The 72,089-nt window shown below is 53.6% G+C and overlaps 1 protein-coding gene across 1 annotated transcript; it reads left to right on the plus strand.

Moving 5' to 3' along the window:
* Positions 1-4,141: 4,141 nt before the first annotated feature.
* LOC132389210 (MAP/microtubule affinity-regulating kinase 3-like) lies at positions 4,142-30,002 on the plus strand (the record flags this gene model as incomplete). The annotated part of the gene is made up of 3 exons (XM_059961673.1): positions 4,142-4,400; positions 20,892-20,936; positions 25,925-30,002. Coding segments are annotated over 3 exons (638 nt in total), but the record flags the coding sequence as incomplete, so codon positions are not given.
* Between the last annotated feature and the right edge of the window lie 42,087 nt (positions 30,003-72,089).

The raw sequence follows: 72,089 nt of genomic DNA on the forward strand, positions 1-72,089 counted from the left end.
CTGACTGACCATCACCCTGCTGAGTGCAGTGTGTTGTACAATCACAATCTGAGTGACCATCACCCTGCTGAGTGCAGTGTTTTGTACAATCTCAATCTGACTGACCATCACCCTGCTGAGTGCAGTGTGTTGTACAATCACAATCTGACTGACCATCACCCTGCTGAGTGCAGTGTGTTGTACAATCACATTCTGACTGACCATCACCCTGCTGAGTGCAGTGTGTTGTACAATCACAATCTGACGTGACCATCACCCTGCTGAGTGCAGTGTGTTGTACAATCACAATCTGACTGACCATCACCCTGCTGAGTGCAGTGTGTTGTACAATCACATTCTGACGTGACCTCACCCTGCTGAGTGCAGTGTGTTGTACAATCACAATCTGACTGACCATCACCCTGCTGAGTGTAGTGTGTTGTACAATCACAATCTGGCTGACCATCACCCTGCTGAGTGCAGTGTGTTGTACAATCACATTCTGACTGACCATCACCTCCTGAGTGCAGTGTGTTGTACAATCACATTCTGACTCACCATCACCCTGCTGAGTGCAGTGTGTTGTACAATCACAATCTGACTGACCATCACCCTGCTGAGTGCAGTGTGTTGTACAATCACAATCTGACTGACCATCACCCTGCTGAGTGTAGTGTGTTGTACAATCACAATCTGACTGACCATCACCCTGCTGAGTGCAGTGTGTTGTACAATCACAATCTGAGTGACCATCACCCTGCTGAGTGCAGTGTGTTGTACAATCACAATCTGACTGACCATCACCCTGCTGAGTGCAGTGTGTTGTACAATCACATTCTGACTGACCATCACCCTGCTGAGTGCAGTGTGTTGTACAATCACAATCTGAGTGACCATCACCCTGCTGAGTGCAGTGTGTTGTACAATCACAATCTGACGTGACCATCACCCTGCTGAGTGCAGTGTGTTGTACAATCACATTCTGACTGACCATCACCCTGCTGAGTGCAGTGTGTTGTACAATCACATTCTGACTGACCATCACCCTGCTGAGTGCAGTGTGTTGTACAATCACATTCTGACTGACCATCACCCTGCTGAGTGTAGTGTGTTGTACAATCACAATCTGAGTGTGACCATCACCCTGCTGAGTGCAGTGTGTTGTACAATCACAATCTGACTGACCATCACCCTGCTGAGTGCAGTGTGTTTGTACAATCACAATCTGACTGACCATCACCCTGCTGAGTGCAGTGTGTTGTACAATCACATTCTGACTGACACATCACCCTGCTGAGTGCAGTGTGTTGTACAATCACAATCTGACTGACCATCACCCTGCTGAGTGCAGTGTGTTGTACAATCACATTCTGAGTGACCATCACCCTGCTGAGTGCAGTGTGTTGTACAATCACAATCTGACTGACCATCACCCTGCTGAGTGCAGTGTGTTGTACAATCACAATCTGAGTGACCATCACCCTGCTGAGTGCAGTGTGTTGTACAATCACATTCTGACTGACCATCACCCTGCTGAGTGCAGTGTGTTGTACAATCACAATCTGAGTGACCATCACCCTGCTGAGTGCAGTGTGTTGTACAATCACAATCTGACTGACCATCACCCTGCTGAGTGCAGTGTGTTGTACAATCACATTCTGACTGACCATCACCCTGCTGAGTGCAGTGTGTTGTACAATCACATTCTGAGTGACCATCACCCTGCTGAGTGCAGTGTGTTGTACAATCACAATCTGACTGACCATCACCCTGCTGAGTGCAGTGTGTTGTACAATCACAATCTGAGTGACCATCACCCTGCTGAGTGCAGTGTGTTGTACAATCACATTCTGACTGACCATCACCCTGCTGAGTGCAGTGTGTTTGTACAATCACAATCTGACTGACCATCACCCTGCTGAGTGCAGTGTGTTGTACAATCACATTCTGACTGACCATCACCCTGCTGAGTGCAGTGTGTTGTACAATCACAATCTGACTGACCATCACCCTGCTGAGTGCAGTGTGTTGTACAATCACATTCTGAGTGACCATCACCCTGCTGAGTGCAGTGTGTTGTACAATCACAATCTGACTGACCATCACCCTGCTGAGTGCAGTGTGTTGTACAATCACAATCTGAGTGACCATCACCCTGCTGAGTGCAGTGTGTTGTACAATCACATTCTGACTGACCATCACCCTGCTGAGTGCAGTGTGTTGTACAATCACAATCTCAGGACCAGAGGACATCACCCTGCTGAGTGCAGTGTGTTGTACAATCACAATCTGACTGACCATCACCCTGCTGAGTTGCAGTGTGTTGTACAATCACATTCTGACTGACCATCACCCTGCTGAGTGCAGTGTGTTGTACAATCACATTCTGAGTGACCATCACCCTGCTGAGTGCAGTGTGTTGTACAATCACAATCTGACTGACCATCACCCTGCTGAGTGCAGTGTGTTGTACAATCACAATCTGAGTGACCATCACCCTGCTGAGTGCAGTGTGTTGTACAATCACAATCTGAGTGACCATCACCCTGCTGAGTGCAGTGTGTTGTACAATCACAATCTGACTGACCATCACCCTGCTGAGTGCAGTGTGTTGTACAATCACATTCTGACTGACCATCACCCTGCTGAGTGCAGTGTGTTGTACAATCACAATCTGAGTGACATCACCCTGCTGAGTGCAGTGTGTTGTACAATCACAATCTGACTGACCATCACCCTGCTGAGTGCAGTGTGTTGTACAATCTCAATCTGACTGACCATCACCCTGCTGAGTGCAGTGTGTTGTACAATCACATTCTGACTGACCATCACCCTGCTGAGTGCAGTGTGTTGTACAATCTCAATCTGACTGACCATCACCCTGCTGAGTGCAGTGTGTTGTACAATCACAATCTGACTGACCATCACCCTGCTGAGTGCAGTGTGTTGTACAATCACAATCTGACTGACCATCACCCTGCTGAGTTGTAGAGTGTGTTGTACAATCACAATCTGGCTGACCATCACCCTGCTGAGTGCAGTGTGTTGTACAATCACATTCTGACTGACCATCACCCTGCTGAGTGCAGTGTGTTGTACAATCACAATCTGAGTGACCATCACCCTGCTGAGTGCAGTGTGTTGTACAATCACAATCTGAGTGACCATCACCCTGCTGAGTGCAGTGTGTTGTACAATCACAATCTGACTGACCATCACCCTGCTGAGTGCAGTGTGTTGTACAATCACAATCTGAGTGACCATCACCCTGCTGAGTGCAGTGTGTTTGTACAATCACATTCTGACTGACCATCACCCTGCTGAGTGCAGTGTGTTGTACAATCACATTCTGACTGACCATCACCCCTGCTGAGTGCAGTGTGTTGTACAATCACAATCTGAGTGACCATCACCCTGCTGAGTGCAGTGTGTTGTACAATCACATTCTGACTGACCATCACCTGCTGAGTGCAGTGTGTTGTACAATCACAATCTGAGTGACCATCACCCTGCTGAGTGCAGTGTGTTGTACAATCACAATCTGACTGACCATCACCCTGCTGAGTGCAGTGTGTTGTACGAATCACAATCTGACTGACCATCACCCTGCTGAGTGCAGTGTGTTGTACAATCACAATCTGAGTGACCATCACCCTGCTGAGTGCAGTGTGTTGTACAATCACATTCTGACTGACCATCACCCTGCTGAGTGTAGTGTGTTGTACAATCACATTCTGACTGACCATCACCCTGCTGAGTGCAGTGTGTTTGTACAATCACATTCTGACTGACCATCACCCTGCTGAGTTGCAGTGTGTTGTACAATCACATTCTGACTGACCATCACCCTGCTGAGTGCAGTGTGTTGTACAATCACAATCTGACTGACCATCACCCTGCTGAGTGCAGTGTGTTGTACAATCACTGTGTGGTTAACTCTCAATTATTAACTGCAGTTTGCAGTATAGTCACACTGTGACTCACCCTTACCTTACTAAATGCAATGTGTTGTACAGTGATTAACTGCTGCTAAAAGGAGTGTGTGTGTACAGTCACCCTGTGATTAACTCTTACCCTCAGCGTCCCAGGTAGGAAGTGCTTTCCCTGGTCTCCACCCCCTCGGGCAGTGAGTAACATAACGGTGCTGTCTGTCCTCTTCCAGCTCAGCGGTTTCCCCGCGCCACGCCGGCCTCGCCTTCCACCCATAGCATCGCCACCTCCACCGACCGCACCCGCTTCCCGCGAGGGACCTCCAGCCGCAGCACCTTCCACGGGGGGCAGCTGCGTGAGCGGCGAGGGGGGGCGCAGAACGGCTCTCCCACCTCGCCCACCCATCCCGCCGACGCCACGCCGCTGCCCCAGAGCCGCAGCCGAGCCTCCTCCAACCTGTTCTCCAAGCTCACCTCCAAGCTGACCAGGAGGTAAGAGGGTGGAAGGTATTGGGGAGGGTCAAGCCCCTGGGACGACCGCCTCCACCTCTTTCACACCCCCCCCCCAAGTGAAAGGGGCAGAGCATTTAGGTAGGGGGAGGGAGCATGGGCTGGGGGAGTGGGCACCTTGAGGTCTTCACATCTCTGAGGGAGGGGGCCTGCCTCCCAATCTACCTCCACCTCCATGCAGGAGGAGGGTGGGCCCCCAGCCTACAGCAGGGAAGAGCCCAGCATTACCCAGAGAGAGTAGTGGGTGGGCAGAAGAAGGCAGGGATGGGGGCAGGTTTGTCAAAACCAAGACCGTGGTATAAAGATGGGTGGGGGTAGGGTTGGTGTCGAAATGGGTGCTCTAAGTTCGGGATAGAGTGAAGGGCTGTATGGTGTGTCACCCTGCCGTGTGCCTCTCCCTATGACCAGATTGGTCTGTTACTATCATAGCCCGAGTACCAGCGAAAAGCTTGTCTTGCAAACCGTTCATACAGATCAAATCATTACTCAGTGTACAGAGGCAGAGCAAGGTACAATAAGAGAGCGTGTTAATTACAGAGAAAGTGCAATCAGGTTGTCAGGTCATTGTCCTGGGAATGAGGAAGTGGTCTTATTGTGACATTCGAAACCAGGGGTTTCGAAGCTGTCCGGTACCAGGAGGTTCGATAGCTGTCCGGTCCCAGGAGGTTCGAAGCTGTCCAGGTACCAGGGGGGTTCGAAGCTGTCCGGTACCAGGGGGTTCGAAGCTGTCCCATACCAGGGGGTTCGAAGCTGTCCTGATACCAGGAGGTTCGAAGCTGTCCGGTACCAGGGGGGTTCGAAGCTGTCCGTACCAGGGGGTTCGAAGCTGTCCCGTACCAGGGGGTTCGAAGCTGTCCCGTACCAGGGGTTTCGAAGCTGTCCGGGTACCAGGGGGTTCGAAGCTGTCCATACCAGGGGGTTCGAAGCTGTCCGATACCAGGGGGGTTCGAAGCTGTCCCATACCAGGGGGTTCGAAGCTGTCCGATACAGGGGGGTTCGAAGCTGTCCCATACCAGGGGGTTCGAAGCTGTCCCATACCAGGGGGTTCGAAGCTGTCCGGTACCAGGGGGGTTCGAAGCTGTCCCGTACCAGGGGTTCGAAGCTGTCCGATACCAGGGGGTTCAAGCTGTCCCATACCAGGGGGTTCGAAGCTGTCCGGTACCAGGGGGGTTCGAAGCTGTCCGATACCAGGGGGGGTTCGAAGCTGTCCCGTACCAGGGGGTTCGAAGCTGTCCGATACCAGGGGGGTTCGAAGCTGTCCGATACCAGGGGGTTTCGAAGCTGTCCGATACCAGGGGGTTCGAAGCTGTCCGATACCAGGGGTTCGAAGCTGTCCCGTACCAGGGGGTTCGAAGCTGTCCGATACCAGGGGGTTCGAAGCTGTCCGATACCAGGGGGTTCGAAGCTGTCCGATACCAGGGGGGTTCGAAGCTGTCCGGTACCAGGGGGGTTCAAAGCTGTCCCATACCAGGGGGTTCGAAGCTGTCCGATACCAGGGGGTTTTGAAGCTGTCCGATACCAGGGGGGTTCGAAGCTGTCCGGTACCAGGGGGGTTCAAAGCTGTCCGGTACCAGGGGGTTCGAAGCTGTCCCATACCAGGGGGGTTCGAAGCTGTCCCATACCAGGGGGTTCAAAGCTGTCCATACCAGGGGGGTTCGAAGCTGTCCGTACCAGGGGGTTCGAAGCTGTCTGATACCAGGGGGGTTCGAAGCTGTCTGATACCAGGGGGGTTCGAAGCTGTCCCGTACCAGGGGGTTCGAAGCTGTCTGATACCAGGGGGGTTCGAAGCTGTCCCGTACCAGGGGGTTCGATGCTGTCTGATACCAGGGGGTTTGAAGGTGTTCCTGAGCCTCACAGTACATGCTTTCAGACTTTTGTATCTTCTCCCTGATGGAGGAAGTGAGAAGGGGGAACGACCGGTGTGGGTACGTTGCTGCTTTACCAAAGCAATGACAAGTACAGTACTGACAGAGTCCACAGACTGAAGGTTGGTCTCCGTGATGTGTTGATCATAGAGCGGACTCTCTGCAGTGAACCGTGTCAGAGGACGGAGGCTGAAGGAGAGGTCAGCGATATGGGCCTGGTTTTGGTCTTGCTGCATGACGAAAGTGGCAAAAAATGTTGGGTAGAACTTCAAGTTCTGGCATAACAGGGTTGGTGCAATATTGAAATAAAGGCATTGTAACACAAGGCAGTGGAAGAACTCTGCAGGCCCATTGTCCACTTTGCAGGTTGAGACCCTTCATCTGGACTGCAAGGAGAGAGGGAGGATCAGGGGGTAGGACGGTACAGGATTTCCTCCCCCCACTGTTCCCATCTGCCCCCCCACCTCCCTCATTTAGTTCCATGCTCCACCTTCCTCTCTTATCAGATTTCACCTCTCACTTCCCAGCCTGTGTCACTATTCCCACTCTCTCCTCCTCCACCGGCCTATCACCCTCCTCATCTGCATCCACCTGTCACCTCGAGAGCTTCTGTCTCTGTTCCCACACTCCCCTCTATCACCTGCCAGCCCCTGTCCCACTCCATCACCTCAGCACATCGTACCAGCCACCTCCCGTCTACTCTTTCAGTTCAGTCGAAGGTTTTCAACCTGAGTCTTCGACTCGACTGCTCCCTTCCCTCCGTAGGTGCTGCTTGACTCGTTGAGTTCCTCCGGCATTGTTCGGTGTTTCTCCAGATTCTGTCTGCCTCTCTAAGGCCAGAAAAAGTTGGAAACAGCATCTGTGGAGTGGGAAACACTCTGTGGAGTGTGTTTCAGGTCATAGACACTTTGCCACAACTGTTGTTCCCTTTCGTGCCTTCTGGCGCAACGGCAAATGGCAATTTTTGCCATTTCTGTAGCACTCGACTGTTTTTTTAACAAGGCCGAGTTGCCGTCTCGATACTCAACCCAGCACAGATGGAAAGCGTACGAGGAACCAGCCAGATTCGAACTTAGGACCCTCCGCCTGACGCCACTACACCATCGGCTGGTTTCCTCACGACTGCGAAAGAGAGAAAGCAGTTCTGACTGAGGGATCCCAGCCTAAAGCATGAGCTATGTCCCCTCCAATGATGCCGCTCAACATTTCTGGCAGCTTCTGTTTTTATTTCAGATTTCTAGCATCTGCAGCTTATTGCATTTAGTGTTGACTTGCAAGGAATCTCCAGCTGGGTGAGGGCAGAGTTGCTGGGGTTATCAGGTCGGTGGATTAAGGAGATCAGTGAAGGGGAAGTGATACAAGTAAACCAAAGGCATTTAGAGAGAGGCAGAACAGAGGAATTAATTGCCAAACACCAGAGGACGGGAGTAGAATTATAGGTGTTCTGAGGGGCAAGGTGGTAGGTGTCCGGAATGAGTCACCGGGGATAATTGTGGAACCAGGCCGCTTGGTGGAGTTTAAGAGCTGGAATTCAGAAGAATGAAAGGGGATCTTGTAGTAAGTATAAAATTATGCTGAGATAGAAGCAAGGAAGATGCTTCCACTGGTGAATGGAACTAGGTCTAGGGAAAATGGCCTCAAGATTCAAGGAACACACACAAGATGCCAGAGGAACTCAGCAGGCCAGCAGGCCACTATGGAGTCCTGATGAAGGGTTACAGCCCGAAACGTCGACTGTTCACTCTTTTCCGTAGACGCTGCCTGGCCTGCTGAGTTCCTCCAGCATCTTGTGTGTGTTGCTTTGGATTTTCAGCATCGGCAGATTTCCTCGTCAAGATTCAAGGGAGTAGATTTAGATGGGCGAGGAGGAAAAGCTGCTTTTCCCAGGGAGTAGTGAGTCTGTGGAATTTTCTGCTCGGGGAGGCAGTAGAGACCACCTCATTAAATATATTTCAGACACAGTTGGATAGGTTTTTGCTTAGCGGGTAGGTTATGCGGGAAGGTGGAGCTGAGTTCGGCCACATCAGCCATTGTCTTATTGAATGGAGGAGCAGGTTCACGGTCCAGATGGCTGAATATGGGGAGAAATGGAAGGATATGAATGATACACAGGAGGGAGATGTTTAGTATAAGTTGGCATCGAGCTGAGCAGGACATTCTATGCAGAGTGCAGTGATCAGGATTCCATTCACAAGGGACTCTGGACGGTGGAATGTGGAGCGACAGTCTGTCTGCTGGGGTTCCTTCGCCAGACGTTTGTGGATCCTAATGCTGTCTCTGTGACGGAACTTAGTGGGTTGAGCAGCCAGGGGGAGGGAAGTGTGGCCGTAACAGCAGATCTCTGAGAACGGAGGGCAGTGGAAGAGTGAGAGAGGGTGTCACAAAGTTCCCGTCCGACAGATGATGAGGACAAAGTTAGCACACAACGAGAAACTTCACGGTGTCGTAGACACCCAGGGATTGCAGATGCTAGAATCTGGAGCAACAGACAGTCCATTGGAGGATCTCAGTAGGTTGAGTTGCATTTATGGAGTGGAGATTATTAGTCTACAACCAGTCCTAATGCAGGGCTTCCACCCTACAAGTTCTTTCAACCTGCTGAGTTCCTCCAACAGATTGTGTGTTGCAAGGTCATCAGGCTCTGCTGAGTGAGAGGGAAGGTTGAGACCCTATTACAGGCAGGTGTCTCCTTAACACAGCTGCCTGGTTCTGGTACACACAGAGAAAGCAAAGTCCTTCATGCTGTAGAGTTCAGTGGAGTAGTGTTGGATATTGAGCTTTGGCTATGCTGTAAGAATGCGAAAAGTGGGGTCGCAGAACACTACAGCCCTTTGGCCCATCTAGTTCATGCCAAGATAGTATTCTGCCTCCTCCCATTGGCCTTGACATGGACCATAGCATGGACCCTTCCATCTATGTAGTTATCCAAACTTCTCAGAATTTGCAATCAAGCCTGGATCTACCACTTCCAGTGGCAGCTTGTTTCTCACTCTGTGAAGGAGTTGGCCCTCGGGTTCCCCTCAAATATTTCCTCTTTCACTTTTAACTTACGACCTCAAGTTTTAATCTCAGCCAACCTCGGTGGGAAAAGCCTGTTTACGTTACCCAAACCCTTCATAATTTTGTATCTCTCTTTAACAAATCACCCCTCATTGTCCTAGACTCCATGAAATAAACTACTAACCTGTTCAACTATAGCTCAGCTCCTCAAGTCCCGGCAACATCCTGGTAAACTTTCTCTGCACTCTTTCAAGCTTACTGATATCCCTCCTGTAGTAGGTGACCCAAACTGCACACAATACTCCAAATTTGGCCTCGACGATGTGTTATTCAACTTTAATGTCGCATCCCAACTCGATGCTCTGATTTATGATGACCGATGTGCCAAAAGCTGTCTTTATGACCTTATCCAAGATTGGTTTCCAAGGATGACCCCTTACCCTGAGACCATGCTGAACCCTTCCCCCTTGGCAGGAAACAGTCTGGAGAGTCTGTGAGATTATGAATTAGCTTTGCTTGGCTAGATGTCATGAGATGGAGGGAGCATTCCACACTGGAATTCAGGAAGGTATTCAGGAGCTGGAGAGAATATGGGATGCTGTCACAGATAGAAACAGAGCCATGCAGGGTGGAAACTGGCCCAGTCAGTCATTGAGCACCCACTGACACCAATCCTTCACAGAGGTGAGTAGATGAGGGGGTGGAGATAAGCAGTGAGAGCTACCACAAAGCACCATAGATCAGGTGGGCCAAATAGCCTGAATCTGTTTTGTGCACAGGACCAGATTCCTGCAGATAGAGTTAGTGAGATGGAAGTTTGGGAATGTGTTTACCCAGCTCAGGCCCTCTATAGTCACATTGGAAACCTCAACATGGATGATTTTCCTGAAATAAAACCCATTATAAGGGGTGGCCCCTGGATTTGGCATTTTGGGAACAGCTTCATTCCAATTGAACACCCTCAAGGCAAAGTTTAAATCAAGGAAGGAGTAGGATGCCTTGATAAATATGTGAGTAAAATTTCTGGGTCAGTGTAGAAGACTTAAAAGGTTCGATCATCAAGGAATCAATTTAGAATACAGGTTAGCAAGATTCAGTTTCAACACGGGAAGGTGGAGGTGGGAAGAGGCGGATATATCTGCACAAGATGGGTTGGCATTGACACAAAGGGCAGAAGGGCCTCACTTAGGGTCTTTGGGAAACAGAGGAGCAAAGAGCATTTCACTAACTCTGCAATGTGATCTGTTCCGGAGAGCAGTAACCATCTGGTTTTTGGTAAAGTCAGAGTCGCAACTAGTATGTGAAGTTTATTTACCTTTTCCTTTTTTTTTTGCTTAAGCTCTCGGTCTTGTTGCTTCAGCTTTTCCGATGCCTAATTCTGCTTCTTGTCTTTCCTTTCCTAGGGTCACTATTGACCCATCAAAACGTCAGGCTGCCAACAAACCTGTGCCAGGGAACTCCCTCCCGCAGGGACCCAAGACCGTTAGTAAGTCTTCTCATTCAACCTCGTGCTCAGCGGTAGACCTGACGGAGAGTGGTAGGGTTGTGTAGTCACATGGTCACCTTTGCCTTACCCGCCTTATCCTTTACCCTCTCCTGTAGGTGAGGCAGCAAAGAGACGGGGCATCTAGGGTGAGTTGGTCGGTGAGACCTTTGCAATAATGTCCTGGGTTTCAAATAGATGAACGCAAAGGTCTCTCCTCCTGAACCATCCTGATGGTGGAGTGAGTTGAGACAGTCCCAACTGCACCTGTTAGAGCTGGTTCTCCAGTGCAAAATGACTTCCCAAGTCACATAACCCAGCCCATCCCAACAGAATCTTTCCCCATCCCATCTCACCACAACCTATCCCAATCTGTGCAATGCTAACCACATCATTCCATTCCAGTCCAGAATTGTATGTCCAGACCATCTGATCTTGTTCTTCTTCATCGCATGCCAATCCTTCACATCCTGTCCTTATCCTATCCGTAATGCATTTTGTTCCAACCCTGTCAGAATCCCAATCCCAACCTATGTTGTTCCAACCTTGTCCCAAACCCAAACTACCCCCATTCCAATTTTGTCCCAAACCCAACCCACCCCATTCCAACCTTGTCCCAAACCCAACCCACCCCATTCCAACCTTGTCCCAAACCCATCTCACCCCATTCCAAACATGTCACAAACCCAACCCACCCCATTCCAACCTTGTCACAAACCCAACCCACCCCATTCCAATTTTGTCCCAAACCCAACACACCCCATTCCAACCTTGTCACAAACCCAACCCACCCCATTCCAACCTTGTCCCAAACCCAACCCATCCCATTCCAATTTTGTCCCAAACCCAACCCACCCCATTCCAACCTTGTCCCAAACCCAACCCACCCCATTCCCATTTTGTCCTAAATCCAACCCACCCCATTCCAAACTTGTCACAAACCCAACCCACCCCATTCCAATTTTGTCCCAAATCCAACCCACCCCATTCCAAGCTTGTCCCAAACCCAACCCACCCCATTCCAACCTTGTCACAAACCCAACCCACCCCATTCCAACCTTGTCACAAACCCAACCCACCCCATTCCAACCTTGTCCCAAACCCATCTCACCCCATTCCAACCTTGTCCCAAACCCATCTCACCCCATTCCAACCTTGTCCCAAACCCAACCCACCCCATTCCAACCTTGTCCCAAACCCAACCCACCCCATTCCGATCTTGTCCCAAACACATCTCACCCCATTCCAACCTTGTCCCAAACCCAATCCACCCCATTCCAATTTTGTCCCAAACCCAACCCACCCCATTCCAACCTTGTCCCAAACCCAACCCACCCCATTCCGATCTTGTCCCAAACCCATCTCACCCCATTCCAACCTTGTCCCAAACCCAATCCACCCCATTCCAATTTTGTCCCAAACCCAACCCATCCCATTCCAACCTTGTCCCAAACCCAACCCACCCCATTCCAACCTTGTCCCAAACCCATCTCACCCCATTCCAAACTTGTCACAAACCCAACCCACCCCATTCCAATCTTGTCCCAAACCCAACCCACCCCATTCCAACCTTGTCCCAAACCCAACCCACCCCATTCCAATCTTGTCCCAAACCCATCTCACCCCATTCCAACCTTGTCCCAAACCCAATCCACCCCATTCCAACCTTGTCCCAAACCCAACCCACCCCATTCCAACCTTGTCCCAAACCCAAACCACCCCATTCCAACCTTGTCCCAAACCCAACCCACCCCATTCCAACGTTGTCCCAAACCCAACCCACCCCATTCCAACCTTGTCCCAAACCCATCTCACCCCATTCCAACCTTGTCCCAAACCCAACCCACCCCATTCCAACCTTGTCCCAAACCCAACCCACCCTATTCCAACCTTGTCCCAAACCCAACCCACCCCATTCCAACCTTGTCCCAAACCCATCTCACCCCATTCCAAACTTGTCACAAACCCAACCCACCCCATTCCAACCTTGTCCCAAACCCATCTCACCCCATTCCAAACTTGTCACAAACCCAACCCACCCCATTCCAACCTTGTCCCAAACCCATCTCACCCCATTCCAAACTTGTCACAAACCCAACCCACCCCATTCCAATCTTGTCCCAACCCCAACCCACCCCATTCCAACCTTGTCACAAACCCAACCCACCCCATTCCAATTTTGTCCCAAACCCAACCCACCCCATTCCAACCTTGTCCCAATCCCAACCCACCCCATTCCAACCTTGTCCCAAACCCAACCCACCCCATTCCGATCTTGTCCCAAACCCAACCCACCCCATTCCGTCCTTGTCCCAAACCCAACCTACCCCATTCCGATCTTGTCCCAAACCCAACCCACCTCATTCTGATCTTGTCCCAAACCCAACCCACCCCATTCCAACCTTGTCCCAAACCCAACCCACCCCATTACAACCTTGTCCCAAACCCATCTCACCCCATTCCAACCTTGTCCCAAACCCAACCCACCCCATTCCAACCTTGTCCCAAACCCAACCCACCCCATTCCAACGTTGTCCCAAACCCAACCCACCTCATTCCAACCTTGTCCCAAACCCATCTCACCCCATTCCAACCTTGTCCCAAACCCATCTCACCCCATTCCAACCTTGTCCCAAACCCAACCCACCTCATTCCAACCTTGTCCCAAACCCAACCCACCCCATTCCAACCTTGTCCCAAACCCAACCCACCCCATTCCAACCTTGTCCCAAACCCATCTCACCCCATTCCAACCTTGTCCCAAACCCAACCCACCCCATTCCAACCTTGTCCCAAACCCATCTCACCCCATTCCAAACTTGTCACAAACCCAACCCACCCCATTCCAATCTTGTCCCAAACCCAACCCACCCCATTCCAACCTTGTCCCAAACCCAACCCACCCCATTCCAATCTTGTCCCAAACCCATCTCACCCCATTCCAACCTTGTCCCAAACCCAATCCACCCCATTCCAACCTTGTCCCAAACCCAACCCACCCCATTCCAACCTTGTCCCAAACCCAAACCACCCCATTCCAACCTTGTCCCAAACCCAACCCACCCCATTCCAACGTTGTCCCAAACCCAACCCACCCCATTCCAACCTTGTCCCAAACCCATCTCACCCCATTCCAACCTTGTCCCAAACCCAACCCACCCCATTCCAACCTTGTCCCAAACCCAACCCACCCTATTCCAACCTTGTCCCAAACCCAACCCACCCCATTCCAACCTTGTCCCAAACCCATCTCACCCCATTCCAAACTTGTCACAAACCCAACCCACCCCATTCCAACCTTGTCCCAAACCCATCTCACCCCATTCCAAACTTGTCACAAACCCAACCCACCCCATTCCAACCTTGTCCCAAACCCATCTCACCCCATTCCAAACTTGTCACAAACCCAACCCACCCCATTCCAATCTTGTCCCAACCCCAACCCACCCCATTCCAACCTTGTCACAAACCCAACCCACCCCATTCCAATTTTGTCCCAAACCCAACCCACCCCATTCCAACCTTGTCCCAATCCCAACCCACCCCATTCCAACCTTGTCCCAAACCCAACCCACCCCATTCCGATCTTGTCCCAAACCCAACCCACCCCATTCCGTCCTTGTCCCAAACCCAACCTACCCCATTCCGATCTTGTCCCAAACCCAACCCACCTCATTCTGATCTTGTCCCAAACCCAACCCACCCCATTCCAACCTTGTCCCAAACCCAACCCACCCCATTACAACCTTGTCCCAAACCCATCCCACCCCATTCCAACCTTGTCCCAAACCCAACCCACCCCATTCCAACCTTGTCCCAAACCCAACCCACCCCATTCCAACGTTGTCCCAAACCCAACCCACCTCATTCCAACCTTGTCCCAAACCCATCTCACCCCATTCCAACCTTGTCCCAAACCCATCTCACCCCATTCCAACCTTGTCCCAAACCCAACCCACCCCATTCCAACCTTGTCCCAAACCCAACCCACCCCATTCCAACCTTGTCCCAAACCCAACCCACCCCATTCCAACCTTGTCCCAAACCCATCTCACCCCATTCCAACCTTGTCCCAAACCCAACCCACCCCATTCCAACCTTGTCCCAAACCCAACCCACCCCATTCCGTCCTTGTCCCAAACCCAACCTACCCCATTCCAACCTTGTCCCAAACCCAACCCACCCCATTCCGATCTTGTCCCAAACCCAACCCACCCCATTCCAACCTTGACCCAAACCCAACCCACCCCATTCCAACCTTGTCCTAAACCCAACCCACCACATTCCAACCTTGTCCCAAACCCATCTCACCCCATTCCAACCTTGTCCCAAACCCATCTCACCCCATTCCAACCTTGTCCCAAACCCAACCCACCCCATTCCAACTTTGTCCCAAACCCAACCCACCCCATTCCAACCTTGTCCTAAACCCAACCCACCACATTCCAACCTTGTCCCAAACCCATCTCACCCCATTCCAACCTTGTCCCAAACCCATCTCACCTCATTCCAACCTTGTCCCAAACCCAACCCACCCCATTCCAACCTTGTCCCAAACCCAACCCACCCCATTCCAACCTTGTCCCAAACCCAACCCACCCCATTCCAATCTTGTCCCAAACCCAACCCACCCCATTCCCTTGTCACAAACCCAACCCACCCCATTCCAACCTTGTCCCAAACCCAATCCACCCCATTCCAACCTTGTCCCAAACCCATCTCACCCCATTCCAACCTTGTCCCAAACCCAACCCACCCCATTCCAATCTTGTCACAAACCCAACCCACCCCATTCCAATCTTGTCACAAACCCAACCCACCCCATTCCAACCTTGTCCCAAACCCAACCCACCCCATTCCAACCTTGTCCCAAACTCATCTCACTCCATTCCAACCTTGTCCCAAACCCAACCCACCCCATTCCAACCTTGTCCCAAACCCAACCCACCCCATTCCAACCTTGTCCCAAACCCAACCCACCCCATTCCAACCTTGTCCCAAACCCAACCCACCCCATTCCAACCTTGTCCAAACCCATCTCACCCCATTCCAACCTTGTCCCAAACCCAACCCACCCCATTCCAACCTTGTCCCAAACCCATCTCACCCCATTCCAACCTTGTCCCAAACCCAACCCAACCCATTCCAACCTTGTCCCAAACCCATCTCACCCCATTCCAACCTTGTCCCAAACCCAACCCACCCCATTCCAACCTTGTCCCAAACCCAACCCACCCCATTCCAACCTTGTCCCAAACCCATCTCACCCCATTCCAACCTTGTCCCAAACCCAACCCACCCCATTCCCACCTTGTCCCAAACCCAACCCACCCCATTCCAACCTTGTCCCAAACCCATCTCACCCCATTCCAAACTTGTCACAAACCCAACCCACCCCATTCCAATCTTGTCCCAAACCCATCTCACCCCATTCCAAACTTGTCACAAACCCAACCCACCCCATTCCAATCTTGTCCCAAACCCAACCCACCCCATTCCAACCTTGTCCCAAACCCAACCCACCCCATTCCAACCTTGTCCCAAACCCAACCCACCCCATTCCAACCTTGTCCCAAACCCAACCCACCCCATTCCAACCTTGTCCCAAACCCAACCCACCCCATTCCAACCTTGTCCCAAACCCAACCCACCCCATTCCAACCTTGTCCCAAACCCAACCCCTTTCACCCAACCTCACAACAGTTCAAACACCTACCCATCCAAATACAACTCATCTCATGCCATGCCAGTCCGTTCTACCTGCTTCCAGCTGATCCTGTCATGTCTCACCCCTTCCTCTCTGAATCATCCACCTTTTTCACAGAGCCTCCACATGGGTGGGGATCATCCACTTCAAGTTCTCTGACAAGCTAATTGATGGTTTCCTGGAGGCTGTGAAGAAAACCCCTGAGGATTGGCCACCCTCCTGGGGAGAAGAAGGCGTTAGCAGGGGTGGTAGAGCCCTGCAGGGTAGTTCTCTGGCCCCTGATTGATCAAGGCAGGATGGTGGCCTTCCTCCTTTCTTTGTCCACCCTACCCATGTACCTCTGTCTCTGTTCTGTCCTCCTTTCTGTCCTTCCTGGAACTGACAGAATCATCTGCTCCCAGTCTCAGTCTGCATCGTTGCATGATTAACGGAAGCTTCATCTGCTCACCTGTCAAATATGATCTCTTTGATAATGTGTGCTACAGTGTAGAAATGAGACCAGATAGAGAGAGCCAACTGAAGGGCCTAGATTGAGTGGAACTGCAGTGCATGTTCCCAATAGAGAGAGAGAGAGAGAGAGAGAGACAGTGAGTCTAGGACCAGAGGACACTGCCTCGGAATACAAGGACATCTCTTTAGAATAGATATGATGAGGAATTTCTTCAGCTTTCGAGATTTCATTGCCACATTCAGTCGTGGAGGCCAAGTCACTGAATATATTTAAAGCAGAGGCTGATAGGTTCCTGACTGGTAAGTGCATCAGAGGTTACGAGGAAGATGGGGCTGAGAGGGGTAATAAATCAGCCGTAATCAACAGAGGAGCAGACACAATGGGCTGAATGGTTGAATTCTGCCCTTATGGCAATCTACAGGGGTGGATCAACCTACCATTGGGATGTGGAAGAAAACGGGAGCACATGGGGGAGGTGTATGTAAACTCCGAATGGGAGCTAGACCCATCAACTCCAAATGGAACTCTATGACCCAGGAGATCTAATTCTATTCCCGTGGTTTAGGGGCTAAAGTAAGTCGCTCCTCTAGATGCCAGATGTTGCCGGACCCCCAGTGTACTGCGGAGCTACTCACTGGGGATGGTTGGACCCAGTAACAACGACATCCAGTATTCATGCAGAGAGGAGTTACAGGCTGTGCACTGGTAGACACTGGTATAAACACAGATACATAATACATACCCACCTACACAATCCCTCGGTATGTAATGTGCACACAGGGACTCAGTGGCGCTCTACGCAGGTAGGCATGTGAATGGGTGTCGAATGGACACACCCATGTGAGCACACACACACAGAGGCCAACAGCTGGTGTGTTTCAGAGACCCCGGCAGTGCACACCACCAGTGGTCAGACTGCAAGGGAGGCGAGCGGGTGATAGAGGGTCATTTGCATTTCAACCCCACCTCCCGCCACCTCAGAACATCACAACAGTTCAACAGAGAAAAATGGTGTGACTAGAAGTTTCTGTAACTTCGGATAATGCCCCTCCTGCCCTTCTTACCCCATCCCTGACATATTTAGTTGTTTTTTCTCTCTTTCTGCCCATCACTCTGCCTGTTCTCCATCTCCCTCTGGTGCTCCCCCCACCTTTCTTTCTCCTGAGGCCTCCCTTCTCCAGCTCTGTATCACTTTCGCCAATCAGCTTTCCAGCTCTTAGCTTCATCCCACCCCCTCCGGTCTTCTCCTATCATTTCGCATTTCCCCCTCCCCCCACTACTTTCAAATCAGATTCAGATTCAGTTTAATGTCATTTAGAAACCACGAATGCAATGCAGTTAAAAAATTAGACAACATTCCTCCAGAATGATATCACAAAAGCATATGACAAAACAGACTACACCAGAAAATCCACATAACGTTTGGGAATCCCCAATCCAGAGTCCGGAGAGGCTGCTGCGTATTAATATTGCGCTACCGTCTTAGCGCATTCCCCGGAAAGGAGCTCCAAATCCAAATCTCTTAGTATCTTTCCCTTCAGTTAATCCTGACGAAGGGTCTCGGCCCGAAACGTCGACAGTGCTTCTTCCTATAGATGCTGCCTGGCCTGCTGTGTTCTACCAGCATTTTGTGTGTGTTGTTTGATTACATTCCAACCCTGTCTCAACCCAACCCAATCCATTCCAACCCTGTCCCAACCCAACCCATTTCATTCAAACCCTATCCCATCCCAACCCAATCTGTTCCATTCTAACCCTGTCCCAACATCAACTCATTGCATTCCAACCCTGTCCCAACCCAACCCATTCCATTCCAACCCTGTCCCAACGCAACCCATTTCATTCAAACCCTATCCCATCCCAACCTAACCCATTCATTCCAACCGTGTTCCAATGCAGCCCATTCCACTCCAACCCTGTTGCAACCCCAACCCATTTCATTCAAACCCTATCCCATCCCAACCCATCCCATTCCATTCAATGGGATACGTTCATTCAACGTGCCGAGTTAGTCAAATAGCCTTCACAGCCACAGAATGTTTGCTCACAGTTGTAACCTTCGAGACACAGCAGCCAGTTTGTACATGGTAGTGGTTAAATTGGGAGTCAGTTTGTGGAGCTCTGTACCATTGATCTATTAACATGATTTAAAATCCCCCATGGAAACTGGGGAGTTTAAATTCATTAAACTAAGTCAAAGTTGAGTTTATTGTCACCTGCACAAAAACAAGTGTGCACCAGTGTAAATGCAAAACTTCCTTGCAATAGAGTCACAGGCACAGAACATCATATAAGCAGCTTTCACAAGAAAACAGAAATTAAACAGTTTTTACAGGAGATATTTTAGAAGTTAGCTTTGTCACATGCACATCAAAACACTGAAACATACAGTGAAATGTGTCTTAGCGTTGAGGGGTTGCTGGGGGAAGCCTGTGAGTGGCACCATGACTCCCGCACCAACATTGCATGTCCAAAGCTTGCTAACACTAACTTGTAAGTTTTTGGAACGTGGGAAGAAACCCACGAAGCCACGGGAAGAATGCACTAAATCCTTACAAAGAGTGGCAGGAATTGAACCTGATCTTACAGCTGTGAAGCACTTACACTGAATGCTTCACTACCACGGGGTCAAAAAGAAATCAATTCTAGTGCAAAGTGGGCACTGTGCTGCTAAACTGAGGTAATTAGGGTTGTGCCAGTTGGTTCAGAATCCAAATGGTTGAAGGGAAATAACTGTTCCTGAAGCTGGTGATGTGGGACCTCAGGCTTCTGTACCTCCTGTCCAATGGTAGCTTTGAGAAGATAACATGGCCCAAGCGGTGGGGATCTATGATGATGGATGTTGCCAGCAGAGACACGATGGTGGGGTGGGTGCCCGTGATGGAACCAAGTCCACAGTCAGAAATCAGCAATTGGAGGAAGGAAGGAAAGACAGCAGCAGGTTCTAGGGAACATCCTTGGCTGTGTGGCTATTGACTATGTGGTCAACTCGTAACGATGGCAACAGCTTGGTGGCCTTGATAATTGCTTTCTTATTGCCACGTATACCAAAGATAGAGTGAAAAATCTTTTGTTTGCAAGTCACCCAGATAGATCGGTCTTACAGTAAGTTATTACAGAGAGAAAGGCAGAGAATGCAGAGTAAAGTGTTACAGAGAAAGTCATTGACCGACGGTCCGAGCATGTGCTGGGAGGCAGCCAGCAAGTGCCGCCGGGTTTGTGTCGCCAGCATAGCCTGCCCCAGACACTAGTCCGAAATCGCAATAGGGTCAGGGCCATGACAACAAGCTTGCCCTTGCCTTTCCAAGGTCAGCTGTTGGGCCTTGGGTGGGATCGATCTACTCACCCTTAAGCAGGCGTCAGCCGCCTGGCTTTGATTTGTCCACGCCTTACCTCTCGACCCCGACTCTCCCACCTCCACCCACCAGTCTGTTGTGGGCTAAGGCCAAAAGTCCTCAAACATCCTGGAACTCGAACCATACAGACCATTCTACGGAGTTTCCTGCTAGCTGTTGCCTAAGGTTGGTGTCAGTGGATTACCATGCCCTCTCCCCCCCCCCCCCACCTTACACAGAGTCACTCCAGGATATGCCATTGAAAGCTTAGGCCGGGGAGTTAAGGAGAAAATACCTTATGTGGAGGTTGGGAAGAGTGTGAAGCCGACAGGCAAGAGGATAGGGTGGAGGGAAATATTAGGGATGAGCTTGAGGTAGAGAGGGGTGGGTGATGTTTGGGGATGGAGCAGGGTGGATGGTGAGTGGTGATGGGAGAGATGGACTGGGGGCTGGGAGGAGGAAGCTAGTGTGAGACAGCTGAACCAGTTAAGATTCACAGAGAGCCTTTGAACCAAGGCTCCTCTGGTTCTGAACTTCCTTTTGTTCCGAGTTTCTCTGCTTCTCGGTGGCCGTCTGTTAATTCTACTTCGGGTGGCGAATAATTTCCGAAATCTTTTCTTTTTTCCGTTGAGGGTCGCAGACGAACCTGAGAGAAGCTGGAGATCTGAGGTCACAAGGTAAGCTTCTTGCGGGGTTCCCTTCCATCAGTCAACCCAGTTGAGAGATCCTGCAAGACTGTAGAATGAATGAAGTGCCAGCTTTATCACCCCAGCTCGTCCTAAAACACCTCGTGGTATTTGAGGATCTCCCAGAGCATCATTGCTGACTTACTTGAACCAGTAGCAGTAGAACAAGGGCTGAAGTGAAGAATTGGGTATCTGCTTGATCATGCGTTGAGAGGTGACTAGTGGAGATGATGGTGAAAGAGTTGCCACATATGCATCAAAACATCCAGTGACGTGTTTTATTTTCATCAATGACCAACACAGTCTGCAAGCGTCACCATACTTCCAACCCCTAATTGAACCCAACCCAACCAAACCCTTGTCTTTGCAACATACAAGGAAACAGTTGCACCTTAGACACATCAAGCAGTCACGTGAGGAGAAGGGGGTCAGAGAGAGCTGGAGAAAGAGCGTGAGTGACAGAAGGCAAAATGCTGAGACTTTGATGAAGCCGCCCCGGGAAAAGGTGAGGCCCACTTGCGGGAAATCACAAACACAAGAGACTCTGCGGATGCTGGAAGTTCAGAGTAACACACACAAATGCTGTAGGAACGCAGCAGGTCAGGCAGCATCTATGGAGAGTCGACGTTTCAGGCTGAGGCCCTTTATCGGTTGGTTATCTATTCCTCTCCATAGTTGCTGCCTGACCTGCTGAGATTTTCTCACATTATGTGTGTGGCCCTTGTGTGGGAAAGTGTTAGGGCTAAACCGGACACAGTCAACTCCCGCTGGGATGGATCAGCCCGCTTTGGAACCAACTTCCATTGAGGAGAGTGCTGTACTTCCTCAGGCTCTGGGGAGAGGACATGAGGTCAAAGTGCAGAGTTTTGACTGACAGACAGACAAACATACTTTATTGATCCCGAGGGAAACTGGGTTTCGTTACAGTCGCACCAACCAAGAATAGTGTAGAAATATAGCAATATAAAACCATAAATAATTAAATAATAATAAGTAAATTATTCCAAGTGGAAATAAGTCCAGGACCAGCCTTTTGGCTCAGGGTGTCTGACACTCCGAGGGAGGAGTTGTAAAGTTTGATGGCCACAGGCAGGAATGACTTCCTATGATGCTGAGTGTTGCATCTCGGTGGAATGAGTCTCTGGCTGAATGTACTCCTATGCCTAACCAGTACATGATGGAATGGATGGGAGACATTGTCCAAGATGGTATGCAACTTGGACAGCATCCTCTTTTCAGACACCATCGTCAAAGAGTCTAGTTCCACCCCCACAACATCACTGGCCTTACGAATGAGTTTGTTGATTCTGTTGGTGTCTGCTACCCTCAGCCTGCTGCCCCAGCACACAACAGCAAACATGATAGCACTGGCCACCACAGACTCGTAGAACATCCTCAGCATCATCCGACAGATGTTAAAGGACCTCAGTCACCTCAGGAAATAGAGACGACTCTGACCGTTCTTGTAGACAGCCTCAGTGTTCTTTGACCAGTCCAGTTTATTGTCCATTCGTATCCCCAGGTATTTGTAATCCTCCACCATGTCCACACTGACCCCTTGGATGGAAACAAGGGTCACCGGTGCCTTAGCCGGAGACGACCCCTCACTGTACTCGATGCCCACCAGCCATGCCTCAGATTTCAGGCAAGAGAAGGGTGAACCGAGCTAGTCCGTGGAAGCTCCTTCAGGATATCTCCTTGGCGTCCATCACATACGGATGAAGAGCAGATGCTGTCTGGTGTTTATCAGAAAAGACGTAGTGTCCTATTTGTTTCGATAACTAAGCTTGAGGCGAAAAGTAAAGGGTCTCACTCGGCCTTCGTGAAAAACGTCATAGGCTGTGTTTCTGTGTTCCATCCCAGCACACTGGAGTCCCGTTGGGATGGGCCAGCACACCTGGGATAGTGCCGCATTCCCTCAGTCCCTGGGGACGGGATGTGGGGTCTGACGGTGCAGAGTTCCTGTGGGCCACAAGCCTCCCCACCCCTCCCCCAGCCATGTCTCACTGGACATCCCTGCTCCTGTGATGTGGAGAATAAGAGCCAGTGAGATAGGGGGCCATTAAGTCCTTCCTTCCTGTTCTCCCTCTTAGCAAGATAATTTCCCTGATCTCACCACTAATCCTTGCTTGGCCTGAGGCAAAAGATCTAAAGGAGCCCCCTGAGATGTCTCCCATGGGTGCCAGAAGATCTGGGTGTGTCTGACCTGCTGTTTTATTCCAACACAATTATCTCTATCCAGAACACATTCAAGCACTGTGGCGTCCACCACGGGCTGCTTCCCCAGGGACACCCAGGCACAGATGTAACCTCGGAAGAGGGGCAGGCAATCTGCTTGGGCAGAACGCTGCCTGGGACCCGTGAACGGCTGTCTTGGCATTGGCCAAAGGCAAACTACCGGGACATCCCCTGACTGATCCGTGCCTTGCACCGGCTGACCGGAGATCAGCATTGAAGAGGAACAGTTTCCCTTCAGACACGCTGACGGAGGCTTCAACTGTGTGACAGGACAGTGTCTCTCTGTCCAACCCGTGCTGTCCCTGTCCTGGGAGTGAGTGATGGGACAGTGTAGAGGGAGCTTCACTCTGTATCTAACCCGTGCTGTCCCTGTCCTGGGAGTGTGTGATGGGACAGTGTAGAGGGAGCTTCACTCTGTATCTAACCCGTGCTGTCCCTGTCCTGGGAGTATGTGATGGGACAGTGTAGAGGGAGCTTCACTCTGTATCTAACCCGTGCTGTCCCTGTCCTGGGAGTGTGTGATGGGACAGTGTAGAGGGAGCTTCACTCTGTATCTAACCCGTGCTGTCCCTGTCCTGGGAGTATGTGATGGGACAGTGTAGGGGGAGCTTCACTCTGTATCTAACCCGTGCTGTCCCTGTCCTGGGAGTGTGTGATGGGACAGTGTAGAGGGAGCTTCACTCTGTATCTAACCCGTGCTGTCCCTGCCCTGGGAGTGTGTGATGGGACAGTGTAGAGGGTGCTTCACTCTGTATCTAACCCGTACTGTCCCTGTCCTTTTTTTTTATTACAAAATCCTTTATTACAAATTTCGGTGCTATACAATATATACAAAACAGTGGCAAACACAATTACTGCACTACAAATAGACAATAGACATTACACCAGAATGTTGCCATCCCTATCTACGATGGCATTTACACCCCGCGGAGCCCAACGGTCTCGAAACTCCTCCAAGGCCGTTGTGGACTGCGTGTGTTCCTTTTCAATAGTTACCCGGGCACGAACATACCCCCTAAACATTACCAGGCAGTCTGCCCGGGGAGATCCTCCCGCCACCCGTTTCCAAGACCCACGGATGGCCGATTTCGCCAGCCCCAGGAGCAAGTTGACTAGGACATCCTCATCCCTCCATGCCCCCTTCCTTACTGGATGACCATATATAAACAGGGTGGGACTAAAATGCAGCCAGAAGGCGAGAAGCAGCCCACGCAAATATGCAAAAAGAGGCTGCAGCCTCACACACTCCATGTACATGTGGTACACGGTCTCCTCCAGCCCGCAGAAGTGGCATGTGGGTGGGAAGTCCATGTACAAACTGAAAAACTTATTGCAGGGCACTGCCCTATGCAGTACCCTCCAGCCGAGATCCCCCAGGTGCATGGGAAGAACCCCGGCGTAAAGGGACTTCCAGTGGGGACCCTCCTCACCTCTGGGTGAAGAGTGTGTGATGGGACAGTGTAGAGGGAGCTTCACTCTGTATCTGACCCGTGCTGTCCCTGTCCTGGGGGTTTGTGATGGGACAGTGTAGAGGGAGCTTCACTCTGTATCTAACCCGTGCTGTCCCTGTCCTGGGGGTTTGTGATGGGACAGTGTAGAGGGAGCTTCACTCTGTATCTAACCCGTGCTGTCCCTGTCCTGGGAGTGTGTGATGGGACAGTGTAGAGGGAGCTTCACTCTGTATCTAACCCGTACTGTCCCTGTCCTTTTTTTTTATTACAAAATCCTTTATTACAAATTTCGGTGCTATACAATATATACAAAACAGTGATAAACACAATTACTGCACTACAAATAGACAATAGACATTACACCAGAATGTTGCCATCCCTATCCACGATGGCATTTACACCCCGCGGAGCCCAACGGTCTCGAAACTCCTCCAAGGCCGTTGTGGACTGCGTGTGTTCCTTTTCAATAGTTACCCGGGCACGAACATACCCCCTAAACATTACCAGGCAGTCTGCCCGGGGAGATCCTCCCGCCACCCGTTTCCAAGACCCACGGATGGCCGATTTCGCCAGCCCCAGGAGCAAGTTGACTAGGACATCCTCATCCCTCCATGCCCCCTTCCTTACTGGATGACCATATATAAACAGGGTGGGACTAAAATGCAGCCAGAAGGCGAGAAGCAGCCCACGCAAATATGCAAAAAGAGGCTGCAGCCTCACACACTCCATGTACATGTGGTACACGGTCTCCTCCAGCCCGCAGAAGTGGCATGTGGGTGGGAAGTCCATGTACAAACTGAAAAACTTATTGCAGGGCACTGCCCTATGCAGTACCCTCCAGCCGAGATCCCCCAGGTGCATGGGAAGAACCCCGGCATAAAGGGACTTCCAGTGGGGACCCTCCTCACCTCTGGGTGGAGAGTGTGTGATGGGACAGTGTAGAGGGAGCTTCACTCTGTATCTGACCCGTGCTGTCCCTGTCCTGGGAGTGTGTGATGGGACAGTGTAGAGGGAGCTTCACTCTGTATCTAACCCGTGCTGTCCCTGTCCTGGGAGTGAGTGATGGGACAGTGTAGGGGGAGCTTCACTCTGTATCTAACCCGTGCTGTCCCTGTCCTGGGAGTGTGTGATGGGACAGTGTAGAGGGAGCTTCACTCTGTATCTAACCCGTGCTCTGGGAGTGTCTGATGGGACAGTGTAGAAAGAGTATACCTGATCTGCCCTATGCTGTTCCTGGGAATGTGTGCAAGTTTGTGATGAGAAACTAATTGTCTGCTCTCTCTGTTTCAGTTGCAATGTACCTTGGGATAAAAAAGAGGCAAAGCCCAGGTCGATCAGACTTACATGGAATATAAAAATCACCAGCTCGCGGGACCCTAGCGAGATGATTGGTCTGATCTGTAAAGTCCTGGAGGCAAATGGCTGCCCATTCCAGCAGCAGGAACCCTTCCTCTTGTCCTGTGCCCATGGCCGTGAGAACACCGAGCACTTTGTCCAGTGGGAGATCGAGGTCTGTCGTCTGCCCAACCTCTCCGTCAATGGCGTGCGCTTTAAGAGGACCTCTGGGACCTTCCTGTCGTTCAGGAACATAGTGACTAAAATTACCAGTGAATTGAAGCTCTAGACACACAAAGACTCCTTGCCCACATCATTTCCTTCCACCTTCCATTTTGGATCTTCACGCATACCTGCGCAGCCACCCGTCTCGAGACTGCAAACGTTGGGTTTCCTCCTCCATCTTGATGGGACGTTCTGTTTCCTACTGTCTAGGCTGAGCTCCCATCTCAGAGGATTTGGCCACTTACTTCAGCCCCGATTAAGTCTAGTTCCTGCCGTGGGGTTGGACGGGTTGACTCCATCTGACTAATCTTCAGCTGGGTGGGGAGGGGTGGGAGGTGGCAGGAATGGTGAATAGGCTCCACGGCCCATTGCAGTGCAGTCTGGGGAGGGTATGTGTTGTAGGGTACAACACTGAGAGCATCTCAGCCTGGTCCTTAACCCCGCCCCCCTCCCCCCCCCCCCCCCACGTGTGCCCTCCACCCCCAATCAGAAAGGAGGGCCATGCCGGAGAGAAGCCAGGGGTCACAGACAATCTCGGAAGACGCATTTACGTTGAAAACGCAGAGAATCTGGACTTCAGTGTGTGGGAGCCCGCAGTATGTCTGTGGGCTCTGGGTCTTGAAACAGGGTCCTGAGGACAAATCCAAAGGTTTGTAGATGAGTCTCTGCATTTCTTTTCCAATATCCCTCTCCCACTTCCGCCCTCACTACATACAATGCCTCACCCTCTGGCTCTCCCCACAAGCCCCTCCCTTCCTCTCCCATAATGTCCTCCCCTCTCTCACTCCCCTCGCTCTCTTTCCCACCAAGCTCCCTCTCTCTCCCTCCCTTGCCCCCTCTTCCCTTCTTGTGCCCTCTCTCAAACCTTCCCCTCATTCCCGCCCAATCCAGTGTACCTGATTTTAAGGGAATTTCTCAAAGCAGTAGCGCTGAGTGATTAATGGAATCACTCCGTGCCTTGATATTGACATGGTGAACGTCTCACCCCTTCCCCTCTCACACTTGGGCTCCTTGCTGGGTTGGGCAGTCCCACGATACAGGTTCACCCTGTTGTCATCAGGCTGTCATCTTCAAATACTCTCAACTGAAGTATCAAGTGTAACTCACCTGATCACTTACTCTTCAGAACCAGCCACGTGGAGACCTGCAGACTGGGGAATGGGGCCTAAACTCTGGCCCACAGGGTGATCTCAGCCCAGGAGGCTCTTGTGTTTAGAGGGAAGATTATGGGAAATCAGGAACAATCCCTTGCTAACCTGTTCCTCCTACTTCAGGACTTGTTGGGAAAGAGCCCATTGTATGTATGTGTGTAAGCCTGTGTGTGAATGTAATATTTGTGTGTGAAGGAATCAAACTTGCTGGTGTCCCTCTTCAATCTAAGAGTCAGCTCGGCCTTTCAACTTGTACTAGATTCAACAGGTGGATGTCAGCTGGGAGATGTTGACCTCTCCCAATTTGGCATAGTGTGATGGGACAGTGTAGAGAGAGCTTCACTCTGTATCTAACCCGTACTGTCCCTGTCCTGAGAGTGTGTGATGGGACAGTGTAGAGGGAGCTTCACTCTGTATCTAACCCGTGCTGTCCCTGTCCTGGGAGTGTGAGATGGGACAGTGTAGAGGGAGCTTCACTCTGTATCTAACCCGTGCTGTCCCTGTCCTGGGAGTGTGTGATGAGACAGTGTAGAGGGAGCATCACTCTGTATCTAACCCGTACTGTCCCTGTCCTGGGAGTGTGTGATGAGACAGTGTAGAGGGAGCTTCACTCTGTATCTAACCCGTGCTGTCCCTGTCCTGGGAGTGTGTGATGGGACAGTGTAGAGGGAGCTTCACTCTGTATCTAAGCCATACTGTCCCTGTCCTGGGAGTGTGTGATGGGACAGTGTGGAGGGAGCTTCACTCTGTATCTAACCCGTGTTGTCCCTGTCCTGGGGATGTGTGATGGGACAGTGTAGAGGGAGCTTCACTCTGTATCTAACCCGTGCTGTCCCTGTCCTGGGAGTGTGTGATGAGACAGTGTAGAGGGAGCTTCACTCTGTATCTAACCCGTACTGTCCCTGTCCTGGGAGTGTGTGATGAGACAGTGTAGAGGGAGCTTCACTCTGTATCTAAGCCATACTGTCCCTGTCCTGGGAGTGTGTGATGAGACAGTGTAGAGGGAGCTTCACTCTGTATCTAAGCCATACTGTCCCTGTCCTGGGAGTGTGTGACAGTGTAAAGAGAGTATCTATCCCACGTTGTCTCTGACCTGGGCAGGGATACTGATACAGAAGGTACATCTGTTCACATTGCCAGCTTTAATGAGGACACAGTTTCCCAAGCCAGGGTCCACAGCGGGTCTGGCTTTTGGTGTGATACATCACTGGGTAACTTGCGGCGGGCCCGGTGTCTGCCCGCACATCAGGTGTTCAGTTGCGAGGGCATCTTAGTGAGGGACCAGCAGCTGGTCCGTGGTTCTACACCCAGGGTCAGAATGGTCACCCCTCCAGAGGTTAGGGACAAGCCTATTGGATCCCTGTGTGGTTACTGTGGGCTGGCATGGAGTGCACTGGTTGGCCCAGGAAGTTTCGCTGGTGGACCATGTCCATCTCACACTTGAACCAGGTCAGGGCAAGATCTGGCTGGGCACATTCATGGCCCCGGGGCATTGCCTGTCTCTCTTCCCTCTCTTATCTCCTCTGAAGCCTCACCCGCCCCACGACAACCCCTGCAGACATCCAGGAGAATGGAGCAATGGTCTGGCCATCGCTTTTTGAACTGTTGCTTGTGTGGGGACTGTTCCTTTAAGAGATTGCTTGTGTGACCAGGGTTTGCTGAGAGGAGAGTGTGCGTAGAAAACCCCCCTCCCCAGCATCCCTTTCTATAACCGGCCCACAGTCAATACTGTAAACTATTCAGCGACAGTGGACTGCACTGAAGCTGCAATCCACACCAGGAGGGGTCACGAGGTGCAGAAAATTTTCCCCCTTCCCTTGCACCCACTCAGTCCACCAGGAAGCCCTCTAGAGGTAATCAACTCACTTCAGAAAGGAAGGGGTGGTGCTAGACTGAGATCCTCTCCCTCTCTCAAACATTAAAAGTATTTAAACACTTGAAGCACAAACGTGGCTTGTGATACAACCTCATTTCACTCACATGGTGTAAATTCCTTCCGTTTGCCCTTGGCTGCCGTTGACTGTAAATTCGTCAAAGGGATCAAGTTTGGAGGAATTGGAGCTAGTTCGCTCTCTTGTGCCAAGACTCCTCCAGAAAGTGGTAGTTTGGGGGCAGGTGCAGTGGGATGGTTCTCCAGCTCCCCGGCACCGATCCCGAACACTCGACCTTCCAGCATGGAACCACTGGCATCCCTGCGGTTTCTGATCCCATTTTTTCCAGGATTTCTCCCAGGTTTAGGCCACAGCCGTGTCCTGAATATCAGTTGCTGGGAGCATTATAGAATGCCTGGAGATATGTTAAACCTCAGTGGGGTATTTTATCATTTTTAATCATTGTGTTTCAAAGACCATCACAGTGACTCCAACCATCTCAGGCGAGAGGGTCTCCCTGTATCGGACCCTCCCAAGCATCCGTCACCCACTCTTAAGTGTGAGCCTCAACCTAGTTCAGAGAATGTGAATCTGAAATCCGAAGAGGATATTGAACTCTATTTAAAACGAAAACCTGTATAAAAGAACCACAGAACTTGCTCGTAACTATTATTCTGTAGAAAACACTGGTTGATTTTCCAGAGGTTTTAAAAGTGCTAAGTTATTAGAAGTCCATCCCTCTAGATATTGAATTAAGTTGTATATATATATAAAGATTACTTGAAATTAATTTCTGTCTTGGTTTATAATTCTCCTTGGCATTGCTTGACCTAAATGTTAGAGGATGTGTTGGACCTTTGCGATATTATCTTGTGGCTGTTTTCCATTGTGGATTCGGAAATGTTCCCTGTTCCGTAAGATCAGGAGACGTAGAAACAGAATTAGGCCATTCGTTCTGTTGAGTCTGTTTTACCATTCCATCATGGCTGATTCTCCTGCCTTCTCCCCGTAACATTTGACACGCTGACTATCCAGCAACCTACCAACCTCCACTTAAAATATACCTAATGACCTGGCCCCCACAGCCGTTTTTGGCAATGAATTCCACAGATTCACTGCACTCTGGCTAAATAAATTTTTCCTTATCTCTGTTCTAGAGTGACGTCCTAGTCTCTGAGGCTGCGCCCTCTGGCCCAGTATAAGAAACCTGCTCTCCACGTCCTTCTCTAAGCCCTTCAATATTCGACAAATTTCAAAGAGATCCCCGCTCATTCTGCTAAACTCCAGTGAATAAAGGCCTGGAGCCATCGCATACTCCTGATACATTAACCCTTTTGTTCCCAGGAGCTTTCTTGCAACCTCTTCTGGACCTGGTGCAATGCCAGCACATCTTTCCGATTTGAACCATGGCCTCCAACTGACTAGCGTCAGATAACCATTGGGTTGTTGAGGCCAAATTGCACTCTATTACCCCCTCCTTGTTGCTGCTCCTTGCTGGCTCTCCCTTGTTGAGCCGGTCGCTCGGCCGTGGACTCGTGCGGAGGCCGGACTGATTGCACTGGCAGTGGAAGCACAGCAGCAACACACAAGATGCTGGAGGAACTTCGGCAGCGTTTTGTGTGTGTTGCTTGGATTTCCAGCATCTGCAGATCTGCCGGGTTGAGAGAGAAAATAACTCAGCCAGGATAGAATAGCAGAGCAGACTTGATGGGACGAATGGCCTAATTCTGTTCCTATGTTTTATGATCCAAATAAAAATAATCTAAAGCTGGGAAAAAACTTGACAATGGTAGCCACGAACCTACCATAAAAGCCATAGACATCTTCCACAAGGCAGAAGTGTCCTCAAGGGGGCATAATGTTAAGATGATTGGAGGCAAGTATGGGTAGGGGTTGACAGAGGTATGTTACTTACACAGGGAGTGGTGGGTGGCTGGAATGTGCTGCCAGAGGTATTAGTAGGGGCAAACATTGGGGGCACATAAGATAACCACATACAGTAAATGATAGAAAAATGGAGGACTATGTAGGAAGGAAAGGTTGGAATCCCATCGCTGCCTGTAAGGAGCTTTTGCCTCTCCCCGATACCACTTGGGCTTCCCCCAGTTGCTCGTGTCTCCCCCCACAGCCCAAAGATGTAGCAGTTGGTGGGTTAACTGGTCATCGTGATTGGAAGGGCTGTATCTCGAAATCAATACCTAAGTAAATAAGATTGCTCTTGGGAGGGGACTGCGAGCTAGGCTCAACATCATGGGCTGAATGGCCTGCTGTAATGTTCTAAAACTCAACTCGTTTATTAATGTCTTCCAGGGAAGGAAAGTTTCCACCCTCTCTCTGTAGATTAAAGATGAGCTTTTCCAAATCATACATACGTTGGAACACACAGCGAAATGCACTGCTTGCATCAAATCAGAGCAGCGACAGAATTTGGTCTATTTCTTTTAGAGAATACAGTGCAGAACAGGCACTTATGACCCAACAATCTGTAATTCCCAGCAACCCATCTATTTGACCCGAGCCTAGTCACAGGACAATTTCCAATGACCAATTCACTGACTAACCAGTACGTCTGTGGACTATGGGAGGAAACCCGTGTGGTCATGGGGAGAATGTACAAACTCCTTACAGGTGGCTCCTGAATTGAACTCCGAGTTCGGCGAACAGGAATAATGTCAAACCAAGTGCTTCGCAGCCCCCTCCCCCCCCCCACAACCACCGTGCTGCCCGACAGGTTACGTCTCCAAATCCCACCCAGACCCTGCGGCCAGTCTCCCAGGATACACAATGTGGAGACGTTGAGGGGAACACGGTCAAGGTGGGAAATCCATAGATGTTTAAGGAACTGCCCCATCTTTAAAAGCTGTATGCAGGGGTTGAGACTGAAGACCACTTTCACATTAGCCAATGGAATCTGCAGCCTAACCAAGGGATTCAGGTAAGCCAATGTAAGCTGCAATGACAAATTCGAATGGATAATGATTTGTGCATAATGCATAGATACAATGTGTGGCCACTTTATTAGGAACACTTGTACATCTGTTTATTAATGTAAATATCGAATCAGACTATCATGTGGCAGCAACTCGACGCGTAGGAGCATGCAGGCATGGTCAGGAGTTCGGTTGTCATTCAGACCAAACGTCAGAACGGTGAAGATATTTGATCTAAGTGATTTTGACCGTTGGTGCCAGACGGTCATCGGAGCGTCTCAGACACTGCTGACCTCCTGAGGTTTTCATGCACAACGTTCTGTAGGTTTGCAGAGAATGGTGCAAAACCAACTTCCAGTGAGGGGCAGTTCTGTGGGCGAAAGCACCTTGTTAATGAGGGAGGTCAGAGGAGAACGGCCAAGACCACTTCAAGCTGACGGTAGCCCAAGTAACCACACGTTTGTGCCGAAGAGCGTCCGCGAACGCGCAACGTATCAGACCTTGAGGTGGACGGGCTACGGCAGCCGGCGATCGCAGCCAGACTCCCGGTGGCCACTCTCATTACGTGCAGGAGGTGCCGGGTAAAGTGGCCTCGGAACGTTTTGTTTGACGCTCTCCAGCTGCACTATCCGTGACACCGTGCATCGAGGTAGAACAGATTGCAGAATAAAGCGTTACAGCGACGGAGAGGCTGCTGCGCAGCTAGAAAATAAAGTGCAAGGTCAAGGTAAATTTGGACAGGTCCATGGATTGATTTTGTTTCAGAGGTACAGCGTGGTAACAAGCCCTGTGCCTCTCAGTTCCACTCATATGACCAATAAACTACCAACCTTAACCCACACATCTTTGAAATGTAGGAGGAAACCAGAGCACCCGGAGGAAACCCACACAGTCACGAGGAGAACGTACAAACTCCTTACAGACAGTGGCGGAATTTGACCTGGATTGCTGGCGCTGGGTGCGAATGGGTTAACGGGATGCAGGCGAGTGGAACCAGCTGAGGAAGGCCCATTAGTCAGTGTGAATGAGATGGGCGGAAGCTGCGACCCTGCGACCCTGTGACCCTGTTTGGATAAAGAGCCATCTCCCACCTCTCCAGAACCAGATCCATTCATCGAGAAGTGCGTCACTTGTGTTTACAGCCAGCACGCCCACGGATGTGCTGGGGCAGCCTGCAAATGTTACCACACACCCCGGCACCAATGATGCAGGCAAACCGTCTCGTTCAAACAGATCCCACGGCCACGGTGTCAGTCACAGGCTGTTCTCCACGGGTTCTACAGGTGAGACTGGGCATGGCTACCTCTTCCATTGCCATCCTCCGCTGGTGAACCTGACCGGGCCAGCTGGTTCTCCATTACCCCAGTGTGCACCAATTCAACCTCCCTCAAGACATTGAAGCAGGCCACTCAAACCATCAAATCTTTGATAGCCCCTCAGCAATCCCATCAATCTACTTACTTTGCTGTCCGTCGGCACCAAGGTTCTACCTCCCACTTCGACACCAGGCTAATTTGGGGTGTGGGATGAAAGCTGAGCGTCTGGGAGAAAGGGGCATTTTCACAGGGAGAAGGTGCAAACTCCGTCCAGACTGCAGTGGGGACAAAACAGGGCCCTCCAGAGCTGTGAGACGGTACTGTGCTTCTGTGCCTCCTGTGAAGCTACTCTTGTCCACCAGAGAAAGGAAGTCGAGAGGGACAATACTCCTGGGATGAGATACGGCTCCAGTGTGTGTGAAGGTTTCCAGTGACTCATTCTGATGACTAATAGGGGGCTCGACAAACACTGCCCGTGTCCAATCTCTTCCAGAAACCAAAATCAGTTTCACACCTACACCCCCACTGTGAGGGAGGGGTAGGGTTCCATGAGCAACATGTAGCCTTCGATCGGATATTCGGTCATCGCTCTGACCTCTGTCCCAATTTCGATTCAGATGTTTTTGATCTGAATTCAGTAATATTCTCAAACGAAGACAAGCCTGATCACAAGTTACTGCAGTTCAGCTGTTCATGTCATCTTCCTCTTTCGTAAAGAAACGTACTGATGTACCAACACGCACAAACATGCTGGAGGAGCTCAGCATCTGTGGAGAGGAATAGACAGTGAATGTTTCAGGCTGAGACCCTTCGTTGAGGCTGGTGCTCAGGGATGTTGAAGTCCAAGTCCATAGCTCTATGAAAGTCTTTGCCAGACTGATAAAGAAGGCTTATGGCATGCCTGTCCTTATTAGTCAAAGCAATGAGTTCACATCAGGAAGTAACCCTGATGTTCTACCTAGGCAACGTCTGGTAGTTTCTCAAACCCTAGGCTTCGGTCCATTCCCCATTCTGATTACCCATTCAATCCTTCTCCTCACCTGCCCATACCTTCCCTCTTCTTCCCCTCCTCCTTCCCTTTCTCCACTCTCCTCTCCTATCTTCAGGCCTTTAACTTTCCACCTTCTCACATCATCCCATCTCACCCAATCCCACCTATCACCTGTCAGATTCTCACATCATCGCCCCCCACCAAGTCCCACCTATCACCTGTCAGCTTCTCCAATCGTCCCCACTCACCCAGACCCACCCATCACCTGTCAGCTTCTCACATCATCCCCCTGACCCAGTCCCACCTGTCACCTGTCAGCTTCTCACATCATCCCCCCTCACCCAGTCCCACCAATCACCTGTCAGGTTCTCACATCATCGTCCCTCACCCAGTCCCACCTATCACCTGTCAGCTTCTCACATCATCCCCCCCTCACCCAGTCCCAACTATCACCTGTCAGCTTCTCACATCATCCCCCCTCACCCAGTCCCACCTATCACCTTTCAGCTTCTCACATCATCCCCCCTCACCCAGTCCCACCAATCACCTGTCAGCTTCTCACATCATCCCCCCTCACCCAGTCCCACCAATCACCTGTCAGCTTCTCACATCATCCCCCCTCACCCAGTCCCACCAATCACCTGTCAGCTTCTCACATCATCCCCCCTCACCCAGTCCCACCTATCACCTGTCAGCTTCTCACATCATCCCCCCTCACCCAGTCCCACCTATCACCTGTCAGCTTCTCACATAATCCCCCCTCACCCAGTCCCTCCTATCACCTGTCAGCTTCTCACATCATCCCCCCTCACCCTGTCCCACCTATCACCTGTCAGCTTCTCACATCATCCCACCTCACCCAGTCCCAACTATCACCTGTCAGCTTCTCACATCATCGTCCCTCACCCAGTCCCACCTATCACCTGTCAGCTTCTCACATCATCCCCCCCTCACCCAGTCCCACCTATCACCTGTCAGCTTCTCACATCATCCCCCCTCACCCAGTCCCACCAATCACCTGTCAGCTTCTCACATCATCGTCCCTCACCCAGTCCCACCTATCACCTGTCAGCATCTCACATCATCGTCCCTCACCCAGTCCCTCCTATCACCTGTCAGCTTCTCACATCATCCCCCCTCACCCAGTCCCACCTATCACCTGTCAGCTTCTCACATCATCCCCCTTCACCCAGTCCCACCTATCACCTGTCAGCTTCTCACATCATCCCCCCTCACCAAGTACCAACTATCACCTGTCAGCTTCTCACATCATCCCCTCTCACCCAGTCCCACCTGTCACCTGTCAGCTTCTCACATCATCCCCCCTCACCCAGTCCCACCTATCACCTGTCACCCTCTCACATCATCCCCTCTCACCCAGTCCCACCTGTCACCTATCAGCTTCTCACATCATCCCCCCTCACCCAGTCCCACCTATCACCTGTCAGCTTCTCACATGACCCCCCCTCACCCAGTCCCACCTGTCACCTGTCAGCTTCTCACATCATCCCCCCTCACCCAGTCCCACCTATCACCTGTCACCCTCTCACATCATCGTCCCCTCACCCTGTCCCACCTATCACCTGTCAGCTTCTCACATCATCCCCCTCACCCAGTCCCACCTATCACCTGTCACCCTCTCACATCATCGTCCCCTCACCCAATCCCACCAATCACCTGTCAGCTTCTCACATCATCCCCCTTCACCCAGTCCCACCAATCACCTGTCAGCTTCTCACATCATCCCCCCTTCACCCAGTCCCACCTATCACCTTTCAGCTTCTCACATCATCCCCCCTCACCCAGTCCCACCTATCACCTTTCAGCTTCTCACATCATCCCCCCTCACCCTGTCCCACCAATCACCTGTCAGCTTCTCACATCATCCCCCTTCACCCAATCCCACCTATCACCTGTCAGCTTCTCACATCATCCCCCTACACCCAGACCCACCTATCACCTATCAGCTTCTCACATCATCCCCCCTCACCCAGTCCCACCTATCACCTGTCAGCTTCTCACATCATCCCCCCTCATCCAGTCCCACCCATCACCTGTCAGCTTCTCCCATCATCCCCCCTCATCCAGTCCCACCTATCACCTGAAAGCTTCTCCCATCATCCCCCTTCACCCAGTCCCACCTATCACCTTTCAGCTTCTCAAATCATCCCCCCTCACCCAGTCCCACCTATCACCTGTCAGCTACTCTCATCATCCCCCTCACCCTGTCCCACCAATCACCTGTCAGCTTCTCACATCATCCCCCTTCACCCAATCCCACCTATCACCTGTCAGCTTCTCACATCATCCCCCCTCACCCAGTCCCACCTATCACCTGTCAGCTTCTCACATCATCCCCCTACACCCAGTCCCACCTATCACCTATCAGCTTCTCACATCATCCCCCCTCACCCAGTCCCACCTATCACCTGTCAGCTTCTCACATCATCCCCCCTCATCCAGTCCCACCCATCACCTGTCAGCTTCTCCCATCATCCCCCCTCATTCAGTCCCACCTATCACCTGTCAGCCATCATCCCCCCTCACCCCGTCCCACCTATCACCTGTCAGCTTCTCCCATCATCCCCCCTCATCCAGTCCCACCTATCACCTGTCAGCTTCTCCCATCATCCCCCCTCATCCAGTCCCACCTATCACCTGTCAGCTTCTCCCATCATCCCCCCTCATCCAGTCCCACCCATCACCTGTCAGCTTCTCCCATCATCCCCCCTCATTCAGTCCCACCTATCACCTGTCAGCCATCATCCCCCCTCACCCCGTCCCACCTATCACCTGTCAGCTTCTCCCATCATCCCCCCTCATCCAGTCCCACCTATCACCTGTCAGCTACTCCCATCATCCCCCCTCACCCAGTCCCACCTATCACCTGTCAGCTTCTCCCATCATCCCACCTCACCCAGTCCCACCAATCACCTGTCAGCTTCTCACATCATCCCCTTCACCCAATCCCACCTATCACCTGTCAGCTTCTCACATCATCCCCCCTCACCCAGTCCCACTTATCACGTCAGCTTCTCACATCATCCCCCTCACCCAGTCCCACCTATCACCTGTCAGCTTCTCACATCATCCCCCTCACCCAGTCCCACCTATCACCTGTCAGCTTCTCACATCATCCCCCCTCACCCAGTCCAACTTATCACGTCAGCTTCTCACATCATCCCCCCTCACCCAGTCCCACCTATCACCTGTCAGCTTCTCACATCATCCCCCCTCACCCAGTTCCACCAATCACCTGTCAGCTTCTCACATCATCCCCCCTCACCCAGTCCGACCTATCACCTGTCAGCTTCTCCCATCATCCCCCCTCACCCAGTCCCACCTATCACCTGACACCCTCTAACATTATCCCCCCTCACCCAGTCCCACCTGTCACCTGTCAGCTTCTCCAATCATCCCCCCTCACCCAGTCCCACCTACCACCTGTCAGCCTGTCACATCATCCCCCTCACCCAGTCCCACCTATCACCTGTCAGCCTGTCACATCATCCCCCTCACCCAGTCCCACCTATCACCTGTCAGCTTCTCACATCATCCCCCCCTCACCCAGTCCCACCTATCACCTGTCAGCTTCTCACATCATTCCCCCTCACCCAATCCCACCTATCACCTGTCAGCTTCTCACATCATCCCCCTCACCCAGGCCCACCTATCACCTGTCAGCTTCTCACATCATCCCCCCCTCACCCAGTCCCACCTATCACCTGTCAGCCTGTCACATCATCCCCCTCACCCAGTCCCACCTATCACCTGTCAACTTCTCACATCATCCCCCCTCACCCAGTCCCACCTATCACCTGTCAGCTTCTCACATCATCCCCCCTCACCCAGTCCCACCTATCACCTGTCAGCTTCTCCAATCATCCCCCCTTACCCAGTCCCACCTGTCACCTGTCAGCTACTCTCATCATCCCCCCTCACCCAGTCCCTCCTATCAAATGTCAGCTTCTCACATCATCCCCCCTCACCCAATCCCTCCTATCAACTGTCAGCTTCTCCAATCATCCCCCCTCACCAAGTCCCACCTATCACCTGTCAGCTTCACACATCATCGCCCCCCACCTAATCCCACCTATCACCTGTCAGCTTCTCACATCATCCCCCTCACCCAGTCCCACCTATCACCTGTCAGCTTCTCACATCATCCCCCTCACCCAGTCCCACCTATCACCTGTCAGCTTCTCACATCATCCACCCTCACCCAGTCCCACCTATCACCTGTCAGCTTCTCACATCATCCCCCTCACCCAGTCCTACCTATCACCTGTCAGCTTCTCATATCATCCCCCCTCACCCAGTCCCACCTATCACCTGTCAGCTTCTCACATCATCCCCCCTTCACCCAGTCCCACCTATCACCTGTCAGCTTCTCACATCATCCCCCTCACCCAGTCCCACCTATCACCTGTCAGCTTCTCACATCATCCCCCTCACCCAGTCCCACCTAACACCTGTCAGCTTCTCACATCATCCCCCCTCACCCAGTCCCACCTATCACCTGTCAGCTTCTCCAATCATCCCCCCTCACCCAATCCCACCTGTCACCTGTCAGCTTCTCACATCATCCCATCTCACCCAATCCCACCTGTCACCTGTCAGCTTCTCACATCATCCCCCCTCACCCAGTCCCACCTATCACCTGTCAGCCTCTAACATTATCCCCCCTCACCCTGTCCCACCTATCACCTGTCAGCCTGTCACATCATCCCCCTCACCCAGTCCCACCTATCACCTGTCAGCTTCTCACATCATCCCCCCTCACCCAATCCCACCTATCACCTGTCAGCTTCTCACATCATCCCCCCCTCACCCAGTCCCACCTATCACCTGTCAGCTTTTCACATCATCCCCACTCACCCAGTCCCACCTATCACCTGTCAGCTTCTCCAATCATCCCCCCTCACCCGGTCCCACCTATCACCTGTCAGCTTTTCACATCATCCCCACTCACCCAGTCCCACCTATCACCTGTCAGCTACTCACATCATCCCCCCTCACCCAGTCCCACCTATCACCTGTCAGCTTCTCCAATCATCCCCCCTCACCCAGTCCCACCTATCACCTGTCAGCTTTTCACATCATCCCCCCCTCACCCAGTCCCACCTATCACCTGTCAGCTTTTCACATCATCCCCCCCTCACCCAGTCCCACCTATCACCTGTCAGCTTCTCCAATCATCCCCCCTCACCCTCCCACCTATCACCTGTCAGCTTTTCACATCATCCCCCCCTCACCCAGTCCCACCTATCACCTGTCAGCTACTCACATCATCCCCACTCACCCAATCCCACCTATCACATTTCAGCTTCTCTCATCATCCCCCCCCTCACCCAGTCCCACCTATCACCTGTCAGCTTCTCCAATCATCCCCCCTCACCCAATCCCACCTATCACATGTCAGCTTCTAACATCATCCACCCTCACCCAGTCTCACATATTACCTGTCAGCTTCTCCCATCATCCCCCCTCACCCAGTCCCACCTATCCCCTGTCAGCTTCTCACATCATCCCCCCTCACCCAGTCCCACCTATCACCTGTCAGCTTCTCACATCATCCCCCCTCACCCAGTCCCACCTATCACCTGTCAGCTTCTTCAATCATCCCCGCTCACCCAATCCCACCTATCACATGTCAGCTTCTCACATCATCCCCCCTCACCCAGTCCCACCTATCACCTGTCAGCTTCAAACATTATCCCCCCTCACCCAGTCCCACCTATCACCTGTCAGCTTCTCACATCATCCCCCCTCACCCAGCCCTACCTATCACCTGTCAGCTTCTCACATCATCCCCCCTCACCCAGTCCCACCTATCACCTGTCAGCTACTCACATCATCCCCCCTCACCCAGTCCCACCTATCACCTGTCAGCTACTCACATCATCCCCCCTCACCCAGTCCCACCTATCACCTGTCAGCTACTCACATCATCCCCCCTCACCCAGTCCCACCTATCAACTGTCAGCTTCTCCAATCATCCCCCCTCACCCAATCCCACCTATCACATGTCAGCTTCTCTCATCATCCCCCCCTCACCCAGTCCCACCCATCACCTGTCAGCTTCCCACATCATCACCCCCTCACCCAATCCCACCTGTCACCTGTCAGCTTCTCACATCATCCCCCTCACCCAATCCCACCTATCACCAGTCAGCTTCTCACATCATCCCCCTCACCCAATCCCACCTATCACCAGTCAGCTTCTCACATCATCCCCCCTCACCCAGTCCCACTTATCACCTGTCAGCTTCTCACATCATCCCCCCTAACCCAGTCCCACCTGTCACCTGTCAGCTTCTCACATCATCCCCCCTCACCCAGTCCCACCTGTCACCTGTCAGCTTCTCACATCATCCCCCCCTCACCCAGTCCCACCTATCACCTGTCAGCTTTTCACATCATCCCCCCTCACCCGGTCCCACCTATCACCTGTCAGCTTTTCACATCATCCCCCCCTCACCCAGTCCCACCTATCACCTGTCAGCTTTTCACATCATCCCCCCCTCACCCAGTCCCACCTATCACCTGTCAGCTTCTCCAATCATCCCCCCTCACCCTCCCACCTATCACCTGTCAGCTTTTCACATCATCCCCCCCTCACCCAGTCCCACCTATCACCTGTCAGCTACTCACATCATCCCCACTCACCCAATCCCACCTATCACATTTCAGCTTCTCTCATCATCCCCCCCTCACCCAGTCCCACCTATCACCTGTCAGCTTCTCCAATCATCCCCCCTCACCCAATCCCACCTATCACATGTCAGCTTCTAACATCATCCACCCTCACCCAGTCTCACCTATTACCTGTCAGCTTCTCCCATCATCCCCCCTCACCCAGTCCCACCTATCACCTGTCAGCTTCTCACATCATCCCCCCTCACCCAGTCCCACCTATCACCTGTCAGCTTCTCACATCATCCCCCCTCACCCAGTCCCACCTATCACCTGTCAGCTTCTTCAATCATCCCCCCTCACCCAATCCCACCTATCACATGTCAGCTTCTCACATCATCCCCCCTCACCCAGTCCCACCTATCACCTGTCAGCTTCTCTCATCATCACCCTTCACCCAGTCCCACCTGTCACCTGTCAGCTTCTCACATCATCCCCCCTCACCCAGTCCCACCTATCACCTGTCAGCTTCAAACATTATCCCCCCTCACCGAGTCCCACCTATCACCTGTCAGCTTCTCACATCATCCCCCCTCACCCAGCCCTACCTATCACCTGTCAGCTTCTCACATCATCCCCCCTCACCCAGTCCCACCTATCACCTGTCAGCTTCTCACATCATCCCCCTCACCCAGTCCCACCTATCACCTGTCAGCTACTCACATCATCCCCCCTCACCCAGTCCCAACTATCACCTGTCAGCTACTCACATCATCCCCCCTCACCCAGTCCCACCTATCACCTGTCAGCTACTCACATCATCCCCCCTCACCCAGTCCCACCTATCAACTGTCAGCTTCTCCAATCATCCCCCCTCACCCAATCCCACCTATCACATGTCAGCTTCTCTCATCATCCCCCCCTCACCCAGTCCCACCCATCACCTGTCAGCTTCCCACATCATCACCCCCTCACACAATCCCACCTGTCACCTGTCAGCTTCTCACATCATCCCCCTCACCCAATCCCACCTATCACCAGTCAGCTTCTCACATCATCCCCCTCACCCAATCCCACCTATCACCAGTCAGCTTCTCACATCATCCCCCCTCACCCAGTCCCACTTATCACCTGTCAGCTTCTCCAATCATCCCCGCTCTCCCAATCCCACCTGTCACCTGTCAGCTTCTCACATCATCCCCCCTCACCCAGTCCCACCTATCACCTGTCAGCTTCTTCAATCATCCCCCCTCACCCAATCCCACCTATCACATGTCAGCTTCTCACATCATCCCCCCTCACCCAGTCCCACCTATCACCTGTCAGCTTCTTCAATCATCCCCCCTCACCCAATCCCACCAATCACCTGTCAGCTTCTCTCATCATCACCCTTCACCCAGTCCCACCTGTCACCTGTCAGCTTCTCACATCATCCCCCCTCACCCAGTCCCACCTATCACCTGTCAGCTTCAAACATTATCCCCCCTCACCCAGTCCCACTTATCACCTGTCAGCTTCTCACATCATCCCCCCTAACCCAGTCCCACCTGTCACCTGTCAGCTTCTCACATCATCCCCCCTCACCCAGTCCCACCTGTCACCTGTCAGCTTCTCACATCATCCCCCCCTCACCCAGTCCCACCTATCACCTGTCAGCTTTTCACATCATCCCCCCTCACCCGGTCCCACCTATCACCTGTCAGCTTTTCACATCATCCCCCCCTCACCCAGTCCCACCTATCACCTGTCAGCTTTTCACATCATCCCCCCCTCACCCAGTCCCACCTATCACCTGTCAGCTTCTCCAATCATCCCCCCTCACCCTCCCACCTATCACCTGTCAGCTTTTCACATCATCCCCCCCTCACCCAGTCCCACCTATCACCTGTCAGCTACTCACATCATCCCCACTCACCCAATCCCACCTATCACATTTCAGCTTCTCTCATCATCCCCCCCTCACCCAGTCCCACCTATCACCTGTCAGCTTCTCCAATCATCCCCCCTCACCCAATCCCACCTATCACATGTCAGCTTCTAACATCATCCACCCTCACCCAGTCTCACCTATTACCTGTCAGCTTCTCCCATCATCCCCCCTCACCCAGTCCCACCTATCACCTGTCAGCTTCTCACATCATCCCCCCTCACCCAGTCCCACCTATCACCTGTCAGCTTCTCACATCATCCCCCCTCACCCAGTCCCACCTATCACCTGTCAGCTTCTTCAATCATCCCCCCTCACCCAATCCCACCTATCACATGTCAGCTTCTCACATCATCCCCCCTCACCCAGTCCCACCTATCACCTGTCAGCTTCTCTCATCATCACCCTTCACCCAGTCCCACCTGTCACCTGTCAGCTTCTCACATCATCCCCCCTCACCCAGTCCCACCTATCACCTGTCAGCTTCAAACATTATCCCCCCTCACCGAGTCCCACCTATCACCTGTCAGCTTCTCACATCATCCCCCCTCACCCAGCCCTACCTATCACCTGTCAGCTTCTCACATCATCCCCCCTCACCCAGTCCCACCTATCACCTGTCAGCTTCTCACATCATCCCCCCTCACCCAGCCCTACCTATCACCTGTCAGCTTCTCACATCATCCCCCCTCACCCAGTCCCACCTATCACCTGTCAGCTACTCACATCATCCCCCCTCACCCAGTCCCACCTATCACCTGTCAGCTACTCACATCATCCCCCCTCACCCAGTCCCACCTATCACCTGTCAGCTACTCACATCATCCCCCCTCACCCAGTCCCACCTATCAACTGTCAGCTTCTCCAATCATCCCCCCTCACCCAATCCCACCTATCACATGTCAGCTTCTCTCATCATCCCCCCCTCACCCAGTCCCACCCATCACCTGTCAGCTTCCCACATCATCACCCCCTCACACAATCCCACCTGTCACCTGTCAGCTTCTCACATCATCCCCCTCACCCAATCCCACCTATCACCAGTCAGCTTCTCACATCATCCCCCTCACCCAATCCCACCTATCACCAGTCAGCTTCTCACATCATCCCCCCTCACCCAGTCCCACTTATCACCTGTCAGCTTCTCCAATCATCCCCCCTAACCCAATCCCACCTGTCACCTGTCAGCTTCTCACATCATCCCCCCTCACCCAGTCCCACCTATCACCTGTCAGCTTCTTCAATCATCCCCCCTCACCCAATCCCACCTATCACATGTCAGCTTCTCACATCTTCCCCTTCACCCAGTCCCACCTATCACCTGTCAGCTTCTTCAATCATCCCCCCTCACCCAATCCCACCAATCACCTGTCAGCTTCTCTCATCATCACCCTTCACCCAGTCCCACCTGTCACCTGTCAGCTTCTCACATCATCCCCCCTCACCCAGTCCCACCTATCACCTGTCAGCTTCAAACATTATCCCCCCTCACCCAGTCCCACCTATCACCTGTCAGCTTCTCACATCATCCCCCCTCACCCAGCCCTACCTATCACCTGTCAGCTTCTCACATCATCCCCCCTCACCCAGTCCCACCTATCACCTGTCAGCTTCTCACATCATCCCCCTCACCCAGTCCCACCTATCAACTGTCAGCTTCTCCAATCATCCCCCCTCACCCAATCCCACCTATCACATGTCAGCTTCTCTCATCATCCCCCCCTCACCCAGTCCCACCCATCACCTGTCAGCTTCCCACATCATCACCCCCTCACCCAATCCCACCTGTCACCTGTCAGCTTCTCACATCATCCCCCTCACCCAATCCCACCTATCACCAGTCAGCTTCTCACATCATCCCCCTCACCCAATCCCACCTATCACCAGTCAGCTTCTCACATCATCCCCCCTCACCCAGTCCCACTTATCACCTGTCAGCTTCTCCAATCATCCCCGCTCTCCCAATCCCACCTGTCACCTGTCAGCTTCTCACATCATCCCCCCTCACCCAGTCCCACCTGTCACCTGTCAGCTTCTCACATCATCCCCCCCTCACCCAGTCCCACCTATCACCTGTCAGCTTCTCACATCATCCCCCCTCACCCAATCCCACCTATCACCTGTCAGCTTCTCACATCATCCCCCCTCACCCAGTCCCACTTATCACCTGTCAGCTTCCCACATCATCCCCCCTCACCCAATCCCACCTATCACCTGTCAGCTTCTCACATCATCCCCCCTCACCCAGTCCCACCTATCACCTGTCAGCTTCCCACATCATCACCCCCTCACCCAATCCCACCTGTCACCAGTCAGCTTCTCACATCATCCCCCCTCACCCAGTCCCACCAATCACCTGTCAGCCTCTCACATCATCCCCCCCTCACCCGGTCCCACCTATCACCTGTCAGCTTCTCACATCATTCCCCCTCACCCAATCCCACCTATCACCTGTCAGCTTCTCCCATCATTCCCCCTCACCTAGTCCCACCAATCACCTGTCAGCTTCTCACATCATCCCCCTTCACCCAATCCCACCTATCACCTGTCAGCTTCTCACATCATCCCCCTACACCCAGTCCCACCTATCACCTATCAGCTTCTCACATCATCCCCCCTCACCCAGTCCCACCTATCACCTGTCAGCTTCTCACATCATCCCCCCTCATCCAGTCCCACCCATCACCTGTCAGCTTCTCCCATCATCCCCCCTCATCCAGTCCCACCTATCACCTGTCAGCCATCATCCCCCCTCACCCCGTCCCACCTATCACCTGTCAGCTTCTCCCATTATCCCCCCTCATCCAGTCCCACCTATCACCTGTCAGCTACTCCCATCATCCCCCCTCACCCAGTCCCACCTATCACCTGTCAGCTTCTCCCATCATCCCCCCTCACCCAGTCCCACCAATCACCTGTCAGCTTCTCACATCATCCCCCTTCACCCAATCCCACCTATCACCTGTCAGCTTCTCACATCATCCCCCTTCACCCAGTCCCACCTATCACCTGTCAGCTTCTCACATCATCCCCCCTCACCCAGTCCCACTTATCACGTCAGCTTCTCACATCATCCCCCTCACCCAGTCACACCTATCACCTGTCAGCTTCTCACATCATCCCCCTCACCCAGTCCCACCTGTCACCTGTCAGCTTCTCACATCATCACCCCTCACCAAGTCCCACTTATCACGTCAGCTTCTCACATCATCCCCCCTCACCCAGTCCCACCTATCACCTGTCAGCTTCTCACATCATCCCCCCTCACCCAGTCCCACTTATCACGTCAGCTTCTCACATCATCCCCCCTCACCCAGTCCCACCTATCACCTGTCAGCTTCTCACATCATCCCCCCTCACCCAGTTCCACCAATCACCTGTCAGCTTCTCACATCATCCCCCCTCACCCAGTCCCACCTATCACCTGTCAGCTTCTCCCATCATCCCCCCTCACCCAGTCCCACCTATCACCTGACACCCTCTAACATTATCCCCCCTCACCCAGTCCCACCTGTCACCTGTCAGCTTCTCCAATCATCCCCCCTCACCCAGTCACACCTACCACCTGTCAGCCTGTCACATCATCCCCCTCACCCAGTCCCACCTATCACCTGTCAGCTTCTCACATCATCCCCCCCTCACCCAGTCCCACCTATCACCTGTCAGCTTCTCACATCATCCCCCCTCACCCAATCCCACCTATCACCTGTCAGCTTCTCACATCATCCCCCCCTCACCCAGTCCCACCTATCACCTGTCAGCCTGTCACATCATCCCCCTCACCCAGTCCCACCTATCACCTGTCAGCTTCTCACATCATCCCCCCCTCACCCAGTCCCACCTATCAGCTGTCAGCTTCTCACATCATTCCCCCTCACCCAATCCCACCTATCACCTGTCAGCTTCTCACATCATCCCCCTCACCCAGGCCCACCTATCACCTGTCAGCTTCTCACATCATCCCCCCCTCACCCAGTCCCACCTATCACCTGTCAGCCTGTCACATCATCCCCCTCACCCAGTCCCACCTATCACCTGTCAACTTCTCACATCATCCCCCCTCACCCAGTCCCACCTATCACCTGTCAGCTTCTCACATCATCCCCCCTCACCCAGTCCCACCTATCACCTGTCAGCTTCTCCAATCATCCCCCCTTACCCAGTCCCACCTGTCACCTGTCAGCTACTCACATCATCCCCCCTCACCCAGTCCCTCCTATCAAATGTCAGCTTCTCACATCATCCCCCCTCACCCAGTCCCAACTATCCCCTGTCAGCTTCTCACATCATCCCCCCTCACCCAATCCCTCCTATCAACTGTCAGCTTCTCCAATCATCCCCCCTCACCAATTCCCACCTATCACCTGTCAGCTTCACACATCATCGCCCCCCACCTAATCCCACCTATCACCTGTCAGCTTCTCACATCATCCCCCTCACCCAGTCCCACCTATCACCTGTCAGCTTCTCACATCATCCCCCTCACCCAGTCCCACCTATCACCTGTCAGCTTCTCACATCATCCCCCCTCACCCAGTCCCACCTATCACCTGTCAGCTTCTCACATCATCCCCCTCACCCAGTCCTACCTATCACCTGTCAGCTTCTCATATCATCCCCCCTCACCCAGTCCCACCTATCACCTGTCAGCTTCTCACATCATCCCCCCTTCACCCAGTCCCACCTATCACCTGTCAGCTTCTCACATCATCCCCCTCACCCAGTCCCACCTATCACCTGTCAGCTTCTCACATCATCCCCCTCACCCAGTCCCACCTAACACCTGTCAGCTTCTCAGATCATCCCCCCTCACCCAGTCCCACCTATCACCTGTCAGCTTCTCCAATCATCCCCCCTCACCCAATCCCACCTGTCACCTGTCAGCTTCTCACATCATCCCATCTCACCCAATCCCACCTGTCACCTGTCAGCTTCTCACATCATCCCCCCTCACCCAGTCCCACCTATCACCTGTCAGCCTCTAACATTATCCCCCCTCACCCTGTCCCACCTATCACCTGTCAGCCTGTCACATCATCCCCCTCACCCAGTCCCACCTATCACCTGTCAGCTTCTCACATCATCCCCCCTCACCCAATCCCACCTATCACCTGTCAGCTTCTCACATCATCCCCCCCTCACCCAGTCCCACCTATCACCTGTCAGCTTTACACATCATCCCCACTCACCCAGTCCCACCTATCACCTGTCAGCTTCTCCAATCATCCCCCCTCACCCGGTCCCACCTATCACCTGTCAGCTTCTCACATCATCCCCACTCACACAGTCCCACCTATCACCTGTCAGCTTCTCACATCATCCCCCCTCACCCAATCCCACCTATCACCTGTCAGCTTCTCACATCATCCCCCCTCACACAGTCCCACTTATCACCTGTCAGCTTCCCACATCATCCCCCCTCACCCAATCCCACCTATCACCTGTCAGCTTCTCACATCATCCCCCCTCACCCAGTCCCACCTATCACCTGTCAGCTTCCCACATCATCACCCCCTCACCCAATCCCACCTGTCACCTGTCAGCTTCTCACATCATCCCCCCTCACCCAGTCCCACCAATCACCTGTCAGCTTCTCCCATCATTCCCCCTCACCTAGTCCCACCTATCACCTGTCAGCTTCTCACATCATCCCCCTCACCCGGTCCCACCTATCACCTGTCAGCTTCCCACATCATTCCCCCTCACCCAATCCCACCTATCACCTGTCAGCTTCTCCCATCATTCCCCCTCACCTAGTCCCACCTATCACCTGTCAGCTTCTCACATCATCCCCCTCACCCAGTCCCACCTATCACCTGTCAGCTGCTCCCATCATTCCCACTCACCCAGTCCCACCTATCACCTGTCAGCTTCCCACATCATTCCCCCTCACCCAATCCCACCTATCACCTGTGAGCTTCTCACATCATCGTCCCTCACCCAGTCCCACCTATCACCTGTCATCTTCTCTCATCATCCCCCCTCACCCGGTCCCACCTATCACCTGTCAGCTTCACACATCATCCCCCCTCACCCAGTCCCACCTATCACCTGTCAGCTTCTCACATCATCCCCCCTCACCCAGTCCCACCTATCACCTGTCAGCTTCTCACATCATCCCCCTCACCCAATCCCACCTATCACCTGTCAGCTTCTCACATCATCCCCCCTTCACCCAGTCCCACCTATCACCTGTCAGCTTCTCACATCATCCCCCCTTCACCCAGTCCCACCTGTCACCTGTCAGCTTCTCACATCATCCCTCCTCACCCAGTCCCACCTATCACCTGTCAGCTTCTCTCATCATCCCCCCTCACCCAGTCCCACCTGTCACCTGTCAGCTTTTCACATCATCCCCCCTCACCCAGTCCCACCTATCACCTGTCAGCTTCTCCCATCATTCCCCCCTCACCCAGTCCCACCTATCACCTGTCAGCTTCTCACATCATCCCCCCTCACCCAGTCCCACCTATCACCTGTCATCTTCTCTCATCATCCCCCCTCACCAAGTCCCACCTGTCACCTGTCAGCTTCTCACATCATCCCCCCTCACCCAGTCCCACCTATCACCTGTCAGCTTCTCCAATCATCCCCCCTCACCCAGTCCCACCTATCACCTGTCAGCTTCTCCCATCATTCCCCCTCACCCAGTCCCACCTATCACCTGTCAGCTTCTCACATCATCCCCCCTCACCCAGTCCCACCTGTCACCGGTGAGCTTCTCCCATCATTCCCCCCTCACCCAGTCCCACCTATCACCTGTCAGCTTCTCCCATCATCCCCCCTCACCCAGTCCCACCTATCACCTGTCAGCGTCTCACATCATCGCCCCTCACCCAGTCCCACCTATCACCTGTCAGTGTCTCACCTCATCCCCCCTGACCCAGTCCCACCTATCAACTGTCATCTTCTCACATCATCCCCCTCACCCAGTCCCACCTATCACCTGTCAGCTTCTCACATCATCCCCCCTCACCCAGTCCCACCTGTCACCTGTCAGCTTCTCACATCATCCCCCCTCACCCAGTTCCACCAATCACCTGTCAGCTTCTCACATCATCCCCCCTCACCCAGTTCCTCCAATCACCTGTCAGCTTCTCACATCATCCCCCCTCACCCAGTTCCTCCAATCACCTGTCAGCTTCTCCCATCATCCCCCCTCACCCAGTCCCTCCTATCACCTGTCAGCTTCTCACATCATCCCCCTCACCCAGTTCCACCAATCACCTGTCAGCTTCTCACATCATCCCCCCTCACCCTTTCCCACCTGTCACCTGACAGCTTCTCACATCATCCCCCCCACCCAGTCCCACCTATCACCTGCCAGCTTCTCTCATCATCCCCCCTCACCCAGTCCCACCTATCACCTGTCAGCTTGTCCAATCATCCCCCCTCACCCAGTCCCATCTGTCACCTGTCAGCTTCTCACATCATCCCCCCTCACCCAGTCCCTCCTATCACCTGTCAGCTTCTCACATCATCCCCCCTCACCCAGTCCCAACTATCACCTGTCAGCTTCTCCAATCATCCCCCTCACCCAGTCCCACCTGTCACCTGTCAGCTTCACACATCATCCACCTCACCCAGTCCCACCTGTCACCTGTCAGCTTCTCACATCATCCCCCCTCAACCAGTCCCACCTGTCACCTGTCAGCTTCTCACATCATCCCCCTCACCAAGTCCCACCTATCACCTGTCAGCTTCTCACATCATCCCCCCTCACCCAGTCCCACCAATCACCTGTCAGCTTCTCACATCATCCCCCCCTCACCCAGTCCCACCTATCACCTGTCAGCTTCTCACATCATACCCCCTCACCCAGTCCCACCTATCACCTGCCAGCTTCTCACATCATCACCCCTCACCCATTCCCACCCATCACCTGTCAGCTTCTCACAACATCCTCCCTTCACTCAGTCCCACCTATCACCTCTCAGTTCCTCACATCATCCCCCCTCACCCAGTCCCAACTATCACCTGTCAGCGTCTCACATCATCCCCCCTCACCCAGTCCCACCTGTCACCTGTCACCCTCTCACATCATCCCCCTCACCCAGTCCCACCTATCACCTGTCAGCATCTCACATCATCCCCCCTCACCCATTCCCACCTATCACCTGTCACCCTCTCACATCATCCCCCCTCACCCAGTCCCACCTATCACCTGTCAGCTTCTCACATCATCCCCCCTCACCCATTCCCACCTATCACCTGTCACCCTCTCACATCATCCCCCCTCACCCAGTCCCACCTATCACCTGTCAGCTTCTCACATCATCCCCCCTCACGCAGTCCCACCTATCACCTGTCAGCTTCTCACATCATCCCCCTCACCCAGTACCTCCTATTACCTGTCAGCTTCTCACATCATCCCCCCCTCACCCAGTCCCACCTATCACCTGTCAGCTTCTCACATCATCCCCGCTCACCCAGTCCCACCTATCACCTGTCAGCTTCTCACATCATCCCCCTCACCCAGTACCTCCTATCACCTGTCAGCTTCTCTCATCATCCCCCCTCACCCAGTCCCACCTATCACCTGTCAGCTTCTCACATCATCCCCCCTCACCCAGTCCCACCTATCACCTGTCAGCTTCTCACATCATCCCCCCTCACCCAGTCCCACCTATTACCTGTCAGCTTCTCACATCATCCCCCCTCACCCAGTCCCACCTATCACCTGTCACCCTCTCACATCATCCGCCCCTCACCCAGTCCCACCTATCACCTGACACCCTCTCACATCATCCGCCCCTCACCCAGTCCCACCTATCACCTGTCAGCTTCTCACATCATCCCCCCCTCACCCAGTCCCACCTATCACCTGTCAGCCTGTCACATCATTCCCCCTCACCCAATCCCACCTATCACCTGTCAGCTTCTCACATCATCCCCCTCACCCAGGCCCACCTATCACCTGTCAGCTTCTCACATCATCCCCCCCTCACCCAGTCCCACCTATCACCTGTCAGCCTGTCACATCATCCCCCTCACCCAGTCCCACCTATCACCTGTCAACTTCTCACATCATCCCCCCTCACCCAGTCCCACCTATCACCTGTCAGCTTCTCACATCATCCCCCCTCACCCAGTCCCACCTATCACCTGTCAGCTTCTCCAATCATCCCCCCTTACCCAGTCCCACCTGTCACCTGTCAGCTACTCACATCATCCCCCCTCACCCAGTCCCTCCTATCAAATGTCAGCTTCTCACATCATCCCCCCTCACCCAGTCCCAACTATCCCCTGTCAGCTTCTCACATCATCCCCCCTCACCCAATCCCTCCTATCAACTGTCAGCTTCTCCAATCATCCCCCCTCACCAAGTCCCACCTATCACCTGTCAGCTTCACACATCATCGCCCCCCACCTAATCCCACCTATCACCTGTCAGCTTCTCACATCATCCCCCTCACCCAGTCCCACCTATCACCTGTCAGCTTCTCACATCATCCCCCTCACCCAGTCCCACCTATCACCTGTCAGCTTCTCACATCATCCCCCCTCACCCAGTCCCACCTATCACCTGTCAGCTTCTCACATCATCCCCCTCTCCCAGTCCTACCTATCACCTGTCAGCTTCTCATATCATCCACCCTCACCCAGTCCCACCTAACACCTGTCAGCTTCTCACATCATCCCCCCTTCACCCAGTCCCACCTATCACCTGTCAGCTTCTCACATCATCCCCCTCACCCAGTCCCACCTATCACCTGTCAGCTTCTCACATCATCCCCCTCACCCAGTCCCACCTAACACCTGTCAGCTTCTCAGATCATCCCCCCTCACCCAGTCCCACCTATCACCTGTCAGCTTCTCCAATCATCCCCCCTCACCCAATCCCACCTGTCACCTGTCAGCTTCTCACATCATCCCCCCTCACCCAATCCCACCTGTCACCTGTCAGCTTCTCACATCATCCCCCCTCACCCAGTCCCACCTATCACCTGTCAGCCTCTAACATTATCCCCCCTCACCCTGTCCCACCTATCACCTGTCAGCCTGTCACATCATCCCCCTCACCCAGTCCCACCTATCACCTGTCAGCTTCTCACATCATCCCCCCTCACCCAATCCCACCTATCACCTGTCAGCTTCTCACATCATCCCCCCCTCACCCAGTCCCACCTATCACCTGTCAGCTTTACACATCATCCCCACTCACCCAGTCCCACCTATCACCTGTCAGCTTCTCCAATCATCCCCCCTCACCCGGTCCCACCTATCACCTGTCAGCTTTTCACATCATCCCCACTCACCCAGTCCCACCTATCACCTGTCAGCTACTCACATCATCCCCCGTCACCCAGTCCCACCTATCACCTGTCAGCTTCTCCAATCATCCCCCCTCACCCAGTCCCACCTATCACCTGTCAGCTTTTCACATCATCCCCCCCTCACCCAGTCCCACCTATCACCTGTCAGCTTTTCACATCATCCCCCCCTCACCCAGTCCCACCTATCACCTGTCAGCTTCTCCAATCATCCCCCCTCACCCTCCCACCTATCACCTGTCAGCTTTTCACATCATCCCCCCCTCACCCAGTCCCACCTATCACCTGTCAGCTACTCACATCATCCCCACTCACCCAATCCCACCTATCACATTTCAGCTTCTCTCATCATCCCCCCCTCACCCAGTCCCACCTATCACCTGTCAGCTTCTCCAATCATCCCCCCTCACCCAATCCCACCTATCACATGTCAGCTTCTAACATCATCCACCCTCACCCAGTCTCACCTATTACCTGTCAGCTTCTCCCATCATCCCCCCTCACCCAGTCCCACCTATCACCTGTCAGCTTCTCACATCATCCCCCCTCACCCAGTCCCACCTATCACCTGTCAGCTACTCACATCATCCCCCGTCACCCAGTCCCACCTATCACCTGTCAGCTTCTCCAATCATCCCCCCTCACCCAGTCCCACCTATCACCTGTCAGCTTTTCACATCATCCCCCCCTCACCCAGTCCCACCTATCACCTGTCAGCTACTCACATCATCCCCACTCACCCAATCCCACCTATCACATTTCAGCTTCTCTCATCATCCCCCCCTCACCCAGTCCCACCTATCACCTGTCAGCTTCTCCAATCATCCCCCCTCACCCAATCCCACCTATCACATGTCAGCTTCTAACATCATCCACCCTCACCCAGTCTCACCTATTACCTGTCAGCTTCTCCCATCATCCCCCCTCACCCAGTCCCACCTATCACCTGTCAGCTTCTCACATCATCCCCCCTCACCCAGTCCCACCTATCACCTGTCAGCTTCTCAGATCATCCCCCCTCACCCAGTCCCACCTATCACCTGTCAGCTTCTTCAATCATCCCCCCTCACCCAATCCCACCTATCACATGTCAGCTTCTCACATCATCCCCCCTCACCCAGTCCCACCTATCACCTGTCAGCTTTTCACATCATCCCCCCCTCACCCAGTCCCACCTATCACCTGTCAGCTTCTCCAATCATCCCCCCTCACCCTCCCACCTATCACCTGTCAGCTTTTCACATCATCCCCCCCTCACCCAGTCTCACCTATTACCTGTCAGCTTCTCCCATCATCCCCCCTCACCCAGTCCCACCTATCACCTGTCAGCTTCTCACATCATCCCCCTCACCCAGTCCCACATATCACCTGTCAGCTTCTTCAATCATCCCCCCTCACCCAATCCCACCTATCACATGTCAGCTTCTCATATCATCCCCCCTCACCCAGTCCCACCTATCACCTGTCAGCTTCTCACATCATCCCCCCTTCACCCAGTCCCACCTATCACCTGTCAGCTTCTCACATCATCCCCCCTCACCCAGTCCCACCTATCACCTGTCAGCTTCTCACATCATCCCCCCCTCACCCAGTCCCACCTATCACCTGTCAGCCTGTCACATCATCCCCCTCACCCAGTCCCACCTATCACCTGTCAGCTTCTCACATCATCCCCCCCTCACCCAGTCCCACCTATCACCTGTCAGCTTCTCACATCATTCCCCCTCACCCAATCCCACCTATCACCTGTCAGCTTCTCACATCATCCCCCTCACCCAGGCCCACCTATCACCTGTCAGCTTCTCACATCATCCCCCCCTCACCCAGTCCCACCTATCACCTGTCAGCCTGTCACATCATCCCCCTCACCCAGTCCCACCTATCACCTGTCAACTTCTCACATCATCCCCCCTCACCCAGTCCCACCTATCACCTGTCAGCTTCTCACATCATCCCCCCTCACCCAGTCCCACCTATCACCTGTCAGCTTCTCCAATCATCCCCCCTTACCCAGTCCCACCTGTCACCTGTCAGCTACTCACATCATCCCCCCTCACCCAGTCCCTCCTATCAAATGTCAGCTTCTCACATCATCCCCCCTCACCCAGTCCCAACTATCCCCTGTCAGCTTCTCACATCATCCCCCCTCACCCAATCCCTCCTATCAACTGTCAGCTTCTCCAATCATCCCCCCTCACCAAGTCCCACCTATCACCTGTCAGCTTCACACATCATCGCCCCCCACCTAATCCCACCTATCACCTGTCAGCTTCTCACATCATCCCCCTCACCCAGTCCCACCTATCACCTGTCAGCTTCTCACATCATCCCCCTCACCCAGTCCCACCTATCACCTGTCAGCTTCTCACATCATCCCCCCTCACCCAGTCCCACCTATCACCTGTCAGCTTCTCACATCATCCCCCTCTCCCAGTCCTACCTATCACCTGTCAGCTTCTCATATCATCCCCCCTCACCCAGTCCCACCTATCACCTGTCAGCTTCTCACATCATCCCCCCTTCACCCAGTCCCACCTATCACCTGTCAGCTTCTCACATCATCCCCCTCACCCAGTCCCACCTATCACCTGTCAGCTTCTCACATCATCCCCCTCACCCAGTCCCACCTAACACCTGTCAGCTTCTCAGATCATCCCCCCTCACCCAGTCCCACCTATCACCTGTCAGCTTCTCCAATCATCCCCCCTCACCCAATCCCACCTGTCACCTGTCAGCTTCTCACATCATCCCATCTCACCCAATCCCACCTGTCACCTGTCAGCTTCTCACATCATCCCCCCTCACCCAGTCCCACCTATCACCTGTCAGCCTCTAACATTATCCCCCCTCACCCTGTCCCACCTATCACCTGTCAGCCTGTCACATCATCCCCCTCACCCAGTCCCACCTATCACCTGTCAGCTTCTCACATCATCCCCCCTCACCCAATCCCACCTATCACCTGTCAGCTTCTCACATCATCCCCCCCTCACCCAGTCCCACCTATCACCTGTCAGCTTTACACATCATCCCCACTCACCCAGTCCCACCTATCACCTGTCAGCTTCTCCAATCATCCCACCTCACCCGGTCCCACCTATCACCTGTCAGCTTTTCACATCATCCCCACTCACCCAGTCCCACCTATCACCTGTCAGCTACTCACATCATCCCCCGTCACCCAGTCCCACCTATCACCTGTCAGCTTCTCCAATCATCCCCCCTCACCCAGTCCCACCTATCACCTGTCAGCTTTTCACATCATCCCCCCCTCACCCAGTCCCACCTATCACCTGTCAGCTTTTCACATCATCCCCCCCTCACCCAGTCCCACCTATCACCTGTCAGCTTCTCCAATCATCCCCCCTCACCCTCCCACCTATCACCTGTCAGCTTTTCACATCATCCCCCCCTCACCCAGTCCCACCTATCACCTGTCAGCTACTCACATCATCCCCACTCACCCAATCCCACCTATCACATTTCAGCTTCTCTCATCATCCCCCCCTCACCCAGTCCCACCTATCACCTGTCAGCTTCTCCAATCATCCCCCCTCACCCAATCCCACCTATCACATGTCAGCTTCTAACATCATCCACCCTCACCCAGTCTCACCTATTACCTGTCAGCTTCTCCCATCATCCCCCCTCACCCAGTCCCACCTATCACCTGTCAGCTTCTCACATCATCCCCCCTCACCCAGTCCCACCTATCACCTGTCAGCTACTCACATCATCCCCCGTCACCCAGTCCCACCTATCACCTGTCAGCTTCTCCAATCATTCCCCCTCACCCAGTCCCACCTATCACCTGTCAGCTTTTCACATCATCCCCCCCTCACCCAGTCCCACCTATCACCTGTCAGCTACTCACATCATCCCCACTCACCCAATCCCACCTATCACATTTCAGCTTCTCTCATCATCCCCCCCTCACCCAGTCCCACCTATCACCTGTCAGCTTCTCCAATCATCCCCCCTCACCCAATCCCACCTATCACATGTCAGCTTCTAACATCATCCACCCTCACCCAGTCTCACCTATTACCTGTCAGCTTCTCCCATCATCCCCCCTCACCCAGTCCCACCTATCACCTGTCAGCTTCTCACATCATCCCCCCTCACCCAGTCCCACCTATCACCTGTCAGCTTCTCAGATCATCCCCCCTCACCCAGTCCCACCTATCACCTGTCAGCTTCTTCAATCATCCCCCATCACCCAATCCCACCTATCACATGTCAGCTTCTCACATCATCCCCCCTCACCCAGTCCCACCTATCACCTGTCAGCTTTTCACATCATCCCCCCCTCACCCAGTCCCACCTATCACCTGTCAGCTTCTCCAATCATCCCCCCTCACCCTCCCACCTATCACCTGTCAGCTTTTCACATCATCCCCCCCTCACCCAGTCCCACCTATCACCTGTCAGCTACTCACATCATCCCCACTCACCCAATCCCACCTATCACATTTCAGCTTCTCTCATCATCCCCCCCTCACCCAGTCCCACCTATCACCTGTCAGCTTCTCCAATCATCCCCCCTCACCCAATCCCACCTATCACATGTCAGCTTCTAACATCATCCACCCTCACCCAGTCTCACCTATTACCTGTCAGCTTCTCCCATCATCCCCCCTCACCCAGTCCCACCTATCACCTGTCAGCTTCTCACATCATCCCCCCTCACCCAGTCCCACCTATCACCTGTCAGCTTCTCAGATCATCCCCCCTCACCCAGTCCCACCTATCACCTGTCAGCTTCTTCAATCATCCCCCCTCACCCAATCCCACCTATCACATGTCAGCTTCTCATATCATCCCCCCTCACCCAGTCCCACCTATCACCTGTCAGCTTCTCACATCATCCCCCCTTCACCCAGTCCCACCTATCACCTGTCAGCTTCTCACATCATCCCCCTCACCCAGTCCCACCTATCACCTGTCAGCTTCTCACATCATCCCCCTCACCCAGTCCCACCTAACACCTGTCAGCTTCTCAGATCATCCCCCCTCACCCAGTCCCACCTATCACCTGTCAGCTTCTCCAATCATCCCCCCTCACCCAATCCCACCTGTCACCTGTCAGCTTCTCACATCATCCCATCTCACCCAATCCCACCTGTCACCTGTCAGCTTCTCACATCATCCCCCCTCACCCAGTCCCACCTATCACCTGTCAGCCTCTAACATTATCCCCCCTCACCCTGTCCCACCTATCACCTGTCAGCCTGTCACATCATCCCCCTCACCCAGTCCCACCTATCACCTGTCAGCTTCTCACATCATCCCCCCTCACCCAATCCCACCTATCACCTGTCAGCTTCTCACATCATCCCCCCATCACCCAGTCCCACCTATCACCTGTCAGCTTTACACATCATCCCCACTCACCCAGTCCCACCTATCACCTGTCAGCTTCTCCAATCATCCCCCCTCACCCGGTCCCACCTATCACCTGTCAGCTACTCACATCATCCCCCCCTCACCCAGTCCCACCTATCACCTGTCAGCTTTTCACATCATCCCCCCCTCACCCAGTCCCACCTATCACCTGTCAGCTTCTCCAATCATCCCCCCTCACCCTCCCACCTATCACCTGTCAGCTTTTCACATCATCCCCCCCTCACCCAGTCCCACCTATCACCTGTCAGCTACTCACATCATCCCCACTCACCCAATCCCACCTATCACATTTCAGCTTCTCTCATCATCCCCCCCTCACCCAGTCCCACCTATCACCTGTCAGCTTCTCCAATCATCCCCCCTCACCCAATCCCACCTATCACATGTCAGCTTCTAACATCATCCACCCTCACCCAGTCTCACCTATTACCTGTCAGCTTCTCCCATCATCCCCCCTCACCCAGTCCCACCTATCACCTGTCAGCTTCTCACATCATCCCCCCTCACCCAGTCCCACCTATCACCTGTCAGCTTCTCTCATCATCACCCTTCACCCAGTCCCACCTGTCACCTGTCAGCTTCTCACATCATCCCCCCTCACCCAGTCCCACCTATCACCTGTCAGCTTCAAACATTATCCCCCCTCACCCAGTCCCACCTATCACCTGTCAGCTTCTCACATCATCCCCCCTCACCCAGCCCTACCTATCACCTGTCAGCTTCTCACATCATCCCCCCTCACCCAGTCCCACCTATCACCTGTCAGCTTCTCACATCATCCCCCTCACCCAGTCCCACCTATCACCTGTCAGCTACTCACATCATCCCCCCTCACCCTGTCCCACCTATCACCTGTCAGCTACTCACATCATCCCCCCTCACCCAGTCCCACCTATCACCTGTCAGCTACTCACATCATCCCCCCTCACCCTGTCCCACCTATCAACTGTCAGCTTCTCCAATCATCCCCCCTCACCCAATCCCACCTATCACATGTCAGCTTCTCTCATCATCCCCCCCTCACCCAGTCCCACCCATCACCTGTCAGCTTCCCACATCATCACCCCCTCACCCAATCCCACCTGTCACCTGTCAGCTTCTCACATCATCCCCCTCACCCAATCCCACCTATCACCAGTCAGCTTCTCACATCATCCCCCTCACCCAATCCCACCTATCACCAGTCAGCTTCTCACATCATCCCCCCTCACCCAGTCCCACTTATCACCTGTCAGCTTCTCCAATCATCCCCGCTCTCCCAATCCCACCTGTCACCTGTCAGCTTCTCACATCATCCCCCCTCACCCAGTCCCACCTGTCACCTGTCAGCTTCTCACATCATCCCCCCCTCACCCAGTCCCACCTGTCACCTGTCAGCTTCTCACATCATTCCCCCTCACCCAATCCCACCTATCACCTGTCAGCTTCTCACATCATCCCCCTCACCCAGGCCCACCTATCACCTGTCAGCTTCTCACATCATCCCCCCCTCACCCAGTCCCACCTATCACCTGTCAGCCTGTCACATCATCCCCCTCACCCAGTCCCACCTATCACCTGTCAACTTCTCACATCATCCCCCCTCACCCAGTCCCACCTATCACCTGTCAGCTTCTCACATCATCCCCCCTCACCCAGTCCCACCTATCACCTGTCAGCTTCTCCAATCATCCCCCCTTACCCAGTCCCACCTGTCACCTGTCAGCTACTCACATCATCCCCCCTCACCCAGTCCCTCCTATCAAATGTCAGCTTCTCACATCATCCCCCCTCACCCAGTCCCAACTATCCCCTGTCAGCTTCTCACATCATCCCCCCTCACCCAATCCCTCCTATCAACTGTCAGCTTCTCCAATCATCCCCCCTCACCAAGTCCCACCTATCACCTGTCAGCTTCACACATCATCGCCCCCCACCTAATCCCACCTATCACCTGTCAGCTTCTCACATCATCCCCCTCACCCAGTCCCACCTATCACCTGTCAGCTTCTCACATCATCCCCCTCACCCAGTCCCACCTATCACCTGTCAGCTTCTCACATCATCCCCCCTCACCCAGTCCCACCTATCACCTGTCAGCTTCTCACATCATCCCCCTCACCCAGTCCCACCTATCACCTGTCAGCTACTCACATCATCCCCCCTCACCCAGTCCCACCTATCACCTGTCAGCTTCTCTCATCATCCCCCCCTCACCCAGTCCCACCTATCACCTGTCAGCTTCTCCAATCATCCCCCCTCACCCAATCCCACCTATCACATGTCAGCTTCTAACATCATCCACCCTCACCCAGTCTCACCTATTACCTGTCAGCTTCTCCCATCATCCCCCCTCACCCAGTCCCACCTATCACCTGTCAGCTTCTCACATCATCCCCCCTCACCCAGTCCCACCTATCACCTGTCAGCTTCTCAGATCATCCCCCCTCACCCAGTCCCACCTATCACCTGTCAGCTTCTTCAATCATCCCCCCTCACCCAATCCCACCTATCACATGTCAGCTTCTCACATCATCCCCCCTCACCCAGTCCCACCTATCACCTGTCAGCTTCTCTCATCATCACCCTTCACCCAGTCCCACCTGTCACCTGTCAGCTTCTCACATCATCCCCCCTCACCCAGTCCCACCTATCACCTGTCAGCTTCAAACATTATCCCCCCTCACCCAGTCCCACCTATCACCTGTCAGCTTCTCACATCATCCCCCCTCACCCAGTCCCACCTATCACCTGTCAGCTTCTCACATCATCCCCCTCACCCAGTCCCACCTATCACCTGTCAGCTACTCACATCATCCCCCCTCACCCAGTCCCACCTATCACCTGTCAGCTACTCACATCATCCCCCCTCACCCAGTCCCACCTATCACCTGTCAGCTACTCACATCATCCCCCCTCACCCAGTCCCACCTATCAACTGTCAGCTTCTCCAATCATCCCCCCTCACCCAATCCCACCTATCACATGTCAGCTTCTCTCATCATCCCCCCCTCACCCAGTCCCACCCATCACCTGTCAGCTTCCCACATCATCACCCCCTCACCCAATCCCACCTGTCACCTGTCAGCTTCTCACATCATCCCCCTCACCCAATCCCACCTATCACCAGTCAGCTTCTCACATCATCCCCCTCACCCAATCCCACCTATCACCAGTCAGCTTCTCACATCATCCCCCCTCACCCAGTCCCACTTATCACCTGTCAGCTTCTCCAATCATCCCCGCTCTCCCAATCCCACCTGTCACCTGTCAGCTTCTCACATCATCCCCCCTCACCCAGTCCCACCTGTCACCTGTCAGCTTCTCACATCATCCCCCCTCACCCAGTCCCACCTGTCACCTGTCAGCTTCTCACATCATCCCCCCCTCACCCAGTCCCACCTGTCACCTGTCAGCTTCTCACATCATCCCCACTCACACAGTCCCACCTATCACCTGTCAGCTTCTCACATCATCCCCCCTCACCCAGTCCCACCTATCACCTGTCAGCTTCTCACATCATCCCCCCTCACCCAATCCCACCTATCACCTGTCAGCTTCTCACATCATCCCCCCTCACCCAGTCCCACTTATCACCTGTCAGCTTCTCACATCATCGTCCCTCACCCAGTCCCACCTGTCACCTGTCAGCTTCTCCAATCATCCCCCCTCACCCAGTCCCACCTATCACCTGTCAGCTTCTCACATCATCCCCCCTCACCCAATCCCACCTGTCACCTGTCAGCTTCTCACATCATCCCCCCTCACCCAGTCCCACCAATCACCTGTCAGCCTCTCACATCATCCCCCCCTCACCCGGTCCCACCTATCACCTGTCAGCTTCCCACATCATTCCCCCTCACCCGGTCCCACCTATCACCTGTCAGCTTCCCACATCATTCCCCCTCACCCAGTCCCACCTATCACCTGTGAGCTTCTCACATCATCGTCCCTCATCCAGTCCCACCTATCACCTGTCATCTTCTCTCATCATCCCCCCTCACCCGGTCCCACCTATCACCTGTCAGCTTCACACATCATCCCCCCTCACCCAGTCCCACCTATCACCTGTCAGCTTCTCACATCATCCCCCCTCACCCAGTCCCACCTATCACCTGTCAGCTTCTCACATCATCCCCCCTCACCCAGTCCCACCTATCACCTGTCAGCTACTCACATCATCCCCCGTCACCCAGTCCCACCTATCACCTGTCAGCTTCTCCAATCATTCCCCCTCACCCAGTCCCACCTATCACCTGTCAGCTTTTCACATCATCCCCCCCTCACCCAGTCCCACCTATCACCTGTCAGCTACTCACATCATCCCCACTCACCCAATCCCACCTATCACATTTCAGCTTCTCTCATCATCCCCCCCTCACCCAGTCCCACCTATCACCTGTCAGCTTCTCCAATCATCCCCCCTCACCCAATCCCACCTATCACATGTCAGCTTCTAACATCATCCACCCTCACCCAGTCTCACCTATTACCTGTCAGCTTCTCCCATCATCCCCCCTCACCCAGTCCCACCTATCACCTGTCAGCTTCTCACATCATCCCCCCTCACCCAGTCCCACCTATCACCTGTCAGCTTCTCAGATCATCCCCCCTCACCCAGTCCCACCTATCACCTGTCAGCTTCTTCAATCATCCCCCATCACCCAATCCCACCTATCACATGTCAGCTTCTCACATCATCCCCCCTCACCCAGTCCCACCTATCACCTGTCAGCTTTTCACATCATCCCCCCCTCACCCAGTCCCACCTATCACCTGTCAGCTTCTCCAATCATCCCCCCTCACCCTCCCACCTATCACCTGTCAGCTTTTCACATCATCCCCCCCTCACCCAGTCCCACCTATCACCTGTCAGCTACTCACATCATCCCCACTCACCCAATCCCACCTATCACATTTCAGCTTCTCTCATCATCCCCCCCTCACCCAGTCCCACCTATCACCTGTCAGCTTCTCCAATCATCCCCCCTCACCCAATCCCACCTATCACATGTCAGCTTCTAACATCATCCACCCTCACCCAGTCTCACCTATTACCTGTCAGCTTCTCCCATCATCCCCCCTCACCCAGTCCCACCTATCACCTGTCAGCTTCTCACATCATCCCCCCTCACCCAGTCCCACCTATCACCTGTCAGCTTCTCAGATCATCCCCCCTCACCCAGTCCCACCTATCACCTGTCAGCTTCTTCAATCATCCCCCCTCACCCAATCCCACCTATCACATGTCAGCTTCTCATATCATCCCCCCTCACCCAGTCCCACCTATCACCTGTCAGCTTCTCACATCATCCCCCCTTCACCCAGTCCCACCTATCACCTGTCAGCTTCTCACATCATCCCCCTCACCCAGTCCCACCTATCACCTGTCAGCTTCTCACATCATCCCCCTCACCCAGTCCCACCTAACACCTGTCAGCTTCTCAGATCATCCCCCCTCACCCAGTCCCACCTATCACCTGTCAGCTTCTCCAATCATCCCCCCTCACCCAATCCCACCTGTCACCTGTCAGCTTCTCACATCATCCCATCTCACCCAATCCCACCTGTCACCTGTCAGCTTCTCACATCATCCCCCCTCACCCAGTCCCACCTATCACCTGTCAGCCTCTAACATTATCCCCCCTCACCCTGTCCCACCTATCACCTGTCAGCCTGTCACATCATCCCCCTCACCCAGTCCCACCTATCACCTGTCAGCTTCTCACATCATCCCCCCTCACCCAATCCCACCTATCACCTGTCAGCTTCTCACATCATCCCCCCATCACCCAGTCCCACCTATCACCTGTCAGCTTTACACATCATCCCCACTCACCCAGTCCCACCTATCACCTGTCAGCTTCTCCAATCATCCCCCCTCACCCGGTCCCACCTATCACCTGTCAGCTACTCACATCATCCCCCCCTCACCCAGTCCCACCTATCACCTGTCAGCTTTTCACATCATCCCCCCCTCACCCAGTCCCACCTATCACCTGTCAGCTTCTCCAATCATCCCCCCTCACCCTCCCACCTATCACCTGTCAGCTTTTCACATCATCCCCCCCTCACCCTGTCCCACCTATCACCTGTCAGCTACTCACATCATCCCCACTCACCCAATCCCACCTATCACATTTCAGCTTCTCTCATCATCCCCCCCTCACCCAGTCCCACCTATCACCTGTCAGCTTCTCCAATCATCCCCCCTCACCCAATCCCACCTATCACATGTCAGCTTCTAACATCATCCACCCTCACCCAGTCTCACCTATTACCTGTCAGCTTCTCCCATCATCCCCCCTCACCCAGTCCCACCTATCACCTGTCAGCTTCTCACATCATCCCCCCTCACCCAGTCCCACCTATCACCTGTCAGCTTCTCTCATCATCACCCTTCACCCAGTCCCACCTGTCACCTGTCAGCTTCTCACATCATCCCCCCTCACCCAGTCCCACCTATCACCTGTCAGCTTCAAACATTATCCCCCCTCACCCAGTCCCACCTATCACCTGTCAGCTTCTCACATCATCCCCCCTCACCCAGCCCTACCTATCACCTGTCAGCTTCTCACATCATCCCCCCTCACCCAGTCCCACCTATCACCTGTCAGCTTCTCACATCATCCCCCTCACCCAGTCCCACCTATCACCTGTCAGCTACTCACATCATCCCCCCTCACCCTGTCCCACCTATCACCTGTCAGCTACTCACATCATCCCCCCTCACCCAGTCCCACCTATCACCTGTCAGCTACTCACATCATCCCCCCTCACCCTGTCCCACCTATCAACTGTCAGCTTCTCCAATCATCCCCCCTCACCCAATCCCACCTATCACATGTCAGCTTCTCTCATCATCCCCCCCTCACCCAGTCCCACCCATCACCTGTCAGCTTCCCACATCATCACCCCCTCACCCAATCCCACCTGTCACCTGTCAGCTTCTCACATCATCCCCCTCACCCAATCCCACCTATCACCAGTCAGCTTCTCACATCATCCCCCTCACCCAATCCCACCTATCACCAGTCAGCTTCTCACATCATCCCCCCTCACCCAGTCCCACTTATCACCTGTCAGCTTCTCCAATCATCCCCGCTCTCCCAATCCCACCTGTCACCTGTCAGCTTCTCACATCATCCCCCCTCACCCAGTCCCACCTGTCACCTGTCAGCTTCTCACATCATCCCCCCCTCACCCAGTCCCACCTGTCACCTGTCAGCTTCTCACATCATTCCCCCTCACCCAATCCCACCTATCACCTGTCAGCTTCTCACATCATCCCCCTCACCCAGGCCCACCTATCACCTGTCAGCTTCTCACATCATCCCCCCCTCACCCAGTCCCACCTATCACCTGTCAGCCTGTCACATCATCCCCCTCACCCAGTCCCACCTATCACCTGTCAACTTCTCACATCATCCCCCCTCACCCAGTCCCACCTATCACCTGTCAGCTTCTCACATCATCCCCCCTCACCCAGTCCCACCTATCACCTGTCAGCTTCTCCAATCATCCCCCCTTACCCAGTCCCACCTGTCACCTGTCAGCTACTCACATCATCCCCCCTCACCCAGTCCCTCCTATCAAATGTCAGCTTCTCACATCATCCCCCCTCACCCAGTCCCAACTATCCCCTGTCAGCTTCTCACATCATCCCCCCTCACCCAATCCCTCCTATCAACTGTCAGCTTCTCCAATCATCCCCCCTCACCAAGTCCCACCTATCACCTGTCAGCTTCACACATCATCGCCCCCCACCTAATCCCACCTATCACCTGTCAGCTTCTCACATCATCCCCCTCACCCAGTCCCACCTATCACCTGTCAGCTTCTCACATCATCCCCCTCACCCAGTCCCACCTATCACCTGTCAGCTTCTCACATCATCCCCCCTCACCCAGTCCCACCTATCACCTGTCAGCTTCTCACATCATCCCCCTCACCCAGTCCCACCTATCACCTGTCAGCTACTCACATCATCCCCCCTCACCCAGTCCCACCTATCACCTGTCAGCTTCTCTCATCATCCCCCCCTCACCCAGTCCCACCTATCACCTGTCAGCTTCTCCAATCATCCCCCCTCACCCAATCCCACCTATCACATGTCAGCTTCTAACATCATCCACCCTCACCCAGTCTCACCTATTACCTGTCAGCTTCTCCCATCATCCCCCCTCACCCAGTCCCACCTATCACCTGTCAGCTTCTCACATCATCCCCCCTCACCCAGTCCCACCTATCACCTGTCAGCTTCTCAGATCATCCCCCCTCACCCAGTCCCACCTATCACCTGTCAGCTTCTTCAATCATCCCCCCTCACCCAATCCCACCTATCACATGTCAGCTTCTCACATCATCCCCCCTCACCCAGTCCCACCTATCACCTGTCAGCTTCTCTCATCATCACCCTTCACCCAGTCCCACCTGTCACCTGTCAGCTTCTCACATCATCCCCCCTCACCCAGTCCCACCTATCACCTGTCAGCTTCAAACATTATCCCCCCTCACCCAGTCCCACCTATCACCTGTCAGCTTCTCACATCATCCCCCCTCACCCAGTCCCACCTATCACCTGTCAGCTTCTCACATCATCCCCCTCACCCAGTCCCACCTATCACCTGTCAGCTACTCACATCATCCCCCCTCACCCAGTCCCACCTATCACCTGTCAGCTACTCACATCATCCCCCCTCACCCAGTCCCACCTATCACCTGTCAGCTACTCACATCATCCCCCCTCACCCAGTCCCACCTATCAACTGTCAGCTTCTCCAATCATCCCCCCTCACCCAATCCCACCTATCACATGTCAGCTTCTCTCATCATCCCCCCCTCACCCAGTCCCACCCATCACCTGTCAGCTTCCCACATCATCACCCCCTCACCCAATCCCACCTGTCACCTGTCAGCTTCTCACATCATCCCCCTCACCCAATCCCACCTATCACCAGTCAGCTTCTCACATCATCCCCCTCACCCAATCCCACCTATCACCAGTCAGCTTCTCACATCATCCCCCCTCACCCAGTCCCACTTATCACCTGTCAGCTTCTCCAATCATCCCCGCTCTCCCAATCCCACCTGTCACCTGTCAGCTTCTCACATCATCCCCCCTCACCCAGTCCCACCTGTCACCTGTCAGCTTCTCACATCATCCCCCCTCACCCAGTCCCACCTGTCACCTGTCAGCTTCTCACATCATCCCCCCCTCACCCAGTCCCACCTGTCACCTGTCAGCTTCTCACATCATCCCCACTCACACAGTCCCACCTATCACCTGTCAGCTTCTCACATCATCCCCCCTCACCCAATCCCACCTATCACCTGTCAGCTTCTCACATCATCCCCCCTCACCCAGTCCCACTTATCACCTGTCAGCTTCTCACATCATCGTCCCTCACCCAGTCCCACCTGTCACCTGTCAGCTTCTCCAATCATCCCCCTCACCCAGTCCCACCTATCACCTGTCAGCTTCTCACATCATCCCCCCTCACCCAATCCCACCTGTCACCTGTCAGCTTCTCACATCATCCCCCCTCACCCAGTCCCACCAATCACCTGTCAGCCTCTCACATCATCCCCCCCTCACCCGGTCCCACCTATCACCTGTCAGCTTCCCACATCATTCCCCCTCACCCGGTCCCACCTATCACCTGTCAGCTTCCCACATCATTCCCCCTCACCCAGTCCCACCTATCACCTGTGAGCTTCTCACATCATCGTCCCTCATCCAGTCCCACCTATCACCTGTCATCTTCTCTCATCATCCCCCCTCACCCGGTCCCACCTATCACCTGTCAGCTTCACACATCATCCCCCCTCACCCAGTCCCACCTATCACCTGTCAGCTTCTCACATCATCCCCCCTCACCCAGTCCCACCTATCACCTGTCAGCTTCACATCATCCCCCTCACCCAATCCCACCTATCACCTGTCAGCTTCTCACCTCATCCCCCCTCACCCAGCCCCACCTATCACCTGTCAGCTTCTCACATCATCCCCCCTTCACCCAGTCCCACCTATCACCTGTCAGCTTCTCACATCATCCCCCCTCACCCAGTCCCATCTGTCACCTGTCAGCTTCTCACATCATCCCCCCTCACCCAGTCCCTCCTATCACCTGTCAGCTTCTCACATCATCCCCCCTCACCCAGTCCCAACTATCACCTGTCAGCTTCTCCAATCATCCCCCTCACCCAGTCCCACCTGTCACCTGTCAGCTTCACACATCATCGCCCCCCACCTAATCCCACCTATCACCTGTCAGCTTCTCTCATCATCCCCCCTCACCCAGTCCCACCTATCACCTGTCAGCTTCTCACATCATACCCCCTCACCCAGTCCCACCTATCACCTGCCAGCTTCTCACATCATCACCCCTCACCCATTCCCACCCATCACCTGTCAGCTTCTCACAACATCCTCCCTTCACTCAGTCCCACCTATCACCTCTCAGTTCGTCACATCATCCCCCCCACCCAGTCCCAACTATCACCTGTCAGCGTCTCACATCATCCCCCCTCACCCAGTCCCACCTGTCACCTGTCACCCTCTCACATCATCCCCCCTCACCCAGTCCCACCTATCACCTGTCAGCTTCTCACATCATCCCCCCTCACCCATTCCCACCTATCACCTGTCACCCTCTCACATCATCCCCCCTCACCCAGTCCCACCTATCACCTGTCAGCTTCTCACATCATCCCCCCTCACGCAGTCCCACCTATCACCTGTCAGCTTCTCACATCATCCCCCTCACCCAGTACCTCCTATTACCTGTCAGCTTCTCACATCATCCCCCCCTCACCCAGTCCCACCTATCACCTGTCAGCTTCTCACATCATCCCCCCTCACCCAGTCCCACCTATCACCTGTCAGCTTCTCACATCATCCCCCCTCACCCAGTCCCACCTATCACCTGTCACCCTCTCACATCATCCGCCCCTCACCCAGTCCCACCTATCACCTGTCACCCTCTCACATCATCCGCCCCTCACCCAGTCCCACCTATCACCTGTCAGCTTCTCACATCATCCCCCTTCACCCAGTCCCACCAATCACCTGTCAGCTTCTCACATCATCGCCCCTCACCCAGTCCCACCTATCACCTGTCAGCTTCTCACATCATCCCCCCTCACCCAGTCCCACCTATCACCTGTCAGCTTCTCACATCATCCCCCCTCACCCAGTCCCTCCTATCACCTGTCAGCTTCTCACATCATCCCCCCTCACCCATTCCCACACATCACCTGTCAGCTTCTCACAACATCCTCCCTTCACTCAGTCCCACCTATCACCTGTCAGCTCCTCACATCATCCCCCCTCACCCAGTCCCAAATATCACCTGTCAGCTTCTCACATCGTCTCCCCTCACCCAGTCCCACCTATCACCTGTCAGCTTCTCACATCATCCCCCCTCACCCGTTCCCACCTATCACCTGTCAGCTTCTCACATCATCCCCCCTCACTCAGTCCCACCTATCACCTGTCAGCTTCTCACATCATCCCCCCTCACCCAGTCCCACCCATCACCTGTCACCCTCTCACATCATCGTCCCTCACCCAGTCCCACCTATCACCTGTCAGCTTCTCACATCATCCCCCCTCACCCAGTTCCACCAATCACCTGTCAGTTTCTCACATCATCCCCCCTGACCCAGTCCCACCTATCACCTGTCAGCCTCTAACATTATCCCCCCTCACCAGTCCCACCTATCACCTGTCAGCTTCTCACATCATCCCCCTCACCCAGTACCTCCTATCACCTGTCAGCTTCTCACATCATCCCCCCTCACCCAGTCCCACCTATCACCTGTCAGCCTCTCACATCATCCCCCCCTCACCCGGTCCCACCTATCACCTGTCAGCTTCCCACATCATTCCCCCTCACCCAATCCCACCTATCACCTGTCAGCTTCTCCCATCATTCCCCCTCACCTAGTCCCACCTATCACCTGTCAGCTTCTCACATCATCCCCCTCACCCAGTCCCACCTATCACCTGTCAGCTGCTCCCATCATTCCCACTCACCCAGTCCCACCTATCACCTGTCATCTTCTCTCATCATCCCCCCTCACCCGGTCCCACCTATCACCTGTCAGCTTCACACATCATCCCCCCTCACCCAGTCCCACCTATCACCTGTCAGCTTCTCACATCATCCCCCCTCACCCAGTCCCACCTATCACCTGTCAGCTTCTCACATCATCCCCCTCACCCAATCCCACCTATCACCTGTCAGCTTCTCACCTCATCCCCCCTCACCCAGCCCCACCTATCACCTGTCAGCTTCTCACATCATCCCCCCTTCACCCAGTCCCACCTATCAGCTGTCAGCTTCTCACATCATCCCCCCTTCACCCAGTCCCACCTGTCACCTGTCAGCTTCTCACATCATCCCTCCTCACCCAGTCCCACCTATCACCTGTCAGCTTCTCACATCATCCACTTTCACCCAGTCCCACCTATCACCTGTCAGCATCTCACATCATCGCCCCTCACCCAGTCCCACCTATCACCTGTCAGCTTCTCTCATCATCCCCCCTCACCCAGTCCCACCTGTCACCTGTCAGCTTTTCACATCATCCCCCCTCACCCAGTCCCACCTATCACCTGTCAGCTTCTCCCATCATTCCCCCCTCACCCAGTCCCACCTATCACCTGTCAGCTTCTCACATCATCCCCCCTCACCCAGTCCCACCTATCACCTGTCATCTTCTCTCATCATCCCCCCTCACCAAGTCCCACCTGTCACCTGTCAGCTTCTCACATCATCCCCCCTCACCCAGTCCCACCTATCACCTGTCAGCTTCTCCAATCATCCCCCCTCACCCAGTCCCACCTATCACCTGTCAGCTTCTCCCATCATTCCCCCTCACCCAGTCCCACCTATCACCTGTCAGCTTCTCACATCATCCCCCCTCACCCAGTCCCACCTGTCACCGGTGAGCTTCTCCCATCATTCCCCCCTCACCCAGTCCCACCTATCACCTGTCAGCTTCTCCCATCATCCCCCCTCACCCAGTCCCACCTATCACCTGTCAGCGTCTCACATCATCCCCCCTCACCCAGTCCCACCTATCACCTGTCAGCGTCTCACCTCATCCCCCCTGACCCAGTCCCACCTATCAACTGTCATCTTCTCACATCATCCCCCTCACCCAGTCCCACCTATCACCTGTCAGCTTCTCACATCATCCCCCCTCACCCAGTCCCACCTGTCACCTGTCAGCTTCTCACATCATCCCCCCTCACCCAGTTCCACCAATCACCTGTCAGCTTCTCACATCATCCCCCCTCACCCAGTTCCTACAATCACCTGTCAGCTTCTCACATCATTCCCCCTCACCCAGTCCCTCCTATCACCTGTCAGCTTCTCACATCATCCCCCCTCACCCAGTTCCA

Source organism: Hypanus sabinus, unplaced genomic scaffold (assembly GCF_030144855.1).
Source record: "Hypanus sabinus isolate sHypSab1 unplaced genomic scaffold, sHypSab1.hap1 scaffold_502, whole genome shotgun sequence".
In the NCBI taxonomy this organism is placed as follows: Eukaryota; Metazoa; Chordata; class Chondrichthyes; order Myliobatiformes; family Dasyatidae; genus Hypanus; species Hypanus sabinus.